Raw genomic sequence first — 72089 nt, 5'->3', positions numbered from 1 at the left:
CACTTCTATATGTGTGTTTAGCTCCTGTCAGAGGTTATGTAGCATGCAACTGGGGATACCAGCAGGTCCCATCCATGTCGTGTATTCTGCTGACCTGCGGGTGTCTCTCACCTGGACATCTGTGATGACTTGTAGGTTAGGGTCAGCTGGGATAACTATGTCTTATTACAGGGGAGAGGGCGGGGTGACACCTGCACTGAACCTGTCCGCCACAATGTTGTCTAGCTGTGGTGTCAGTGAAATATGTGTTGTGTACTACCTATGGGCATAGAGGATGGCTCCTGACCAGGTCGCTAACATAACTCAGGTAGGCCTCCTGGTCATCTGTAGTGTCACGCTTGACGTCTCACTCAACATTGCCCATGTAGTCAGTATGATGGGAAATAGATCCTTACCAGTGCTGCTGAGACATGCCCTCCCTTCAGTGACTGATGCTCTGTCTTGCAGTAGCTTACATCTTCTGTAATACAATCTGTCTATGGCTGGGGTCCGCCAGACAGGATGCTGTCCCTTTGTGGATAGTGTCTTGGCCATATATGTGAATGCATGAGCCATGCATTCTTGGAGATGTCTGTAGAAAGCAATTGTGTAGGGGTCAGCATTGTGGGTTGTCTCTGCCACTGGCCCAGTGGGCTGTAAGGATACCATATCACTGTTACAAAGTGTAATGTCTGTATCTGTAATGTTGTGCACTGTAGCCATCTGTGCTGGTGGTGGAGGTGGGATATGTATATCCAGGGCAAGCAGGGTGTGGTCAGCCCACAGTACTTGCCGATGTACGCCATACAGTACCTAGATACAAACCCCCAGAGTGAGGAGGTGCTCCTGACCTGGATTGGTGTTCTGACTGCTGGTGTTTGGTAGTATGTCGTACGGAGCCTGGCAGGTACTGTTGCACAGTTGCTGGCCGAGAACTGATACCTGGCCATCTACATGTGTATCCACCAATAGACAGACAGATGCTACATATGTGAGATATGTGGTATCATAACAGTCAAGTAGCATGTGTAGTATGTGTGCCAAAGTCTGCTGACATATATTGCTGATACCAGGTTATCTTCTTTCTCAGGTACATGGCCCACCCAAGGCATCCCACCTACTCCGCGGCTGAGGATGAGGAGATACACCAGAGTCTGGTGCGGGACTATGCAGCACTCTTTTCCCGCACCAGCCAGAATCAGCAGGTGAGGGCTGCACTGTGGCAGGACCTTGTCCGTCGGGTAAATGATATAGGCATGCATAATAGGACATATGAGCAGGTACGACATCACTGCAGTGATTTGATTAGACATGTCCGTCAGCGTGCGTCAGATATCCACAGGCAACAGGTCGCCACAGGTGGTGGGGTGGCTACACATCCCCCACTCACCAGACTGGAGGGACTACTCCTGAGTGTAGTGGCTCCAGTCCACCTGCAACAACAGCAGCAGCAGACATGCATCATGATGGAGGCTGGAGCCACACAGCAGCAGGACAGTGAACGTGCAGGTAATATGTCATATGTGTAGTTGACTGTTGTGTATACTGGTAGTTAATGCATGTGTGTGGTGTGTCCTTGGTTCGTAGCTGCCACCATAGTATTTAATGTGCAAGCGTGATATCCTCAATATTAGCTGCAGACCTGTGAAAGGCGACTGTTGTACTCCTGACCTGTATCATACTCAGTAACATTGGCACAGTTGTGCCCACTAACATTAGTTTCCACATGTCTGCAGGACCCTCTGGTATCACTGCATTGCAGCCTATCCATGCTGGTGAGTGTCTATTTACAATACCTGTAAAAGTGTTGATAGTAATAGTACTATTTGGCACACTTAGTAGTGCTCTTTGTATGCATGTAGGTGTGTCTGTGTCTGTGTGTCGATATCACGCATACTGAGTACTGTACAATTGTGTGAAACTGTGTGCATGTGTGCATGTGTGCACCTGTGCATGTGTGCACCTGTGCATGTGCATGTGTGCATGTGTGCACCTGTGCATGTGTGCATGTGTGCATGTGTGCACCTGTGCATGTGTGCATGTGTGCATGTGTGCACCTGTGCATGTGTGCACCTGTGCATGTGTGCATGTGTGCATGTGTGCACCTGTGCATGTGTGCATGTGTGCATGTGTGCACCTGTGCACGTGTGCATGTGTGCATGTGTGCATGTGTGCACCTGTGCATGTGTGCATGTGTGCACCTGTGCATGTGTGCATGTGTGCACGTGTGCATGTGTGCATCGCTGGTAATGTGTAGACATTGTAAACTGTGTTTCCTGTTTCCTTCCCACAGGTTCTGTTGCTGCTCTGGTGTCATCTAGCAGGGAACCTGAGTCAGGTGCCGTGGGTACTGATAATGATGACATTGGTGTAATGGCATAGGAAGGTATGCCAGGGTCCGCCATTGGTCAGCCAATTGACAGTACACAGCTGTCGACCCCATCAATGCGCACAGTTATCCTGCCAATACACCCCTTGTCACCACTGTCCCTAGGTGATGGACAGCATGCAGTGGGCGTTGACCAGGGTAATGTGGTATCTGCGGCACATGCTTCCCCACACAGCAGCCATGGGCATGGCCCAGAGATGGTACCACACAGACAGATGTCCAGGGGTTCTCGTGGGAGCATCCATGGGCGTACTGCCCCTGGCAGACGTGCCCACAGAGGTCTTACAACCTCAGCTATGTTTCGGACTGTCATGCAGGCACAGTCACGTATGGAACGGTACACCAGACAGGGTCTGAGGGAGCTGGCAGCATGTCGCACAGCCATGACCGACAGTATGCGTGACATTGCGGCCGCCATCCGTGATTTCACCAATGTCGTAGACAGACGTTGTGGGGACATATTACACCGGATCCACAACTACATGTCCATGAGCCAGGGTGATGGTGGGCGGTTGAGGCGTCGACGTGGCCATATGCCAGCAACAGCAGCAGCTGGCAGTCGGCGCGGACGACAACAGGGCCGCGGCCGCCCCCGTAGTGCCAGCAGCAGCCCCAGCAATGCTGGGTCTGTGCTGTCATCAGACCGCCCCAGGAGACCACGTGCACGTGGCTCTGGCCAGGCCTGACAGGGATCTGTGTCCAGTCAACGAACACCTGCTTCTGATGACAGTACCCAGTCTGGGTTGGTACCGGATATGGTCCGTAGCACCCCTGCAAGGCACAGGTACCGTGTCCGTGGCCAGAGACACTGATCTGTATGACCTGGCAGGTACAGTATGTGGCTGTCCACAAACACCAGTATATGGCAGCCATGAGGTGGAACTGTGTGCATCCATACACACATGCAAAATAACAACACCTAGGGCTACCGCATACACGCACACACTGCATCAACATTGCCCCACCTTCTACTGCTGTCCCTCACCAACACACATACACATACATGTCAATTGGTGGTATGGGTGGCTGACCCAGGCATACCAAGTTCACACCCTGTGCATATGATGAAACTGTGCCACCTCCTGCATTCTGTAACAACTGTGCAGGTACAGGTTAACATGTTGCTGATGCACAGGGTGACCACATAGATGTGTAGTAATAGTATCATGTTGTTAACAGTACTGTGTGCTGAATTAATTGTGGGTATATCACAGCATGCCTGATGCAGTATTTGTGTGATTGTCATGTCCTGTTGTCTACACCCATGGTAAGTACCATAGTGTATCATCTGCACATGTTGGCATACTGGTGGTAATGATGTCAACAGCAGGCTACATACATAGGTAGCACAGGGGATGGGTAATGAATGTAGTAATACACAATGATGGACATGTAAATTGCAAGTGGCATGTTGCCCACACTAGACTCTGCAATGCAGATATGTGAGGATGTTGATATGTGTGCAGAACTACACAACTGGTACAGGACACACAGGAGCACACTAGCACTGCATGCACACATCTCATACCATGCTAGACAGCACCAACACACATAACTAACTGTCACAGGAGGGAGAGTCCCCATATATGTCAGGGATACTGTGGTGGCAGGCCAGGGAGCATACATCCTACTAAGTATGGCACCACTGAGAGAAGGCTCGGTGTCTGTTATTTGACATGTGTATTACTGCAGGTATGGGCACATGGGTTTCTATCCAGTTATTGTACATCCTGACAGTACATGCATGTTCCGTACACTTGTGTGCACTGAGACTGGACCCTAGACATCTGACCAGTGTATTTCCATGTACATGTGCATAGCGCCTGCATATTTGCAGTGTTACCTTATGGAACTGGTACAGCTTGTTTGTTGTACAATGGACTACATGGAGCCTTGTTCACTGTATCTTTGTTTGCATGCATGTTTGCTTGCAATTACCCTGGAATACCGATCACACCTGCAATGCATAGTTATAGAGCTTCTGTGGACTCCTAGTGCCATCTGCATAGCCTACTATATGTATGGCCATGTCCCACTTGACAGGTTGCCACTGTTTGACCTGTTCACATGTACATTGCCTGTGACAAAGTGCATATGACCTGCCTGGCATGTGTCCACGTGAGCAGTCATATATGCTACTGCTAAGTAGTCACATGCACTACACCTTCACACATTCATCTCCTGTTGAACTACCTGCTTTGCTAGGGACAGCCTGCACCTGTCACCCCTGGCCTATCAGATATTGGCAAAGCCTCTTGCTACCCCCATAGTGCCTATGTTAGGCAGGGCTCACATGACAAACCCACCTTCATAGGTATCACAAAGGATAAGACACTAAGAGCAATGCTACCCAACGCCAGATGTCTAAACCTCCAGATGCATGCACCCAAAACACTCCTTGGCATGGGAAACATCGATATCTGTGCAGTAACAGATGCCTGGTTCAGGGCTACTGAGAGCACACCAGCACTACCGGTTGTAACCCGGTTGATTTCTTTGCTACAGTCACCAAGGCCAATGCCGAGGGGAAGGTGGTTCACACAGCCTACCTGGACCTTGCAAACGCCTTCGCAACAATACCCCACTTGAGCATTCTAGGGAAGCTCACCAGCTTAAATATAAGCCCCTGTGTCACTAGATGGATTGCACAGTGGCTCAAGAACAGAACCCACATGGTTAGCATTGCTGGAGCCATGCCAGACCCCATAACAGTTACAGGTTGTGTCCCAGAAGGCTCAGTCCTGGGACCCTCTTGTTTGGTACATATTTATTGGAGCTACAGGCCAACACGGATGAACTGTGGCTGTCCAAATATGCAGATGACTGCAAACTGGACACCATAATCGACTCCCCAGCTGACACAAGCATCTTCCAAAGGGGCATCATAGCAACAGACAACTTGTGCCAGAGCCATGGCCGTCTGCTGAACAGTGTGTAGAAGGGGAATGTGCATCCTGTAGTCTGTCCACCTAGTTGCCAAAAGGGACATTGTCCTCACACACACTAACCCCCCTCAGCCAAAAACACACACTTGCCAATTGCAGGATTCAAACCCCTATCTGACTGTTATGACACGTGAGACGGGCGCATTAGCAGCACACGCTATTTGCATTACTGGGGGGTTTTCTCTTCCCCTGCTATACTTATAGAGTGCTGACATCATCAGTGTTTAGAAAAGGGAATGGGCATCCTGTAGTGTCTTATCCTATTTGCCAAAAGGGGCACTTCCCTCACACACTAATCCCCCTCAGACAAACACACACACTTGCCATTCAGAGGATTCAAACCCCTACCTAACTATGTTATGACACTTGAGACGGACGCATTAGCAGAGTGCGCTATTCGCATTACTGGGAGGTTTCCTTTCTCCTGCTCTACTTATGGGGTGCTGACATCATCAGTGTTTAGAAAAGGGGAGGGGCATCCTGTAGTTTGTTCACCTAGTTTCCAAAGGGGACATTTCCCTCATACACTAACCCCACCTCAGCCAAACACACACACTTGCCATTCACAGGAATCAAACCCCTACCTAGCTATGTTATGACACTTGAGACGGACGCATTAGCAGAGTGCGTTATTTGGATTACTGGGAGGTTTTCTTTCTCCTGCTCTACTTATAGGGTGCTGACATCATCGGTGTTTAGAAAAGGGGATGGGCATCCTGTAGTCTGTTCACCTAGTTTCCAAAAGGGACATTTCCCTGACACACTAACCCCTCTCAGACAAACACACACACTTGCCATTCACAGGATTCAAACCCCTACCTAACTATGTTATGACATTTAAGACGGACGCATTAGCAGAGCGTGCTATTCGCATTACTGGGAGGTTTTTTTTCACCTGCTCTACTTATAGGGTGCTGACATCATCGGTGTTTAGAAAAGGGGATGGGCATCCTGTAGTCTGTTCACCTAGTTTCCAAAAGGGACATTTCCCTCACAGACAAACAGACACACTTGCCATTCACAGGAATCAAACCCCTACCTAGCTATGTTATGACACTTGAGACAGACGCATTAGCAGAGCGCGCTATTTGGATTACTGAGAAGTTTTCTTTCTCCTGCTCTACTTATAGGGTGCTGACATCATCGGTGTTTAGAAAAGGGGATGGGCATCCTGTAGTCTGTTCACCTAGTTTCCAAAAGGGACATCTCCCTCACACACTAACCCCCCTCAGACAAACACACACACTTGCCATTCACAAGAATCAAACCCCTACCTAGCTATGTTATGACACTTGAAACGGATGCATTAGCAGAGCGCGCTATTCGGATTACTTGGAGGTTTCCTTTCTCCTGCTCTACTTATAGGGTGCTGACATCATTGGTGTTTAGAAAAGGGGATGGGTATCCTGTAGTCTGTTCACCTAGTTTCCAAAAGGGACATTTCCCTCACACACCAACCCCTCTCAGACAAACAGACAAACTTGCCATTCACAGGATTCAAACCCCTACCTAACTATGTTATGACACTTAAGACGGACGCATTAGCGGAGCACGCTATTCGCATTACTGGGAGGTTTCCTTTCTCCTGCTCTACTTATAGGGTGCTGACATCATCGGTGTTTAGAAAGGGAATGTGCATCCTGTAGTGTCTTTTCCTATTTGCCAAAAGGGACATTTCCCTCACACAGACTTACACACACACCAACCTCACACACACACACACACACACTGAGCACTTGCAGGATTTGAAACCCCTACCTAACTATGTAATGACACTTGAGACGGACACATTAGCAGAGCGCGCTATTCGATTACTGGGAAGTTTCATTTCTCCTGTTGTACTTATAGGGTGCTGACATCATCTGTGTTTGGAACGGGGAATGTGCATCCTGTGGGGAGGCAGACACCAAGCACACTATGGCTAAGCTGTCATTCCCTAGGGCAAACAGCCTAGTGTTGACCTCTACACCATTATGTTTAATTGTCAAATGCACATTATTTGTTGCTGATAGACTGTTTGCATATCTTTATTGCCATAGCATTCCCTGTTGGTATGAACAACTTCTGCATCTGTGGAAACTGTTTGCATATGGGAGGGATCCACTATATCACGTATGTCTCTGTAGTCATTTAACTGTGTGCACTGGGCAGACTGCTGTAATGTGGTTAGTTCCTGGCATAACACATGACAATACCAGATATGTGTGTCCCACTGCTAAACCAAGATTTGGACTAAGTGTGTGAGCATGCCCAGTTCAGCCTTCCCATGGCATGTTGTCAAAGTGTGTGAGCATGCCCAGTGTGATTATTCCATATGTTGGACTCTGCAGCCCACCACATTTGTGGATGTGTGTGATCTTCACAAACTAAGTGTGTGAGCATGCCCAGTTCAGCCTTCCCATGGCATGTTGTCAAAGTGTGTGAGCATGCCCAGTGTGAGCATTCCATATGTTGGACTCTGCAGCCCACCACATTTGTGGATGTGTGTGAACTTCACAAACTATCACCCGTTCATGGTTGTGGGTTGTGTGTCATGTTGTGTAGTTACTGTACAACTGCTTTGTGTGTGAACACAACAGGATTATACTGTGCCTGCAGTGTTTGCATGGGATACTTTGCATACAGTTGTCAACATCCTTTCACACTGACCTAACACTGTAGTACTGTATAGTGTACTGGTAGTACTTTGACTGTGGTGGACAGTAACCTGGGCTTTACTGCTATCACTGCTTTACATTTCGATAGTGGGCACAACAGCCTGGTTGGGGCCAGTTGTGTACATCTGACCATGTTGCATTCTGTTCAGATATGAACTACTTACACCAGGCTTGTCCAACATTGTTAGTGTATTCCACAACATAGGTGTACAATTGCAAACACTAGCGATGTGCCCTAGTCCATGTCTAATGCAAGTTGGAGAGTGTGTTTGTCCTTCAACACACATTGTAAGAGGAGTTTGCCATGACATATGTCATGGTTAGTATACTGTGCCTCTGTCTACCTGTGACATGACAGTGATACCCAGGATAAACCTACCATCTCCCATCCACCCATCAGGATTCCTATTGAGGAAGATTGATAAGTGACTCTATGGGTAGCCTGTGCTGAGGGTTCACTCATGGGTGGGAGTGGCTTCTGTGTTATGGATCACACAGTACAGCTTGTCCTATGTAAGTCAGTGCTGGGGTTCAGGTCTGTCATGTGCATAGCTCACTGCCATTCAGATTGTACTATGTGCAGCATGTTTATTGATGCCAGCAACACAGGCAACACATGGCATCTGTGTAGGCTGTTTGATACTCCTGATGAGGTACTGTTGGGGACTTTACAGTTGATGGAGGTGTCTGCTGAGGTACATCCCACAGGGGCTATTGTAGTCGATTGTACCACTGATGCAGGACGACTGCAGAGCCACAATGACCTCCCCTTATGTAGATCTGACAGCCTTCATGATTAGGTAGGTATATGGTATGTTTCTGTAAACACTACAGCACATGTTTGTCCAATGCAGGATATCTATCACCCTGTGTCCCCAGGTCTCTCATTACATGTTGACTACATAATGGGTTAACACCTATGTGGTGATTGGTGGGCACTTACTGTATATCCACGGGGGTTGACTATACACGTTTCTGCACTTAGCTTGCTGACATAGCTATGGCACCAGTTGTCTGTTTCTATGTGGCCCTTTGTGGGATGCATGTGTCAGCTGGTGGATCATATGTGGTGAGCGGTTTGTAGTCCTCTGCAAACATGTTAGGACACAGTCCTTCCATGTTTGCCTGTACCTATGGGACATATATACCAGACGAGGGAGATACCAGGACAAAGCCTTGTGGGATGCCAGTTATATCTGGTTTGTAGTCTGACATGGCTGAAGCATGTCTGACCATGTCTGTTCTGTCCTTGGTCTGGTTTGCAACCCCTCTACTGACATGTGGGTTTATATTTACGCTGGTGAGCCTATCTATACTGAACATGTAGGGTATTGTATAGAAGCCTTTGCAAGGTCCAGATACACTGTGTGGAGCACATTGCCCTCATCAATGACCTTAATGACTGTTTCAATTGAGTCCAACATGGTTAGGGGCAGGATCTGCACTTGAGAAGGCCACACTGGGTTGGGTCCGTGTCAGTAGGTCCCCAACATCCTTATGTCTGTGGTACATGCTGATCCTTTCCATAGCTGTGCAATCTGGGCTTCTCAGGATTCTGGGGTAGTACTGTTCAGCATCCATTCAGGCAACACCTTTGTTGAGAAGGACCACTGTTGTTGTACACTGCTCTTTGGGTACATATTCTGTGGTACGGCTGACATTGAGCAGTAGTGTGGTTTTGCATTCCATTCATCTTAGACTCCATGTTGCACTAAGCCCAGGTCACCATCTCATACCATTGCTGCTGTGTGTTTTGCTTTGGAGATGTTGTCTGTTACCTCAGCATCTGCTATGTCAGGGGGCCAGCAGTCTGCTGGGATAGATATTCTGCATTCATGGGGGTGGGGGGGTTTGCACTGCACCTGTCGGGATGTATGTTGGCAATATGTGTGTGTGTTTGTGGTATTTGTGTGATTCAGGGCATATCTGTGAATTCCCAACATGGCTCCTACCATCAGTTGTGTAAGCCTTGGGATTATCCTTCGTGTCCTGTACAATTTGTATCTACATAGGTTCATAGGTTCATACTAGGCTATCCACCCTGGGCATTTGTTAGCCTAGCCAGAGTGTGTGTGGCTTTTGAGACCCCTTGCTATGTGGATATTATGGCCATGTATTATTTGCTTTGCTGTGCCTCTGTCTGGACATGACACAGTGAAGGCCCCACTGTAACTCTACAATCATCCATCCACTTGGCAAGATTCCTGTTGAACAGTGTCAGTGAGGGGCTCTGCCTAACATGGGGTGGGATTCTGGTCCAGGGTGTGTGGAGCCTCTGGATTATGTATCTGTCCCACCGGCACATCCTATTTCATTATTTGTTGAGGTTGACATCTCTCACTCTCGCAGCTCCAATGGATATGTGTTGTCTGGGGTGGAGCATGTCCATTACTCCTGTGTTGGGCATGGCCTCCTACAACAGGCATGCAATGCCTCTGTGTGGGCAGTCTGTGACTGGAGTCAGCTGGGGTGTCTACAGCCAGGCAGCATATGACATATATGTGTGACACTTTATCCTCTTGGTGAGGTACCTTTGCGGTCTTTCTAACTGCTGCAGGTGTCAGGTAAGGTAGATCCCATATGAGGCATTGTACTGGATTATGGGTGTGATTGGGATAAAGTATAGGGGCACAGTGACCTCTGTTGCCATAGATGTGACTCCTTTCCTGATACAGTGTCACATGTAGACAGTCTTCCTAGCCACATTGGCAATGTGGGTGTCACATAACAGGTTACTGTTCACTTGTGTCCCTAGGTCCCTGGTTACTCCTTCCATACATAATGGTTTACCACCTATGTGGTATTTCGTGGTACCTTGTTTGGTATTTGGTGGGACATTCATACTGTCCAGTGTCTTCAGGACGGTTGGGGGGGGGTTATTGTGTGAGAGTGCAGTCTGTAGCATGCTACAGACTGCACAGCAGTCTTGCCTACAGTTAGTTGCACATGGGTGAACTCCACTGCCTTGTGCATTGTCAGTTACCTGGGCGTATGGGTGTCTGTGCTGCCTATGGTTACTCACCTCCTTTTATGTAGTGTTCCAGGTTTTGGGGCCATGACACATGGTACGTGGTATAACCTGGTAGTGCTGGTGTGCTGTCAGGAGCCTTGCAGCAGGTTTCTGTCACTGCACAGACATCGATGTTCTCTATTCTGGGGATGGCCTCGGGAGCATGCATATTGGGGTGTACACATCTGGCATTGGTCAGCATTTCCCTTATGTTTCTTCCCACTTATGTTTTCTCGGGTGGTGGGTCAGTCTTTTCAGCCTTGCCTACAAAAGGCTGTATGGAGGTGGCCAAGGCCTTATCCACTATTCAGACGCCCAGGGGTAACAGGTGCAGGCCATCCCAAGGGCAGCTGCATGGCTTGTCAAGCATGACATCCCAAGCAGACAGACATTGGATCCCCTTGGAATGACACCAGTAAATGTGCTACTTGCTATGACTGATCATTCTGTGTTTCTACTGTGGCATTATTCTTGGTAAGGGTAGGTTGCTGCAAACGGTGAGTGCCATACCAGCCTGGACTACATAATCGGATAGCTCATCTGTGTCTCTTTACATGTAGTCTAGGGCAGTACATCTCAGGTCATTCACACCAGCATGGACTATGACTGCATCATATTTCTATTTGCTTTGGAGTGACCTACATATTTCTGTTATGTGGCATATTGTGGCGGCCTACAGGCAGCTTACTGTACCCTTTCCTTTGTTCAGTCTGCTGTCTTGGGACAGCAGTGTGTCTGACTATGGAGTCACCTATTACAACTGTATCGGGCATGTTGTTTCTCCTTCTGGCCTGTGACTGTTTGGCACACCAGCTTTGTGTGCTATGTGTTGCATGTGCTATGTTTGGAGGCTGTTTCATTGGGTGTCTGCTTTAGTGGCCTCTGTTGGTGTGCTGTGTGTGTAATTTCTGCCTCTGGGAATGTATTTCTGTGTTTATGTGTTTGGTTTGCAGTTGTGATAGGTCTATGTGGGTATGTGTTTGTGGTGTGTGTGGTTACCTTCTCCTACTGACTTGTTTTGGGTGTACTGAGTTGGGGGAGCTCTGCCTCCGGTTTGGATGGATGGTTGCATCTCTCACATATATTTGTATTTCTTGGGTGGAGTTGGTGGTTGTCTGTGTACTTGGGGCAGGTGTAACATTGCCTCAGGATTCACAGATTCCACTTGTTGTGCCTGGCCTTACTGGATTGCATGTGTGGACAGATTATATTGCCATACTACTGATCAGTAATTACGTCATTGTTCATGCTTGCTCTATCATGTAGTAGCTTCCTCATTCTCTTGCATGTTTTGGTTATGGCTGGTGTCCACCATGCCAGATTTAGGCACTGTGTCTTGCTTTAATTTGGGACTGCATAATCCAAGCATTCCTGGCAGTGTTCATGGAATGGCTGTCTTACAGGTTCTGAGGCATGGCCCATATTTTGCACCTGCACGGGACCTTTCATGGATTCCACATCAGTTTGGAGGTGTGCAAATAATGCTTAGCACATGTTTTCCACTGTGATTTTCCGGACAGGGACTGTGGTCAGGATTTGTATATCCAGTGTGATTACTATATGGTCTGGTTTTACCAGTGAGCAATACACTTCTCATCTTGACATCCCGTACCCATGTTGCTGATTATCACATCCTCTTGTGGGGGTGGTACGTTGTTCCTGGGCCTTTTGGTTTGTGGATTCGATGACCTTTTGTCCTACACTGTTGCAGCTAGTATAATGCTCCCAGTCTATGTGTCTGGGTATTTGCAGTCGCCCAATATAATGTGGTTTGGAGGACTTGATATATTCATGTATTCCAGCATGGGCCCGATGCAGTTCCTGGTGTTGGGCCAGTACTCTGTAGCAGGCTATACACTGGGGGGCAGTTTTAGCCACTGTTACTTGAGCATGGCTAGTCCATGCTGCTTTTTGTGGTGGTACCAACATGGGGGTGTGGTTATCCTTGACAATTCTTGCTGGTCACCCTCCTTTTGTAGCTTGTTCCACGTGTTGAGGATGTACAGCACAGTATGAGGTGTAACCTGGTAGTTTAGGGTGCTGTTGTGAGCCTTGACTCAGATTTCTGTTACAGCACAGTTATCAACATTCTCCATACTGGGTGGGCTTAGACTGCATGCATCTTGCTGTTTGAACTTATCCCTTATCTTATTCTTATCCCTTCTGGTACCTATGGAGATAGGTTTGTGTTTTGAGCCTTACCTATTCAGGGCACACTGTGCGTGACAACAGCCTTTGCCAGTATCCATACGGCCTGCACTGATAGGTGCACGCCAGTCCTAGCAGGTGGTGCATCATGTCATGCTCAGCATGTCATCCCAGACTGGCACACAGTGGGTCCCCTTTGCCTAACTGCATTACTTCAGCAATTGTTGCACTTCATCATCTCGTTGCCCTGTTGTGGCATGCTGCTTGTTGAGGGTAGGATGTTAGTCGGGGTCCTCAGGTGTGCATATGGTACTTGGTGTTACATTACTTAACACATAGCATTCATGCCTCAGGTGGTGCTGCAGGGCTGCCTCTGTCAGCTGCACATATTACACTTCCCTGTACATGTTTGTGAGCAGGTTGTGTCACGTTAGGCATCCCTGTTACTATATGAGTGAGTCAGAGAGGGGTATCATTCCCAAGGTTCCTACTGAGCCAATGTATGTGCTATGCGTTGCCTCTTTGCCAAGGCCAGGGCATACTGGGCACGCCTCCGTCTGCCTACTGGGGCAGGCTCAGGTTGTTCCTCCTCCGAGTCACGCTGTGCCTGTGGTGGCCTTGGCGATGGTGGGGGGGCTGTTTGGCCCAGCCCTATGCTGGTCCTGCTGCAGCTGTTTTCGCAAGATCATATTATGTAGCATAGCACATACTATGACAATTTGGGTACATGTAGTTGGTGTGTACTGCAAGGCTCCACCAGATGTGTCCAGACACCGGAACCGTGACTTGAGCAGCCCAAACACACGCTCTATTACATTACGTGTTTGTGCGTGTGCCTCATTATGGCGTTCCTGTTCAGGTGTGTGTGCATTTCTGATGGGTGTCATCAGCCACGGCTCCAGTGCATATCCTGCATCCCCCACTAGGTGTCCGTGCGGGATGTCCCCATTGGCAAATGTCTGGTACAGCTCGTCAAATGCCAGATGTGGGAATCGTGGTAGCTCCCAGGACAGCCAGCACACACATTCATTATTATGCCCTGGGCATCACACACGACCTGGCAGTTGATGGAGGGGAAGCCCTTGCGGTTTATGTAGGCCCTACCACGCTCTCCTGCTGGTGCTTTGATGCGTATGTGCGTGCAGTCTATAGCACCCAGTACCTCAGGGTATTCCGCTATTTGCTGGAAGAGACGATGTTGCTGGCCAATACCTCACGGGCATTGGGGAAGTATACATGATCACCGACATGTGCTGACATGGCATCCAGGAACTGGTGCAGTACCCTGGAGGCTGATGCCTGTGATATCCCCATCATATCGCCAGTTGGTCTCTGGAAGGTACCTGTTGCTAGTATTCTTAGGCCAACACATACCTTGGTTTCCACTGGGATGGGTTCCCTCTGTTGGTTCTGTGTGTGAGGCGTGGCCTGCACAGCTCCACTATTTGCTGCAGGAGGTCTCTGTCCACTCTATAGCGCTCTACTATCTCCAGCTCATGTAACCCGTGGTAGGTGACCCTGGGCCTGTACACTCTTCTCCGTCTCCTCACTGCGGGTTGTCTGGCACCATCTGCATTGTCACCACCCTCAGCAAGTCGCCTATGTCTCATTATGACAGCTATGGCAGCCCCTAACATTTCTGCTCTGAGTTCAGCTTTTCAGTTTTCACTTCTGATAACTTAACTCCTGTCTTGCAGTGTCTCTTGAGAGAAACATTCTGCACTGCTGTTTGCAGAGTTTTAAGTGCTGGGCTGGCCTAGTATTCTGCCTGTGTAATTGCCTGCATCTAATTGTTTTCACCTGCCAGCTCCAGCAGTATTCCCTGCTAACTTCCTACTACATCTGTTGCTTCCTTTTTCCTCTCTGTTTCCTCAGGGTGGAGCCGTGTGCAAACCAGCAGAAACACGCTCACAGTGGCTTACACGCGCGCACACATACTTACACAGTTCAGAATCTGCTTATTCGGTTTTAAACGCGTGCACGCCCGCGCAAACAGTGTTAAACATCTCCCAACACGCTCCCACATGCTTAGTCTGCCTTACACGCGCGCACACTGTCTTACACGCACACCCCTTACTGCGCTTCATGGCATGCACGCGCGCCCAGCAAGAAACTTTGGTGTAGGCAACAGTGTACACCTTCCATTTCTTGACTTTCTCATGTTTACTTAGTGGCACGCCTCCTTCCTTGATATCTCTCTGACATCTGTCATGTAACTCTACCTTCCAATCAATTCCATCCCTTTCTACCATTCCCCCCTGTGATGTCACCTATCTCCTACTCTGTTCCTCCCCCTTCTGTAACTCTTACACTACTCAGAATGTGCTCATTTGCTATGTGACAGTGGAATTCAGTATCCTTACCCTCATTTGCATCAGATTGCCTACTAATGCTTAGTTACATCTCTTAGACTTGGCTTCCCCCCTTGGCAACCACTACACGGTGGCCATGTTGGTTTTCCTATGCTGGTCCCTCCATTGACATTCCATGTATTGCATAAAACCTACATTTGTAGGTTTAAAACCTTCGTTTTCATGTTTTATGCAGCGCAGCCCGTTTGCGTGGGGCTGCGCTGGGTTTACACATCGGCAATTGCCGAAAAAAAAAAATTATAATTTTAATATTTTTGCATGGGGTTGCATTGCCAATGGCCACATATTTGGCCATTGGCATGCTGCCTATAACATATGCACCCTTTATTTGGAGCTGACATGGCTCCATTGCCGTGTTTGCAGAAACGTACTCAGTTGTCAACGGAGTACATTTCTGCAGCTAACACGGCTCTTACACGGGCTGTTCTTGGCTTCCTGGATCGCTAATCAGCCTCATTTGCATGCTATTCGGCTGCAAGTGGGCTGATTAGCTTAGCCACGCCCACTCCGTGTAAGAGCCGTTTTAGACTGACTCTTACACGGACTTTGGGCTGTTCCTGGATCACGAAGGCTACATGGAGTCTTACACTACTCTTAGACTCCATGTAATCCTTCGTGAATCCGGCCCATCTACAATTAATGACAAGAGTTCAAATGACAGGAAATATTGAAAATATCACTGATGGACAGACTCATACAAATAAGGAAAAACAATCTCTAAACTAAGCTTCATTGTATTCCTGACTGAATCTAGGAGAATTACTATTCCATAATAACTTACTTGATACAGCAAGGCACAGTAAAATACGTGAGCAGTCTTTCTAGTCCAGTTGCCCAAAACAGAATACTCCATAATCAGAAATTACTCCCTGTAAAATATAATATCCAAGATGACTTGCAGAATGACCTCATCTGGTCACATGACTCTGGGTTCTCACAGTATCCCCCTTTGAAGCTGAGACAGGAATTTAGCACATACGGCTACAGTACACATCAAAATGTTTATGGCAGTGCCTAGGACTTCCCCTCTTTTTACTAACATAATGAACAAAGGCTTCTTCTAGACCAACCATCTCTGGCACTGTGGGATGCCATTTGAATGGCTTAATGGCTCATTTACATTTCCCTTATTTTTCTTAAAGAAAGCTAGCTGGTTAACCTCTGCTGTCTCAGTATCCTCTATTAAATATATACATTTAATTCAGTTACAATAATACATGTGCATTGATTTTCATTCCAGCATGGTGCACTGTTGATACATTTTTAACACAAGCAAACCTCAAAAATACATTTTCAGCACAAGCATCTGCACAAATTATAGTTCCTTTTTTATAACACACAAAATCACAAAAACCAACACCTGACATAAAAACTGTAAATGTTATTGCGCTTAGCTTATTTTTTAAAAACTTCATCAGAATCAGTGCAATTAAAAACAGCTGTCTTTTATATTCGTATGAGCCCTGGTTAGCTGATAAATTCACAATTAATAGATGTCATACTCTCAATTCCTGTTGTTATTTTGGTCATGATAATTATAAAAACTTTATCTAACCATACATAGAATTAATGTTGTTGCAGTGCATGTATTTCACCGAATGTGAATATCAAAATATTGTTGGTTGTTGTACATTCAGTCATGAACAGAATCAATTATACTATATTGTTATAAATACAATAATAAATATAAATATAAATATAAGCATAAATATAAGTGCTAAAAATGATTACATATATAATATTATATATGTAATCATTTTTATATTTATGCTTATATTATATTTATATTTATTATTGTATTTATAACAATATAGTATATAATTGATTCTGTTCATGACTGAATGTACAACAACCAACAAATTTTATTTTTCATATTGAATACATGGCACTTTGCAACAGCATTAATTCTATGTATGGTTAGATAATAGTTTTTTATAATGGGAAAAGTATTTATCATGACCAAGCTGGTGGAGGATGTGCCCTTATGGTACGACGACGGAGGTTTTTTCTTTTTTATAACTGTGTAACGGAGTGATCTGCACAAATTAGCTTGATATACAAATAACAGACGTATTCACAAAATTCCAGCTAGCTGTGCTGGCACAAGTCATACATCTACTGCCCTATTTCTCCAGGCATGGCTGGTAGTACCTCCTATCATCACAGCCCCTGTCCAAGAGAGACATAGGTGGAACCCCAGGGTGAATTTCTGGTTACCCATCCAATTGTCCACATTGAGCTTAAAGACGGCTGAATAGGTGCTCTGCTTGCCATGAATTGCAAATATGTTCCACAGGTGCAGTAACATCTGGGAGACAAATCTGTCCCTCCAGCAGGTTCTATTAATTTCACATACCAGGTTAAGGTCTTTAGAGTGAGTTACCTGTGAACCACTGGACTTATGGATACGCAGCATTTCCAATAAAGAAGAGTCAGAGATTGCCTTATATGCAAGGCAGAGATCACCTCTGAGTAGCCTGTATAAAAAATCTCTTCTGCTCTCACTTTCTCCTTCTCTATGTATACCTGTCACTTGTCATACTTAACTTTACAGCAAGGGAATATATACAATCTGAAAAACCTACCTGCACTTCTTCTCACAGCCTTTTTGTCCTCCCTGCTATTTCACCATCCCTCCCCCAAAATTATTCAACTCTGAATACACCTCCTTCCTCCATATTAATGTGAGTGCTATCCACCCACAGCCTTGATCCTGGGGTGTATTTTTTTCTCATCATTTCTCTTTCTTACCACATGATTATCACTATGACTTAAGCATCCCTTTGGAGCAAGAGGTTTATAAATGAACTGTTTTTCATTCACCGTAATCTATTTGCATGAAGATATGTTTTTAATCATGGGATAGTACTAGTATTTTTTATTATATCTATTATATTTGCAGGAACTGAGCATTACTATCTTTGACTTGTATGTTGCCTACCTACACTTGTTCCTCGCTGTGTTGCATTTAGCATTTTAGGGACTTGTCTCTTTGTGCAACAGTTAGTTGTGAAATAACACTCAGCCAAAGCAAGCACCAACTCATTAAATGGGGTTGCTATGAGGAAGTGTATTCCATTTGTATGGACGTGCAGTTACCTCAGGGTTAGAATATAAACAAAGGAGAGGCAGACATGGGAAGCAAAGCCCTTCTTCTCCTCCCCTTAAAAAAATTTAAAATTAATGTTTGTATCCTGGTTTAAAAACAGTGTTTGCATGAACTAGGATTATGGGATTATTTTTTTTTTCACCTGAATGTCCTACACTCATCATTTTGCCTGTGGCCTGGGTTGTGGCTCGAATGGGTCCATATGGGTCCATTTTAGATTGTAGTGAATATTCCATGAATAACACTTTCCATGAAACTTGCTAACCTTGCCCAAGGACACATGACCTCAATGTAGGTTTTATTACCCCACCCCCAATTCATCCAGAGATTTAGATTTTGTGACTTCCTTAGTTTTTTGCAGAAACAGTCCTTTCTGGAAGATTTGTTGACTGAAATACACAATAATCCATCAGCTACAGTGAAGTCATCTTCCATGAGTAGACCACCCTTAGCACTTAACAGTTTCTCACTCATCAGATGTCCCTCTGCAATCTGTAGCCAAATGTCATTACATGAAGGTAAGACTATTTTTTTCTTCCACTGCACACCTTTTGCTATTTTTATGTGTTGACATGTTCAACTATGTGTTTTGTGACCTTTGCCTTTCTTTATGTGTAATGCCATATAAAATGGTGTTCACCTTTTTGGGGCTTAAGATATAAGTTCTACAACTGATCCAAATCTCTTACTTGCATATCTCAAACAGTAACATGCCCATTGCTAACTGTGAATAGCAGAGAATCACTGCTGTACACCTGTCCATTGCTACAACAGATGGGTAGCCTGGAGCTTCTGTTTTATCAAAATTCATTCTGCCATCCCCTAGCCATATTATTCTTGAAAGTGCATGCACCTCTTCAAAGGTTATCCACTGAACACTTAAAATGGACACTTCATTTTCAACTGTTGCTCCCCATTTATAAAACGTCTGCTTTCCTAGTACTTCTGTTTCTATGCATGATGTGGTCATATTTGGGTTGCAGACATTAGTTTTGACAGTTCAAGATGTTCAGAGCTCTATAAGCTATTACGATTCTGAGAAATGCTGTTGAAAATATAATTACAGTCACAATCTGGAGGACTGATGTCACTTACCATGATGATTATGATATGTCTGTGTAACACCAGGACACTGAACATGGAGTTTAAAAAAACGCATATAAATATACTTACATAACAATGGTTAATGAACATAAAATCCTCCATACCTACTACAAATAACTGTAACTGAATATATGCCACCAAATGATCTATCTAGATTCAAGATGAAGACATTAACTAAAATGTAACACTATACTATATGGCTACAAATAATTTGTTACATAATCTGATTGCTTATAATCAATCTAAGATTTAATTTTCCAAGGAACTACCAGTGGTATATATTTTTTGTACTCCATTTACCTTGTTGAATATAAATTATCTGCAAACTCTATTCTAAAACGATTCCTTTAGAAATATTATGTCTTGGCCTCAACACATCTAAAGTCAGACGTTACATGCCTAAACATCAGAGAGTATTTCTGAATACCATCATGCACTCATTTTTTATTCCCTAACCCTCAGTAGCTAAAGAGATTCTGTAAGATATAAATACATAGTTGCATTATACTGTTACATCTAGAACTGAGCATAAATAAATAAATAAACCTTCTCTGGTCTTTGTTTTGGAAGCCATGAAAGAAATATTTCCATGCTAATGTCTATCACAATGGATGGCACAGAAACAAAATGCACTGCCATCTATATGACCTGTTTGGCTTGGTCTGTATACATTCCAAAGGTCATTATTCAATGGCATAATCTCCTAAACAGAGTCTCCTTTATTATGTTTAAAACCCATGTTATAGGTGTCTCTCACAGCTTCTTATGTAGTGTTTGCATGCTTTCAGGTGGGACACACTGTAGAAGACAAACATGTATCTGCTTTGCCCTTTGATGCAGCAAATAAAAGATGATCAGCAAGAAGCAGGTCTGTAAGCTCAGTGAGGATAATAACAGTGCTATAAAATACTTCTGCAACTCCTGCTTACGTAAAGATACTTTTACTACCATAATCATCTGTCTGAAAATATGTGTACCTTACTGTTCGCGAATATTCTTTGCAAGGATAAAGTAAAGCTGTTTCTGCAGTACGGTAGCTGGTAACTGAAACATTAATATTCACCTGAATAATTAAGCAGGTAAATTTAAAGAAAAAAATTCCCACGACACATTGAAGACTATGGTTATGTACACAAAAACACGCAATTCATTTACATTTTAATTAATGGCAATACCTTTCTGAGTATACAAAAGGTCTCTTTTTAGAAGACTAAGAAAGAAATTTTTATCACAAAGACAATTATGTAAGTTTAAGTGCATGGTGTGACACATGTTAAAGTAATAAATACAATGCAATGCATGACACAGAACTAAACACAAATTATTGCATGAGCAGGTTATTATGCCAATCTGCAATGAATCAGCATAGATACATTGGACATTAAAAAAAATAAATAGAAAGGTTACTATGGCATGAGCTACTTAGTAATAGCTTACACTTTGGTGATCAGGTGTTTGTTTCCATCTACATTCCATGTACGAGACAGGAAGCATTGCATACACCAGGGCTGCCAGGATTATGCTAACTGATCAGCACTATAGCTGTTATGTCAATCAGAGGAATGGCCACAAAAAAGGAGTGCAGGTGGCAGAAACCTTACAAACAAAAAGTCATCCAGCGTAATGCCATACCTATATAGTCCACTCTGTTCACCATTACAAACTTCTCTGTGGAAAAAAATAAGACCTGTAACTGGCATTTCATCTTAAGAGTACCATTAATGCTCTATGTTTGCTTGACAAAAAATCTTGGCACTTGAGACCTACACCAGGTCCCATGGAAGGTTTAAAAACTAAATGACTGGCACATTTAGCAGATGTGTAAAAACCTCCTTCACAGAAACACCTGGAAGAGAGCAAGCAATGACTCTCCATCACACTTTAGTTCAATGTCATGGCATAGTTTGTTTTCTGCTTGTAAAGTTTGTGCTAAAGCACTACCTTTCCAAGTAAACATGCTTTAAACATTCAAGGACCTCATCAGTGTTTGCCTCTGTTTGGATGTGTAAAAGATTCCATCCAGAAAACAAGAGGTTTGATTGGCAGGCAACACATTCTTGGTCTGCACTGTTGATTTTAACTCATGTCTGGCTTTCTATCCCAAGCATGTCTGGGTGAGTGCCAGTCTTATATGATAGTACTTCTGCCATTCCAGCTGAACCTTATTCATATCATTCCCAAATGTGCATTGATAAAACAATGAACAGAAAATGCCTGCTTTACAATTAATAACATAAAAAGACAGGAAAACTATGCTACTCTTTGTTTGCAGTGCAGCTTGCTAAGAAGCTGCTTCAAATGATTTTACTTTCTTTTTATGTATTTAAATGTTGACATAACCATATGTATCATGTAAAGGAGTGCCTTCCAATGTGAGCACCTGTAACATTTTAAAAGACTCCCCTCCTGCAATGTCACATCTGTTTACATTCAACAATGATCCAGTACAGCCTGCAACTGTTCACTATGTTGGACAGTATTTCTTAAAAGTGGCTAAGCTTAACTCATCTGCTCAAGCAGTTTCTACTTTTCTAACCAATAATACAGGGGTTCAACAAGGCTCAACACCACCAATTATATTGCATATCTTTGTAAATGATACACACGCCAAGATTTCTGATGCTACCTTAGTACAATATACTGACGACTCTGCTGTCACCAGACTGCTGCCTCCCTCACTCGGTTACATCAGTCCATACGGCTTAACCTTCAAAGCCTACAACACTAGCTTAAAGACTAAAATATTTCATTAAATGCTAATGAAACTGAAGTATTCGTATCTGGCTCTGGTGAAATCTCAATTACTTCACAAAATAACACATGAATTGAATAAGTCTCCCATGCCAAACATTTATGTATATTCATAGATCAAAAATTATTCCTCAAGAAACATCTTTACTTTATAACCTCAAAAACTCAAAAACGGTTGGGCATGTTATAAAAGTCAAAACTCTACTTAACAGAAATAGCACAACTAAATACAGTTCAAGCTCTGCTACTTCTTACATTACTATATGCATCCATTAACCATAACAATATTCCAAAAACTCACCTATGTAAGCTAGAACAAACATACAGCAGAAGTAATAACATTTGCAAAATACACTGCTAATGTACCCAACAAAACTAATACTTGTAAAGCACTTTGTAAGATTAATTGGCTAGATCTAAAACAACCTTCAATATTTAACCAGTTAAAATCCACATATACAATTCTGTATGAACCCAGCAGATGCCCACCCATCTATAATTTATGTCCAAAATGCCTTGCTGAGACCTTAGATCTCAGACACAAAACATCCTAGGAGTTGTCAAATCAAACAATCATTTTGGTTACTAGTCATAAATTCCATTTCCCAGAACTTAAACATGAAAATAATTATAAAACATTTCTGTACATCTGAAAACCTTGCTAACTTTCACTTTGACATGTCCTTTTACCTGAATTTCATCTCCGCATGTTCTATCTCCAACCCTTATTCATCCTAGTTTCTCCCTTTTTCTTCTGCCTCCTATAACCACTCTACTTAACTGTTGCCATATGCTGTCAATGTATTTATTTGCAAGCGACCTTAATTATCTATGCTTTTATTGATGTACATACGTATATGTATTTTGTAACTTTTTTATATGCTTTCAAGAATGTCATGTAGAGTTGATTTTTGTTCCTAGGTATAACTGTGGAGCATCTCTTCATGGGATATGTAGCTATATACAAAATAAATGTAAGGATAAAATGGAATCAAACTCGAAGTATAAAGAAAAAGCTCATTGGTACTTGGATGGAAAAGATCCTGTTTAGCATTCTTTATAGCATTTGCAAATATCTTGGTATTTACAGGACTTACAAAAAGTAATTTTAAATCTGTTTATGGTATACAATCTGGTAATTTCATAAACTGTTTGTTCCATGGATGTCCTAAAATACTTAAATATAGCATCACAGTAGGAGTTGCTGGTTCTGTTTATTTTTTATAAGGACGTTTTGAAATGAATGAAGGGGTTGCGCAGGTCAATATAATTCCAGAAAGTAAGGAAGGGGACATTTTAGATTAAGGTACTAGAATTTGCGGGCAGTGCATAACTGCAGGGACATTTTAAATTAGGGGACAGGAGTTGGTGGTTGGTGCATAACTGGAAGGATACTTGGGTTAGGGTACAAGAATTTGAGTGCACTTCATAACTGGAGTGATACTTTAGATTAGGGTACAGAAATCTGTGGGCAATATATAACTGGAGAAATATTTTAGATTGAACTACAGAAATTTGTTGGTAATGCATAACTACAGGTGTATTTGAGATTACAGTACAGAAATGAGTGGGCACTGTATAACTGAACGTAGTACAGGTCATTTTTGAAAGCTAGACAAGACAGAGCAGAAGCGTAGCTAGGGCAGGGCAATAGGAGCAATTTCCTAGGACACAAAGGGTTGGGGGGCACAAGTGGCTATCCTCCATCACAATCTCTTTCTCTTTAGTGCAATACTGGCTTTAAAAAGCCAGTATTGCATTTGTAGTGTAGCTTGACCATTTGCCAAAATTTAACAGAAAAGTGTTTTATTTTTTTAATTAAGACATAAGCGCCATAGCACTCCATGCAGGCAGAACTGTAGCAACTGTTAGCTACATTCGTAGCTAGTGGTTTGTTACAGTTTAAAATCAATTTTTGATATATGTGCAGAGTGGAAGGAGGATTGAGGTCAGGACACAGAAATGGGATCTAAATGGTTGGGGCGGGGGGGGGGGGTGTCATGCATCTGGCCACCTGGTTGGTTTGCCAGTAGAAGGAATGGTAGTTTTTTTTTCTCTTGAATGGAAAAGCTGCTGGGGAGGCATGAATCTAACTGTAATAAGCTGAGCTGTAAAATGTAGAGATTGGTTTATTCAGTGAAGTGCTGTTTTTGTTTTTCACTTTAAGAGCTGAGGGGGCAGGGTGTTGATTTATGGTACTAGAACAGGGAGCTGGTAGAACCAGCTAAGCTTCTGAGATTGGGTATTTAGCAGTGTAGAGTGGTGAGGTTTTTTGGCTGAACTGTTGTAGGTTTGCTCGAGTTTTTTTAATAGATAGACTGTAATGCCTGTACAGATGATGCAACTGTAAAAAAAACTAGGATGGATGAGTGGAGCAAGTAGCTTAGGGTAAGTGGATGGCATTAAAAGGTGCCTGACTCTGTAAAGGCTGCCTAGTAAAATACCTTACTTTTTATGGCTGTAAGTACTTGTATCTCATAGGAGGGTCTATATTATAACTTTGAAGATGTAAAACTTCGAATGTTATAATATCGCACCCACTACATCAGAGGATTAAAATAGCAAAGCCCCAGAACATCAAAATCTTACCTAGGGCAAGATTTCAGTGGGCCGTTCTGTGGCTTCGCTAGTCCCTCCACTGTGGTGCGAGAGTTACGGACCTTAGGGTTAGGTTGCAGGTTAAGGTAAGTGGATAGTTAGTAATGTATGTATGGTGTAGTGTAGGGTTGGGTTTTGTTAACTGTATGTGTGTGCATTATATAGTTTGTTTGTGTATAGTTTCATAGGGTATGTGTGTGATAGATACGAACCTTAGGGTTAGGGTGTGGGTTAAGGTAAGTGGATAGTTAGTAATGTATGTATGGTTTAGTATAGGGTTGGGTTTTGTTAACTGTATGTGTGTGGTTTATTTATTTTGTTGTGCTTGTGTTGTGTGTATGTTTCTCAGAACAGCTAATAATTTTTTCCCTGGGAAAAAATTTGCTATTCTGAGTGTTCGATGTTATCATAATTCGAAATTCCAAGTTCAAACTTATGGTGTTCGATATTTTGGAATTTTGAATATATGATATAGACCCTCATAGGACACTGCATCATCTATCATGCCGCTTAATTATTTTATTTAAGGTAATGCACTAAAACAGCAGCATAAAGTACATACATACTACAGTAGTTTCTTATAACTGTCACTTTTTTTATGCACACTTGATTTCACAGATAACCTTTTGTGTATTTTCAGTTAACCTTTTTAAAACCTACAGCCAGTCCAGGACTGCAGACCTGTTTGCCTTCACAAAACATTAAGTTAGATATTGACTTTGGCAAAAAATACTTAACAAAAAGTGAAAAAAGTGCAGAAAAAATTAAAAATAAAACCAAGCACACTCAGTGGATGGACACAAACATTTCACTTACAGCACATTTATAGATGGTATCTCCCATTACAGCTTAATATTACAAGGGATGAATCAGCTGGGGTGCTTTCTGTGTGGAGTCTGCATGTCCCCCCTGTGTTTGCATGGGTTTCCTCCTGGTTCTCCGGTTTTCTCCCACATTACAAAGACATGGAGTAGGTGGAATTGAATACTCTAAATTGGCCATAGGTGTGAATGCCCATGTAAGTGTTAGGTGTGGAAAAAGTACTGCGATATGGCTAGCCACCCGGCGGTGTAAACTTTGGCTCTAGATGATTGTTGCTGTTGAAGTGACACTGACCCCTGTGTGCAAAAATGGGGGAAAAGGGGTCATAGATGGATATGGACGGATTACAAGCAGTCGAGTGGCTGTTCGAAAGACATGCGTTGAATGGGCGTGCCTTCGTTGAAGGTTGGGCGTCGGGCTGGCAACTCGACACCATAAAAACCAACTGCCAATCATTAGCGGACCAGAGTTCCGCTGTGGCGACCCCTAACTGGGAAAAGCCGAAAGACAAACAACAACAACAATAAGGGATGAATATTAGATACATGTTGAAGTCATGTTCTCACTGTTCTTTCTTCCCACAGAGGCTATAAAGGACATTTTTACAAGTCTCTGGCAGAAAATAACACAGAAGGATGTCAAAACAAGAAAAAGAATTCTGCTGTCAACAGTCATCTGTGAGAACAAGAAAAAGGGATACAAATCTGTAAAATGAACTTATATCACCAGGAAGTAAATCCTAGATGACTTAACAAAAGGTCATTAAAATACTACTATGTCTGTGTTCAGAAATGTTCAACTCATTGCCTTTAAACTTCAGAATTACACATGAATTTCATGATTCCAAGATGGTGGTCGCCTAGTGTGCACCCTCTGCGCAGAGCTCCATACCTCAACTATAAACGCTTTGAAAATATATCCTTATATTACCATTTTCTTCGACCCAAAGAAGAAGAACAACCTACTCATACTTTTTATTTCTGATACAGCAGTTGCAACAATTTTAGCTAGGGTTACCACCTGTCCCACTTTGCGAGGGACAGTCCCTCTTTGGGCAGTTGTGTCCTGCAAATAAATTGAAAAAATGACAAATGTCCTGAGATTTTAGGACAAAAATAGTTCGTATATTTTATGTAATAGTTGCATAAAACTGTTATTCTGTATCTGAAACACCTAAATGTTATAAGAAACAGAATAAGCAACTAAAATGCTACAAGAATAAGCTTATATTTAGGCAAAGAACTGAAGTTCTGTCCTTTGTACTGGTCGTGGGTATGTTTTTCCCTGCAAAATCTGACATTTGTACCAAAAATGTCCCGCTTTGGCCATTTGAAAAGGTGGCAACCCTAATTTTAGCTGGGTAAAGAACATCATATTTATCTTATTACCGAAATAGTTGTGTCAGCCACGTGTAGCCAAAGGGCCCTGAAGCACATTCTGCAAGCTCCAGTTTTTGCTCGAACATTAGATATGGCAAATGAATCAGATGCGATGGAAATGCTAACTACCAAAGCAAAACTTTCCACTATCTTTTCCCCAGAGAAGGAATTAGTATCCAAAAGACAGAAAACCAGCAAAGTAACATTGGAACCAAATAAATCAAGCGCAAAAAGTAAAAATGAGCCAAATTTCCATCTAGAGGATCTCAAAGAAGCGCTTCAACCCATCCAGCTGGCTATACAAAACTTCTCAGACCAACTTACTAAGTTTGGCAACACCATAAACCACATCGTGGAAAGAGTGGACACCCTAGAACATAAAATTCAAGCCAATGAGTTTTCAATCAAGACCTTATCTGAAGAACTGAGAGCTAAAAATGCATCCCTAACGGACCTCCAAGATAAAGTAACGGACTTAGAGGCAAGAAGTTGCCGCAACAACATCTTAATCAGGGGGCTCCCTGAGACATATGAGAACCAGATACTCCCAACTATAACAAAACAAACCTTTGAATCCTTGGTGCGCTCAGAAAATCATTCTGCTGATATAATAGTGGAAAGAGCACATCGAGCCTTGCATAAGCGACAAGACTCTTCTGCTCCTCGACAAATATATGTCAGGCTGTTAAATTACCAAGACACCCAAAAGATCCTTATGGTAGCCAGAAAACATAAATCCCTGACCTGGAATAATCACAAGCTTACATTCTCACAGGATCTGCCTCTATCAATTAAATCAAGCAAACAAAACCTAGCCCCATTTTGCGCTGACTTGATTAGGAGAAACATCAAATTTCAGATGCGATATCTGAGTGTTCTATCCTTTACTTACAATGATACAAAATATACTGCTAACAATACGAAAGAAGCAAAAGAGGCATTTATTAAAGCCTTCAATAAAATTCCCGATGTGTAGCCTATGTACCCTTCCAAACTATATCTGTTTAGAATCGTATCATGGATGTCTACTCACTGGATAGTAGAGCGATAACCCAGATCACAGATTAGAGTGCATTTGGGACTTTTAAAATTGTTGTGTGCATGATATTTCCAGTTTGGCTAATATACGAACGTTTATGTCTTTTGGCAGCTAGGAACTAATCTTCTGCTGGATACAGCACCTCAGGGGATCTGTTTTCTTTCGGTCATACATCCGCCAGCTTTTCCTACACAGAAATTGGTTCCCCTGTAACGTGCACCTAGCCAAACACCACTTCTTCAATATGTACTTGATATACGCGCATTTCAATACTGCCTACAAACAGCTAAGGATCCGGAGCCTTTTAAGATGTATATAACATACTCTTAATCATAATTCATGGTGAAGATAAAAGACCTCACAGCATACAACAGTTTTAACTGCTTACTACTGCTGCGGTGCGCACCAGCACTCTTCGATCTACAAGTCCCATATTACATAGCGCAGTCGAACTACAACAAGAAACTTAGACATCTTGTTATCTTTATGCCACCAGTGGCATTAGTTCTGTGACTTAAGGAAAGTCATTTTAGCTAAATAACTATCCTGTTATTTATTTATTTTTTTTCTTCTATCTACAACAGTGTCTGCGACACTTGTAGTAATCCTGGAACTCTATCAAAGAGACTATAATACACCCTCTCTAGGGCTTGTGATTATTTCAAGCTTATCCTTGCCTTGTTGCTAAGAGACGACAATTACGTCATATTTAAGTTATCTAGTGCTGTCAATAACACCAGTAATATACTATTCATTTGTTACAATATTTGTCGTAATATTAGCTGATATCAGACTTCAGTGAACACAAGCTACATCATAAAATTGGATCAATACATAGCTTGTACATATAAAATTACAATTTTACTAGACAGAAGCTTTTGTATAGCTTTTTTTTTACTTTCCACCAAAAATGTCTTGTTCATAATACCATTTGCATTATGAAGCTAGCTTAATACGTAGCTTATATATATAAACCTACAATTTTACTGGACAGGGGCTTTTGTATAGCTCTTTTAAGTCTATCCAAAGTTGCTGTTTTCAAGCTTATAATACCATTTTTTCTAGGTTTAACATTGTTATTCCTGTTCCAGAACATATTTATGGTTATTAATATTTAGCCTTGATACACAAGACTAGATTATTTACTTATTAGCTCTCAGCATGAGCTATATGATGTGATCTGCAGTTATGCCTGTGTTTATTTCTCATTAACGTGTTGTTAACAGGTGATAACCTATTAAGTTTAAACATCATCTATTATTGGATACGTTTTGGAATACTAGTTTCAGCATTAAAATATTTTTATTAGAAAAACACACCTGCCACTAAAGTCTACCGCACAATATCAGCTTCCTTCTATGTCTTTTTTCTCTCTCTTTCCTTTACCTATACTAGGACTTATGTAATCACTTTATATATGTGTTTTATTCAGCTTTATCTATATTACAGTACAGGTATATTTATTGATAAATAGATAAATAATCTATTTATACACATGCATGTATATATATCGGTATGTTTTCAAGTTTAGCAATGACATTCTTATATGTTTATCCTAGCTTTTTAACCGCTACTATTCTAATAGTATATCCATTGATGTTACTGGACATATGTTTTACCAATCTCAGTCAGGGTCAAAACTTATCCTCACCCTCAATATTAACATATTCATTCCTGTTTTTCTTCTTTCTATTTCTCCTACCTCTTTTCTGCCTCTTTCTTATGACTGTCTATACTCTTTCTATTATAAATGGTAGCTCCTGATAGCATGGTGTTTGAAGTCTAGTACGACTTATTTTTCGATGATGATTAATATGTATATATGCATAATTTTTATATTTGTTTTATTACTTCTTTACAATTTACTCCGTGTATCAAATGTGTATGGTAAATTTCAAATGTTTGTTTATGATACAGCTTACATGTATTGTTATTTCTATTTTTATTCCAGTACTTCTTCACCTAAGGGGTTGGGGTGGTTAGGCACCGGGGTTCATTTGAAGAAGTACTATGCTACCACTGTGATTATTAGGCCATATATAGAGACTGAAAGATGGATACGGATCTCCACTCCTTTAAAATACCGAACTCTACTTTATAACCTCTCCTACCACACGGGTCTGATACCTTTTCAGAGTAAGAGGTGCAGCAATACCTCAAACCCATACATTAGTAGCAGCTAGTTAAATATGGCCTGGCACATTGATTCATGGAACATAAGAGGCTTACAAAATAAATCTAAAAAAATCCCTCTTACTGCATTTGTTGTTCAAATCACAAGATAATATCTGTTTCTTACAAGAAACACACATGCATAAGGATGACTGGTCGAAAGAAGTCAAGAGAAAATGGATAAGATCCATAATAGCTGCAGGTGATAGCTCTAACTCAAAGGGAGTAGCTATTATAGTTAAAAAAGAATTTCAAGGTGTAATTACAGATTTCAACTCTGACAAAAACGGCAGATGGTGTTATTTCATATCTCAACTTCCTAACTCCAGTAAATCAATCCTTTTCCTTAATATTTATGGCCCATGTGCACAGCAACAAGGTTTTATTTTAGAGATATACAACATTCTATCCACTTTCCACAATCACCAATTTATCCTAGGGGGGGGGGGGCTGGAATGCTGTTATAGATCCCAGCATAGATCGTACAAGTAAATCTCCCTCGTATAACTTACAAGCCTCCCTAGCTCTAGAAGAACTTATAACTGACTTTAACCTTATTGATCCTATTTCATATAGTGAGGCTTCAACGAAGGAAAAAATATTCACATATTATTCAAAATGCTATAACACCTGGTCACGCTTGGACTTTTTTCTGATTTCTGAATCCCTTTCTTCTCTCACAATAAACTTCACTACAGAACCTAGGTTTCTTTCTGATCATGCAAGAATTTCTCTCAAGATCTCTCACACATTGAAGCTACACTCAACATATTTCTATGCTAATTAGACTTTAAACAACAACCTGCTTCATAACAAAGACATAATTCAAGAAACTAAAGAAATCCTGGAAAATTTTGATGCTAACCTTGATATCTCACAAATTCCCCTTGATATTCAATGGGCGGCCTGCAAAGCCAAACTGAGAGGAATGCTGATTAGCAAGGCCTCTTATTTTAAAAAACTTTACAAAGTTAAGGAATCTAACTTAATCTTGAGACTCTCTGATTTAGAAAAGAAACAAAGATTAAGCCCAACCCCTGACCTAGACAAAGAAATTACCACCACTCAAAAAGAATTGATGGAACTTCATCAACAAAATCTTTCCCTATTTGAACAACAACTTATTGCAACATACTCTGAATGGGCGCAAATTCCTTCTAAAACTTTAGCTAGAATAATTAAAAATAACCAAAGTTCACCCAGGATCTCTATGATACAATATCAAAACAAACTATATAAAGCTGAATCAGAAATAATACAGCTATTTTTCTCCCTGTTCTCAGATATATATAGCAGTAAGGTAGATCCACCCCTCAAGCCACATATGGAGAACTTCTTAAATGCCATAAATTTTCCCTCCCTGAATGATTATCAGAAGTCCACGCTTTCCGCTCCATTGACCCTCCAAGAAGTCCAAGATGTTATTTCCTAGGTTCATAGGTTCATAGGTTCATACTAGGCTATCTGCCCTAGGGCATTTATAAGCCTAGCCAGAGTGTGTTTGGCTTTCGCCACCCATTTTAAATTAATTTTGCTATGCCCTTTTTTGAGGTTAGTATACTGTGCCTCTGTCTAACAGTGACACAGAAGTGATAGCCGGGGTAAACCTACGATCTCCCATCCACTCATCAAGATTCCTCTTGAAGAGAGTCAATGTGGGACTCTGCCTAACCTGGACTGGGATTTTATTCCAGAGTGAAGGGAGCCACTGGGTTATGAATCTGTCCCTCCAGCATGTCCTATTTATTTCAGTGCTGAGGTTCAAGTCTCTCGAGCGCGTAGCTCGATGGGATTTGGATTTTCTGAGGTGCAGCATGTCCATTAATTCTGGGTTGGACATGGCTTTATACGTCAGGTACAGATCGCCTCTGAGCAGGCGGTATGCCACTGAGTAGAGCTGGAGTTTCTTTAACCGGGCAGCATATGGCATCTGTTTGAGCCCTTTGATCCTCTTGGTGAGGTACTTTTGGGGTCTTTCCAGTTGCTGCAGGTGTCTGGTAAGGTACATCCCAAAAGGGGCATTGTACTCAATTATGGGCCTGATGAGGGATGAGTAAAGAGGTACGATGACGAATCTTAAATTAGGAAAATCTCCTGGTCCAGATGGGTTCACTCCAGAATTTTTTAGAACTTTCAAGCCAATAATAGCTTCTCTTCTTTTAAAAGTATTCAACTTTATTATAAATAATGGTATCTCTGATATACACTGGAATACCTCAAAAACCATATTGATTCTAAAGAACAAACAAGATAAAACAGACCCGCACAACTATAGACCCATTTCTTTAATAAATGTTGACATAAAAATTCTATCAACAATTCTGGCAAACAGACTTAAAAAAATTATGCCCTCTTTAATTTCCCCCGACCAGGCGGGTTTCACATCTCAAAGACATTCATGGGATAATACCCTAACTCTCGACTCCTTGATTCAACTTACAAAAAAAGATAAAAATCCAATATATGTGTTAACCCTCGATGCTTCTAAGGCCTTCGACAGAGTTAATTGGGACTTTTTGTTTCTAACCCTCTCGCATTTTAACATTCCCAATACTTTCTCTGACATAATTAAAATTCTATATAAAAACTCATCCACTTTTCTCTACATCAATAAAAAAAAAATCTAACTCAATTAAGATTACGAACGGTACAAGGCAAGGTTGCCCTCTATCCCCATCTCTTTTTAATCTTTTTATTGAACCTCTCTTCCTCTATACTGCTCAAAACTCCTTTCACTTGATCCCTAGAGTCCTGAACACAAATATAATGCTCTCTGCTTTCGCAGATGACCTTAATCTGTATTTTCAATTTCCTAATACAGATCTAATTAAAATAACTAACTCTATTAATAAATTCTCGAAGGCTTCAGGATATCAGATTAACCATAAGAAATCACACATTTTTCCTATTAATCCAGGTGGTCATAAATCTCACTACTTTCCGGAATCTCCATTTCAGACAACTTTCAATATCACATATCTCGGCATACACTTTGACAATAACCAAGACTCCATGCTTCAAAACAACCTAATCAGATTATGGTCTAAAATACTTCAAGACCTCCACAGATGGAAACAAATGAATCTCTCTCTCCTATCCAAAGCTGCGATAGTGAAGATGAATATTTTACCCAGACTTCTTTACCAATTTAGAATGTCGGATCTTAAGATATCCAATACTCTTTTTTCTAAGATTAATAAAGAATTAGCCAAATTTATTTGGTTTCCCAAATCAGTTAGGCTATCATACTTGAAACTAGTTTACCCAAAAAGTAGGGGCGGTCTGGGACTACCTAACTTTCAGCTCTACTATATGATTATCTGTGCAAATAGAATTTTGTCCATCTCTAACCTAAATATGAAAGATTATAACTCTGCTCCTTCTTGGATAAAACTATGGTATCAACATGTTCTAGACAGTAAAATCAATCCCAAAGCTCTCCCCTTCCTCTCTCCAGAAGCTCTCAAGAATTCCAAATTATCTAGCAATTTAAAACATAAAATCAAAATATTCCATTCTTTGATGAGATCTATCCACCTTGATAAAGCCCTTTCTTTACTTCAACCCCTTCACCTAAACCCCAACATCAAGATAAACAACTCAACGATTAGTCTATCAGATTTTCCTCTCATTAAAGATGTTGTAGTATGGGACATTCTCAAATACAAGAATATAACACTTCCTGCCCTGTGCCTAATTCTCAAAGTAAATAATAAGTACACGGTGATCCTTCGCCAACTAAGAGAATTAATAACATCAAAATTCCCTTCTAAACAGACCATTAATCAAGATATGACCAAACTACTTGAGGTTATACAAGCTCTTTCAAGTTCAGAGAAAATGCTTTCCAAATCATACAACCTCTTGAATCCCATAACACATAGCTCGGCTTGCCTTTTCTCTAACTACTGGGGCAATGTTGGAACTCCTTTCACAGAGAAACAAAAACTGTCAGCTATAAAAAACACCTTAGAACTCTCCCCATTTAAAAAGCTCATATATACTCAACTAATGGTTAATAATAACGTATACTATACTCCTACTATACTTAATAAATTTGATCCCAATAATACTCCCTCCTGCACATACTGCTCTTTCCCAAACGCTGACCTTCTACATATACTTTGGTCCTGTACACATTCCCATAAACTCTGAACTTCATTAAAAGTTTGTCTTGAGAAAATGGGTTACCACAAATCTACACTCTCTTGGGAGCTAGCGATCCTCCACATACCTACTATAAACCTCTCTAAACTAGACATGCATATCTTAATCTCTTTATGCTCATTGATTAAACTTTATATTACTAAAAATTGGCTGGATCGCACCAAAATAATTTCAGGGAGATGGCTCTTATTTATATATCAGCACAGAAATTTATAATAATAGGACCCAGGAAAAAAATCTTCTTTGAAAGAATTTGGAAAAAGTTATTCGAACTAATTCTTTGTACTTAATTGGGGTTACAGTTCGGTATAGCTCTTGTCCCAATCTAGACCAGGTGATCCTTTTGATCCTTCATATCCACAATTTTCCTCTTTCATCTCACTTTTTCTTTTGGTAGCATTTAGTTTAGTGTAGTTGTAGGTTAGTCTAGTTATGTATATATATTGTATATATTTTACCATGTTCTAGAGCTTTGTATTATATTAGATATGCCGGCATTTTCAAATTTTCATGTAATGCTCATTAACTTCTTTGTTTTTCTTCTATATGAAATAAATAAAAAGTTTTTTGAGAAAAGAATTACACATGAATTTGAAAAGGCAGGTGACATAAACCAGGAACCATATTTTAACATAAACAGCTTCTGCCTCATTTGAAAATAATACCTAGAACTTTATATATGTAGCTGTGATATAGAAGCAACTGGATACAGTTGCCTGGTAACCTATGGTTATACATATGTGCCAAGTTAATTATGAAACAATTAGAACAATTTTGCTACTTTACACCCTTTTCAGCCTGCAAGCACTCAATAGTAAAATAGCTGCCAAGTAATTCTAGCAAAATTATGTAGTTTTCCAAATTTCAGTTTTAGTTTATAAGTCTTTGATGGATTTGCAATCATTCTGAAACTAAAAAATGGCAGTTAAAGAGTATTGACCACTTGGTACATTCAGACATTCAGAATTTATTTTCTGTACTGTACATTGCATTGCAAACATTTTGAAACTGCTGTGGTCTGGGTGAAATTAGGTCATTGTTTGGGTGAAATCAGTTCATGGTCTAGATTAGCTAAACCTCAGATATATTTATATTACACTATAAGCATACTGATACATTTTGTGCAAAAAATAACAAAGGTCAACCTAAATTTAAACAGCACACTACAGCCAAACTCAAATTGGGTGGCACTGGATGCCAGTGTTGTCCTGACTTTCCCCATGGCCATGCAAAACCAAAAAGATTATTTTATGCATTTAAGTAACATTTAAGTTTTCACAGAAACAGTATTACTGCTGACTTCATGATATTTACTGAATAAAATATTTGTACTACAAGTGCATTTGCTATTACTATCAAGAAACAGTCTTGATATCTATAAACCAATAAAATAATTACATGATCTTTGGAAACACATGTACCATATTCACTATTTGTTTTTGCGCTTTATCAAAAGCTGACATCTTATCAGTTTAACATAACTGTACCACCAGCTAAACAAAGCAACCTTTTACCTGCAAATATAGTGAGACAGTATAAGACAGTGCGTTAAGATTTTTGAGCTGGCAAGATACAATCTTTCAGTTCACCTGTCTGTTTTTGATAACCAAAGAAGACTCAGTAGGCAAAAATACATGCATCTTCGAAGCATCTACTAGAAACATAAAACCAAAATACTACTTTGTCATCCTTTAAAGTTTAATTCATGATTGAAAAGATACACACAAATTTACACCAGCATTATAATGCATGGCCCTGCTTGATTTGGAAGGTACGCACTACTAAGTACTTGTAAGGGTGGCAAGAGCTTTTATGTGAGTGACTAAAAGGTGTATACAGCTAGGCCTGTTATGGTCCCTGTGATTGCTTGCCTAATAATGTTCCTATGTTCCTAAAAGATAAGCAGACACCATGATCCCTTATAGTGAACTGAAACTACAGCATCCCTTACAGTGAACTGAAACTACAGCAGTACTCCTTAACTATGCAGTGCAATGAAAGCATCAAGAAACCAAAAGCAGGAAGCCAGCTTCATGGCATGCAGGGATAAAGCTCTAGCTGCACTGCAGGTGACCTGAGTTCAGGTGCCCATAACAGCTGGCAGGAGAGGGATGGGCATGAGTAGCCACTGCCAGCTAGCTCATCTGTCCTGGGTGGGAGAAGTGGCTTGGCTCACCACACAGGGTGACACCTAGCAGGAGCACAAGATGTTACTCAGTAGACACTGAGACAGCTGGGTCTGTGTAGTCACAGTGCTCAGCTGTAGTCAGACAAGGGAAATCCAGCATGTGGAGGCATACTCCCCCCCAAGGGACTGTAATAATGGGCTGAGCACAGCCTCAGAGGGGGAGGGGTGTTCCCAATATAGAGATGACCAACAAGTTGACCCAGTCTCTACCATCCAACTCTTGCTGGGGAACACACAGCTGATTGGATTCTCAGGTATGAAAATGGGCTGTAGGGCACGTACCCAGCTTAGGACTGCCCAGTTCTTGTGGCCCTGGAGGAATGGGCCCACTTGGTGCCAAGAATGGAGTCATTAATCAAAGTCCCGGGGAGAATAAAAAAATAAGTACACTACAGTATACTTGTATTGTTTTACATCTGCAGGATATGCCAGTAAAAGCAGGGTCAGCCTTAAGTGAAATGGCTGTCTAGCCAAGGGCTTAGTAGTGTCTCCTCATGAATTCCCCTCCACGATGCCCCACTATGGTCCTACATTTCCCACAGCTTCATATTGCCTATCCCTTCAAGTGGCTATAATCCTACTTTTACAAGGTTATTCTCCTCACAGTACATTTACTTATCACCGCTTAGCTTCTCCTAAGCATCCCCCCCCCTCAACTCACTCTCGGGCATAGAGTTCCATTCAGCCTTCCCTCTTCCAAGATTGATTTACAAAAAGTAGAACAATAAAGTGAAAAATACATAAATATGCATACAGAACCAGAAAGCACTGTGTGCCTGGCGAGCATAATGGATGATAAGGCTATTTTATCTCTGTATTGGCATACTTATATGTACTGTGACTCTGAAAGCAAAAGCACTCATGTCTTCCTGGTAATATGGCCAACTGGCAATATACCTAATTTCTGCATTCCACCTAATTTTGCAGCAATACTGACACAATCTAGCAAGCAGCAAAGGCTGGCTACTAACAACGGCAGCTACAGGAAACAAATGAGTGAACTGCTCAACTCACTTCCTACTGAAAACCACTTGGTTAACAATCCCAACACACTGAGTGGACTGAGATCTAAGAAGATAGTGGGACTAATACCGGAACTAACCTAATGCTGAGATCAAAGGAAACTCCTAGGTTTAGAACTCTGAAAATTAGAACCAAGATGAAAACATGTGAATGCTCTCTGAATGGGAGACAGGTAGCTCTGTGGAGATTATCACTGTGACATTCATAATTGGGACAGAAGAGACTTGAACTTGTAGAATTTACTGAACAGGATGTGGAGAGTATACAGAGAAAGAGGTTGGCAAAGAAGAAGTGGGATTGTCAGAGAGATGAAGAAAGTAGACAGGAGTATGAGGAGATGAGGTGCATGGTAAAGAGAGAGGTGGCGAAGGCTAAGGATAAGGCATATGAAGAGTTGTATGAAAGGTTGGACACTAAGGAAGGAGAAAAAGGATCTGCACCAATTGGCTAGACAGAGAGACCGAGCTAGGAAAGATGTACAGCAGGTAAAGGTGATAAAGGATAATGAGGGAAACATACTCACAAGTGAGGAGAGTGTGTTGAGGAGATGGAAAGAGTACTTTGAGGGGTTCATGAATGAAGAGAATGAGAGGGAGAGAAGGTTGGATGATGTAGGGATAGTGAATCATGAAGTATAATGGATTAGCAAGGAGGAAGTAAGGGTAGCTATGAAGAGGATGAAGAATGGAAAGGCTGTTGGTCCAGATGACATACCTGTGGAAGCATGGAGGTGTTTAGGTGAAATGGCAGTGGAGTTTTTAACCAGATTGTTTAATGAAATCTTGGAAAGTGAGAGGATGCCTGAGGGATGGAGAAAAAGTGTTTTGGTACCGATTTATAAGAATAAGGGGGATGTGCAGAGCTATAGTAACTACAGAGGGATTAAATTGATCAGTCACAGCATGAAGTTATGGGAAAGAGTAGTGTTAGCTAGGTTAAGAAGGGACGTGATGATTAGTGATCAGCAGTATGGTTTCATGCCGGGAAAGAGCACTACAGATGCAATGTTTGCTCTGAGAGTGTTGATGGAGAAGTACAGAGAAAGTCAGAAGGAGTTGCATTGTGTTTTTGTAGACTTAGAGAAAGCATATGACAGGGTGCCTAGAGAGGAGTTGTGGTATTGTATGAGGAAGTCTAGAGTGTCAGAGAAGTATGTAAGAGTGGCACAGGATATGTACGAGGGTAGTGTGACAGCGGTGAGGTCTGCTGTGGGAGTGACAGATGCGTTTAAGGTGGAGGTGGGGTTACATCAAGGATCAGCTCTGAGCCCTTTCTTATTTGCAATGGTGATTGACAGGTTGAAAGACGAGATCAGACAGGACTCCCCGTGAACTATGATGTTTGCAGATGACATTGTGATCTGTTGTGAGAGTAGGGAACAGGTGGAGGAGACCCTGGAGAGATGGAGATATGCTCTAGAGAGAAGAGGAATGAAGGTCAGCAGGACTAAGACAGAATATATGTGTGTGAATGAGAGGGAGGATAGAGGAATGGTGAGGATGCAGGGAGTAGAGGTGGTGAAGGTGGATGAGTTTAAATACTTGGGGTCAACAGTTCAAAGTAACAGTGAGTGTGGAAGAGAGTACAGGCAGGATGGAGTGGGTGGAAAAGAGTGTCAGGAGTGATTTGTGACAGACGAGTACCAGTAAGAGTGAAAGGGAAGATCTACAAGAGGGTAATGAGACCAGCTATGTTATATGGGTTAGAGACAGTGGCATTGACATAAAGGCAGGAGTTTGAGCTGGATGTGGCAGAATTAAAGATGTTAAGATTTGCACTGGGTGTGATGAGGGTGGACAGGATTAGGAATAAGTATATTAGAGGATCATCCCAGGTTGGAAGGTTTGGAGACAAAGCCAGAGAGGCACGATTACGTTGGTTTGGACATGTGCTGAGGAGGGATGCTGAGTATATTGGGAAAAAGATGCTAAGGATGAAGCTACCAGGTAACAGGAAAAGAAGAAGGCCTAAGATAAGGTTTATGGATGTGGTGAGAGAGGACATGCAGGTGGCTGGTGTGACACAGCAAGATGCAGAGGACAGGAAGAAATGGAAACAGGTGATCCGCTGTGGCGACCCCTAACGGGAACAGCCGAAAGAAGATGATGACTGAACAGGATGTGGAAATCATGTTAATTTCAAGAGGATGCTTTGGCAACTGGACAGTGAATACACTCAGACTTAAAATGAAGGATCCCCTTACTACGTCAGCACTAGCATTAGAGTTAGGAGCCCCCAGAGCCTCTAACAGCTACTCAGTGTGTGGTTGATTTTATTTTTCAGGAGCTGCAAATATGAATTATTACCTAGAAACAATCATGACTGACCCCTTAGTATTTAAAACATGGCACAGGTTAAATAGGCTCACCATACAGAGATGGATGTTCCTGATGTACAAGGTTTTCTAATGGCTTAGGAGGGGAGTAGACAGATATGTCTGCAATCTGAGCTCAACTAAGGGTTGGTAGTTTTAGAGAGAGGGAAGACGATTCTAGTTTTCAAGGTAAACAAAAGCACAATTCAAAATATAGCAAAGTTCCTTGCAGATATATATATTCTTTGCATAATTTGAGGAAAAAGGGATATACCATCAACACTCAGCTAGCCATGATTAGGGAGACTGTAGAGATCTGTTTCATACATTCTTTCCTGAGGTAAAAGGGATGAAGAAGAGGCTCTCTTAAGAGTGGGTGAAGATGAGATAAGTAATAGAGGAAATAAGGGAAATTCTTAAACTTCCTGCCTAAAATCTGCAGAAAGAAAATCATTGGTAGTGGACAGGGTGACGTCTGAAAGGCCCGACTAATTCACAACTTTGTTTAACTCTCTCCAAATCTTTCTACAGTTTTACAGAAGCCTTCAGAGTTTATCTTGCCATCAACTGGCCTTATGTTTCTTAACAGCATTTTTTTTTTATTTCTTAGAGCTATATAATCAAATCAACTTTCACTGCAGGGGGAGAACTTCCCCGAAGCCCAAGCTATGTCTCTTCTTTTGAACTGATGGAATCATGTGATCATGATCATTCTCTACCTGGACTCCTGGGAAGAACTTACTTTGAATGTTTAAAACTAAGTTACGGAAAAGAACAGCAGAAAAATCAACAAAAAGAATAAAAATGCCACAGTGGATAAGTAAGACGGGCAAAGTTATAATGAAAAAGGGGAACTAGTAGAGCGGGAGAAGAGAGAGAAGGACAGAGAAGAAATTAGCAACACAGCTGACCCTGCTCTAACTTGCATCACTGTTGAAGATGCAGAAAATTGACTAATAAGGAAAAATGAACAGGAGTAAGCAGGTATCATCAGAAAGAGCTTAAATAAAAGATGTTTATAGAGAATGAAGGCATCTTATAAATATGAAACACAAGTTGTGCAACTTATTTAAGATGAAAGTAATACTTAATAAGAAATTTGGAAAACTAATGTAACTGAAAGGGGTATAGAAACAGATTTGTTCTGAGAAGCAGCAAAGGGTACTTAAATGAGCAAACAATGAAAACGTAGCTAATGAAGCCTAGAGCGCACGTCCTGATAACTGTAAGACTCAGAAAATCAATACAAAAAACTGTGCTATACCTCTGCAGAGAAATTGGTGGAAGTTACTAAGAAAAAGTATAAGTGCCACCCATGGCCAGCCTAATGCATAGGCAAACTAGGCAGCCATCTACTGCGCCTTTCTGCCCTTATTTATTTATTTTTTCCTAAGTAAAGAAATGCACCTGTTTTTTTACATAGGGAAAAAAATCAATCAATAAATAAACAAATAAAAGGACAGAGATACACCCTTAGCCAAATGACTTGTTGATTTTCACATCGTTGTCACAAACAGGAACATAGCTCTCAACCTTCCATCTCCAAAATGAGGAACACTCGCCTTCATAATGTGGAACAAATGGGCAAAATGTGGAACACATACTAATGGCTTACTAACAACTTCAACTAGGAAGGTCATAGGATGGTTAAAATATGTTAGTTTTACTTATAAATAAGATCCTTTCTTCTTCTTCTTTCGGCTATTCCCTTATAATCGTTTCGCCTACAGGATCACACCTTGTCCACATGAAATGGCAGTGAGTTTTTATGGGTGTCGAGTGCCAGCCGGCACCCAACCTTCCACAGCCAATTTAGAGTGTCCAATCCACCTGCAGCATGTCTTTGGGAAGGACATGCAGACTCCGCACAGAAGGCACCCCAGCCGAGGATCGAACCGGAGAACCTCTTGCTGTGAGGCAGCAATGCTAACCACTGCACCACTGTGGCAGCCCATAAATAAGATCCTTTAATGAATTAATATGATTAATTTCTATTTACCATGGATTTCACTTAAAAAATTCCTTACACTGAATGTGTGACAGACTCTTTCAATGTGGAACTTTGAGGAACTTCGAGGAAATTGAACTTTTTAAGACCCCAAATGAGGTACCTTCCTCATAATGAGGTACACTTGAGGGGTATGAACAGGAAGGGGTAGAATCAGTTGTTTCACTGTTGCAGTCATTGCACTTCATGGCTCATCTAGGTTAACTCAGCTGAAGAGCATTTTAGGCTTGGTCTGCACTGTATGTGTGTGTTTCTGTAACTGGTCAGTGTTTCTGCTGAGGTTGTTTGCTGGTTCCTCAACTACCCCGTGTGAAGAATTACGTCTGAGTCTAGTTACTGTCTGTGGAAAATGTGCCATGAAGTTCACTGCTTTTGCAAAACTAGTGTTTTAACAGAGGTTGTGAGTTCACAGCTGTTACTGTCTATCTTTACTACCTGCTTCGCTGTCTCCATTCCATTCCTCTGCTGAAAATGTCAACAGTTCTTCCAAATAAGAATATTATGCATGTACATTACTTTCATATGTTTTCCTGTATACCTACAGATGAAACATAAGGAGTAGAATGCTTAGCAGTTTTCTGCCTGTTAAACACGGGAAAGCTTTATAAAAATCAGTGATACAGTGGAGCGGTCTGACTGGTTTCAGGCACAGATGACTCATTTGATTAAATGCTAAGTACCTCTCAACTGTACCCTTTTGGTGCATTCTAACCTTCAGTCTTGTCATCAGAGCACCCTCCTTCCACATTTGACAAGCTTCAGTTTATAATAAAGTTTTTTTTTTTTTTGCAGTGTCACCATAATACTGCACAATGGGATAGGGCCTCTCATATCCATGTGATGTTGTAGTAGCAGGAGTGAGCCTTCCAGGGAATAAAAACTGCGTGAAAAGAGAGCAATAATGTTGCACATTTTTTTTTTACTTATACAACACCTACACTTAAGATATGTATTCTTTAACAGTCAGTATGTTGCTGTGTATATTTTCATAACATACAGTAAGTGTCTTGACAGATATGCACAGCAGATCAGTTTTGATAAAGTGACAATGATTTCAGTCTGCCTGCATAAGACAGATCTTGAAGACCCTGAACTTTCTTCGTAAGAAACCTCTCTGATCTCTCCACTTGATGCAGGTGTTTGGAAAGGAACATACCAAAGGGAACATTGTACTCTATTATTGGCCTGATGAGGGAAGAGTACAGGAGAGTTATAACCTCTTTGTGCTCAAAAAAACTCATGAGTCCCTACTCTCATTCACCCCACCAAAAAAAGACATTGTCCTGTTATTTGCATTGAGAAAGGCAAGTGTTGAAAGGATGTGTGAAACAGTTTACCTTACCATATATGCCCCATTGAAATACATTTACTTTTTTTTAAGGATGAATAAATTGAATTCTTGAAATCACAAATGTCAGGAGCCACACTGTTTTCACCATTTACTGAGAAGGGCATTATCAGATGTCATTAAAATCAGTAATTTTTCCCATTGTTAGACTATTAAATTCATTTACGTTAATGCATGCTTTATAAGGCTTTTATGAGGGAGGGGTGCTTGCGTCTAAACTTTAGGTGTTTTGTTTGTGTTGTAAAATTAAAAAAAAAAAAAAAAAAGTTCTGGCTGATTTCTGTTGCTGTCAGTGAGGATTACCTGACCTGGATTTGAAATGTTAACAGTCTGTCAGTTATATACTTCTACTGTTTTTTCCCCTCTCTAATTATCATACTTGTATCAAGCATTCTGTTGTGCTGCATTCTGACCTTACTTAGCACCAAATTTCTACTGAGAATCATCAGATCTCATTTGCAACCATACTTCTTAACTGTCCAGATTTTCACAGAATGTCTAGATTTTTGCCTCATATTGTTGGTCTGTTTTTCATAAAAAAAGTGTTTTTCTGGCAAATCACTTAGGTCTGAGGTCCCTATGTAATGACAAACATTTCAGTTTCAGACTTCATATCCTTCAGAAAATGCATGCTAACAGAAATCCTGTTATTCTAGCGACTGTCTTAAGTTTATAAGAGCAATATTTAAAATCTGTTATTTTTGGGCCTTTTTTCCCCTCTTTAGTTTAGGCTTTCTCCTGAGGCACCATTTAACCTAAAGCTGGCCCTCATGGAACCTGTGGAACAGGTAAAAGTAGGATACTGGGGCCTAATCTTTTGTACATCAGCAGGTGATGACACATTAAATGTCAAAGACATTTGGAAAATGTTTTCTGCTCTACGGTGTTAGAACGTCCAGCATGAAGCTATGTACAAGTGCATCCAGACCACCATGCTCAAAAAGCAATCTCATGAAACAAAGGTCCTGATATTTTTATTACTTAAACAATTTTCTCAGGTACATACTTAAATGGAATAAAAAGGCATCAAATGTTTAGCCATTTAGGTTGAGAATAACCATCACCTTGAGCCACTGGACATGAAAAATTCTCTGGAAGTTGAGAAGGCTGCAAAAACAGTTTAAAATAGTTTCTAATTGGCACAACACAATTCTTGCAGAATATCTGATAACAATGCAGGGCTTTGCCCTTGTGATTAAACCACATCAACAGTGGGTAAATCTTCAATATACCACACCCGTGTCGCTGGTTATTGCTATAATGCAACTTAGAGCAATGCAAGCATGGCAACATTAGAAACGCTAACATAATACAGTATATATATATATATATATATATATATATATATATATATATATATATATATATATAAAATGCTTCCATCTGCAAAATACACCAGAAACAGCCATGTTAATGTAAGTATTGCAGGAGTGTTATGTAATAGATGCAGCTGCTATTAAATTTAATAATGTAGGCTAAAGACATCTTAAATCATTTAAAAGTGTTAAGAGATACATTTGCTGTAACATCTGCAGAATTCACCAAGAATGAAGTCAGATCAAAGGAAACATACAAATATTTGCTAAAACTTAGAAATGCTGCCAACAAACAAACAGTGCCTCCAGATAATATTTGTAAATAACAGCCCTTGCTGGAAAATCTAGCTTTTTCATTTCAGAACCACATTCATTAATTTAGCATTGTTTGAAAACGAGCAACAACACTTCAACATTGTTGGACATGTACCCTTCTGAAAGTCAGAATACAGTACCTGCAGAATTGTGTAACCAAAGCATAACAATTCTCAGTCTCACGTGTTTACCAGTAATCAGAATGAATGAATGAATACATGAATGAATGAATGAATGAATACACTGATTACACTGCTGTGTCTGACCTCTGCTCGAAAACCACAAAGCCTAAGCTCAGCTCATCTGTCAGACTGATATAAGCGGCCTGCCACACACTACATCAAAAAGCACCATGCAGTTTTACATAGCATTGCTTTTATTTTCACCTGGAGGTAAACAGCACTGTTCAGCCATACTTAGAAAAATCCATGAACAGCAATATAGGTAAACAAAAGTGCTACAAGATAATCGGGTGTTTATCAGCGTACACAATCGGTTTGCACCTATTCAATCGGCAAACAAATAGATCAAGTATCAGCTTTATAAACTTTTTTGCATTTCAACACTGGCACCTCAGTAAAAACCCTAAACAAATCTGCCTAGTGTGAGGATTTAAGCAACCACCGGTATCGAGGCAGAAGTGCAAACAATTCATATTTTCATCCCAATCTGCAACAAATGAATGATCCGAGTGAAACACAGCATGCAAAGAGTTAACTAGAAAGCACCCATCAAGTTTTATTACTTAGATCAGCTTAGATATAAAGAAAAAATGCGATGTTGACAGGCACCGATAGGAATAATAAATCAGCTGCTATACCTAAGTACTTTATTGTGAACCCAGAAGGTGGCTTCAGTGATCGTCTACTCCAGTTTTGCCTCAAAACTTCCAGATGCTCTTCCTTGCCCTGAATCAGAAGGACGTGGTCGTCGATCCAGCCCAAGAAGAATGTGTCTGAAATAGCACCGGTTGTTCTCCTATTCCAAAACTGCTGCATGTTTACGGCTTTGAAGTCGGCAAAAATCTCGTAGCCGGTGTAGTGGTGCTGCAGTTTCTCAGATGCCACTTGTCGAGAGTGGCTGATATTCCTCGGAGCTAGGACTATGGCCAGTGAGTGTGGTGCAATCTGCAAGAACTTGTCCATCTTGGGGGCTACCTGATCATCCATGGGGAGTGTCAATACTGTGACTTACTGATCATCTTAAAATGTTGTAATATTAAACTGACAAGGTGGATGGCATTTTGTGCATTGTAACTCTCACTAGTTCAAGCTTGCACGGCCGTGTCGCCCAACATTCCTACTATGTCCGATGGCCGTCCTAGCTTTTCTAACACAGTTAAAAGCTGCGCACCCTTCAACCCGCCCGATTACTTTTACTTTGCTTCACCTTACTACTGCTATCCCTCCGTGAAGTTGAAGCAGCTCTTGAGTGAGTACGAAGCAGAGAGTTTGGCACACTGCCCGATACGTTCACTGCACAAGCGCGGAGCAAGTTCTTTTTTTTTCAGGATGGGGTGGAGTTAGTGTTTCCTCACGTGCGCAAAGTGGTTTACACTCTTGCACAAGTGAAAGTTGCGGGGATAATAGAGTAAAATGTTGGTGGTGTGTACGTAACACAGTAACAAAAACGATGTCACCATCCGTGTAAACTAAGAAAAGTACCCAGTCCCCTCAGGGTGTTCTGTAATGGAGTTTATTTTTTTGTGAAACCTGTATATATGACCTGGTGAAAACAGAATGTCATGCTCCCACTGTTTGCTGCGCACGAGTTATCCCACACGTGCATTATTAACCCCTCCTTATTTTTCACTGAAGCATTTGATTTGTCGCACTACTTAGTATCAAAAAGAATCCCAGTTATGAAATGTTATTCCAAACTTGCAGCTAGCGTGTAGCACGCAAATTCATACAGAACTGTACGCATACACGACTGAAAAAGTCACAAATGTTAACACTGAACGTTCCAGACTCTTCATAAACCATGCCTCACTTCTGTACCACATGAGCTGTTGTACAGCATGGTACTGTGTTTATATTAAGGTCATTCCCGGGGCAAGACGCTGCAGGGTATGACAACGGTAACTACCAGAAGTATTTTAAGGCTGGTGAATTTTTCCTGAGAGAAGTTGATGCAAATTGCAAGTCTGTGGAATGAAAGACAGGGAAGGACTTACCGCAAACAGCAAACCTATATAGTATTCCAGTTTATATTCAAAAGTTCTTAATAGTATCACGGCATTGTTTAAAGTTGGCTTCCTTAGTGACATGGCCTTAATGGCAGCCAATATGTGAAAATGCAGAACGACACTATGGACACTAGGACGCACTGCACATTTATTTCCTACTTATAAACAATACCTGCATATTTAAATTCATATTCCATAACCGGACACATTACTTGACAGGTATCCTGCTAAATGTATCGTCACTATCCACGAAGACTCTACTAAGTTCGAGATTATGCTGTTTATTTGCTAGCTGTTGTGTAATAATTCCCCGTTGTATTATTAGTGCCGGCACCAAATGACAATTACATTAAGATATTAGCTGAAACCTCAGATGTTGATGCGAAAAAGTGTCAATGATAGTTGCATCATAAGCTGCACAACCAATAGATGCTGTTACTCACTAATTCTGTAAGAATCTAATATATATATATATATATATATATATATATCAACAAAAGATGCTTATCAACATTACTAAATCTTCTTGAGTCTGGCTAAATGTGGATTCTATATATCTAGTTTGTGTGCTTCTTAAAAATTGTTTGCGGAACATTTAGAAAGACAAACACGTCTGGTTTCTGTTTTTCCTTTTTGACATTGTACTGAAAAATGTCAAACATAATTAAAAAAAGCAAAATCTGTACTTTGAAAAGTTATACAATGGCAAAGAAGTATAATCTAGTAAAGCACATTATGCCACACATTATTTTTGTAATGCATGATACTACATTTTGAATATTTGTGTCATTGTTGTTATTATTATTATTATTACTAATATGATAAGTAGTGTTAAGGCATTTTGTAATTTTATTTTGACTTTCCATGAGTAGTAGTTTCCCTGACAGAATCTGGATTGTGATTATTTACTTTTTTGGCTAGGTTAAGTTTTTTAGTTTAGCATAATAAATTTACAGTTTAAACTGTGCTCAGATTTAAAGACACTTTTGCATTAATGAAAAATAAGAAGAAAATGAAATAGTGTGTTAAAGCATTCTCCCACATATTTTTATTGATTGAAATGTATACAAGTTAACTACAGTAACTTCTATATATTAAACAAGAACATTAAAAATGCACAACTAAAACATTTCATTTCAGATTATTTTGATAAAAAAATCTCATATTTCAACAAGTTTATCTCTCATTTAACAATAATTATATATAAAATATTTACACTCTCTGCCAATATTGTTTATATTATCAACAAATGCATTTTTAAACAATTATAGTGTTAAATCTATCAGAATAAGATCAATATGTCACAAAGAGAAAAAAAAGAGAAATTGGCAGACGACATACCACTCATTTTGAATTTTTTCAAACTACTCTGCAATTTTAGGTCAATATTTAAAATTAAAAAAAAAAAATCTCCAGAAAACTGCTACAGGACAAATGAGCACAGTTACTTTTATTTTTCGATCGAGTTAAGCACGTTCACCCTTCATCAAAACTGAGTTGACTCCATAGATGTATTCCTTAAATAAAGAATTGCTAACATGGTGTGATAAAAGCTCCCAATCAAAACCAATGCAAAAAGTTCAAATTAATAAACAACTACTTTTAAAAATTACGAACAATAACATTTTATATAATAAACTGTAATTTTTACATATCAGAAATAACTATTATCATACATCAGTTTCATTATTTCAGTTTTAAAACAGAACTGATAAACAAATGATTGTTCAACCCAAATGGTTTATCAGCACACAATTCAATTGCCAAATGAATTCCATTTTCTCTTCCTTTTCTTTCCAGGGCCCTCTTCTTTCAGCCTTTTTGATTTTGTCAATAACCAACAATACAAATTTCTTAAAGTTGGTACAAACTAGTGAATGTTTAAGTAATGCCTTTCTATCTACTGTATTTTTTATGCCAGTGCAGTGTTCACAAATTCCAGATCTGAATGCTCGCTCAGTCTTCTCAACATAAAATGCTTCACATGAACAGCACTGTGCTAAATAAACCACTGATATAGTATTACAATCATATCTACCAGGACAACAACTCTATAATAGATTTTTATAGATTTTTGCAGTGGACTTCACAGCATCCAAAATAAATCTACGTTGTTTACACCTGCCACATTTTGACATTTTGCCTAAAACATTACCAAAGTATTTATATCACTATCAAACAGTTGTTTCACAGTAAAAACTTTTCTAAAAATTACTTTGGTTCCATAGCAATAAACATATTGATGAAACCAGAAAACACTTTGTTCCAGTTGTTTTTGAGGATATCGCTAATGCTATTAGCATCTTTGGAAAATGTGATTCTAAAATCATCAAACAAACAGAAATCCTTCGTGTTCTTTTGCTTGTTGATCAATTCTGGATCATGTAAAATTGGTTTATATAATCCATCAATAACAAAAGGCTGCTGCTTTAGCCAATAACTTAGAAATATATCCAGTGCTGGTCAACATATCTTTAAGTTTGTCTGTCTCCTCCAAAACTGTCTAATCATCTGTGATTAACCTAGAGAGTTTAATCATCAGACCTTTAGCTAAACCACATTTCTGGTGTGCAAGATGCCACCTTGAATAATCTTTGTATGAGTTTGAAAAGGTCTCTTTCCCATAAATACTGGATTAAATCATATTAAAAAAAATAAACAATTCATGCTCAATTCTTCTTCTTCTTCTTCTTTTGGCTGCTCCTGTTAGGGGTCGCCACAGCAGATCAACTGTTTCCATTTCTTCCTGTCCTCTGCATCTTGTTCTGTCACACCAACCACCTGCATGTCCTCTCTCACCACATCCATAAACCTTATCTTAGGCCTTCCTCTTTTCCTGTTACCTGGCAGATTCATCCTTAGCATCTTTTTCCCAATATACTCTGCATCCCTCCTCAGCACATGTACAAACCAACATAATCTTGCCTCTCTGGCTTTGTCTCCAATTTTGCCACATCATATATGCAGAAAACTGTATAATTCATGCTCAATAACCTCTTGTAATATCAAATCCTGCAACAATAATCTTATATTTGCATAAGCTAGGTTGACCTCATTCAGTGACACATTAGTATAAAAACAAATATCATTAAATATACTTAATAGTCTTGCAGAAAAATCAAGATGACTTACAATTATCACGTTTCATCAATCAAATTGATCTGTCTCGCAAAATAATATTAAGAGCAACAAGCTCACCCTGAGTTAAGTCATAATATTTGTACCTACATTTCTCAACACATAAACCAAAGATTACACTCACACACACTTTCAAAAATCTGTAGGACAGGATGTAAAGGAGGATTGAAAGAACCTTTTCTCTTAAACACTGTCTGCCATCATTAAATTGTGTGATCATTGTGAAACATGAATTAGGTTCATAGGGTAATAGGTGTTCACTACGTTAACAACTACAAGGCCTTTTTTAAGCCTAACCATGCATCCCAAATCTCTGATGAGTTCTGGTACCCTTGATAAGTGTAAGAAGGGGCTTGGAAGATTAAATATTTACAAGCAGGGACCTGTGAGATGAACCATTTACAGGCTGCCTGTGTCCATTAGAAACAAAGGTGCCAATTCAGGGATGTAATTCCTGTTCCCCACCCAGTTGTCCAAGTTACACTTGAATTGGTTTAGGGAGGAACTCTACTTCTCTCTACTAGGAATGGGCTAGTCTCTGGGATACATACCTGTCTCTCCAGCAGGCAGGGTTTAAAGTCTTTAGAATGGGTAATTCTGGTACTGTTTGCCTTGGGAATATGCAGGAGGTCCATCAGAGTAGGCTCTGATAATGCTCTGTATGCCAGGCATAGATCTCCCCTCAAAGGCCTGTAGGAAACAGAGTACAGGGATAGGAAGTTGAGGCAGTCTGTATAGGACATATTACTTATGCACTGTATTCTTTTAGTGAGGAACCTCTGTGGATGTTCCAAATGTTGGATATGCCTGGTTAGGTACATACCAAAGGGGGCATTGTACTCAATGATAGGCCTGATAGATGCTGAATACAGTGGAACAATGACTTTCTTGGACCTAGATACAATACCTTTGTTTATCAGTTGAGCAACATAAAGTGATTTCCTCACTACTGTAGACACATGATGGTCAAAGGTTAGATTACTTTCTATATGTGTCCCTAAGTCCCTAACTACTGGGTCAACTCTAAGGGTTTGTTGTCAATATGATAGTTACTTACCAGGAATGGATGACTTTCCAAAGGATACTATTATGCATTTCTTAGCATTTAGTTTTAGTCCATGGCTCCGTTACCAGTTGTTTGTCTGTGTCAGATGATCCTGGTGAATATTTTTTTCAGTGTGGGATTCAATGACAGCTCCTAATTTGCCATCATCTGCAAATTTACTCAGTCAGAGGCCATTGACATTGGCCTTGACTTCAAGGAAGTAAATGGCAAAAAGGCAAGTTTAACTTATGCCTATTCGTTTTCAAATCTATTAACATGGAAGTTAAATCAGCCTGCTTCACAGACAAAAATGTGAATCTATTTTTAAATATCTTAAGGTGAAAAGAGTGAATTTCAAACTTACTATTGTTGTTAATCTTCAAATTACCATCAATATATATTGCAAGATCACTGGATGTAGTCAGTAAGTCTATCAGCGTATATTCATTGAAAATGCCGAGAACTGACATTGGTTCTTGTGAACTCTCTGGGACTGTGAAGGCAGTGATTTCTCTTCTGGGTGTAATAATATGTTGGCTACTACAATTTGTTGGCCAAAGGTTGCAGTCTCCTTAGTTGAATCCTGTCTAAAAATCATTTTCTAATGTTAAAAAATTATCTTTCACATCTGTTTGATCAGAATGTTTATCATCCTTCGATCCAGATTATTCATATTTATTAATGATCTTGGGACACTGATAAACTTTTTTCACTTTAAAATCAACTCTGTCCTTTTCTAATTTCTTTGCTTTACATCACATACAGTTTTACTCACTGTGTCAACTTCAGAAAAAAAATTGGGTAGGTGGATTGATACATTTCAAACAATAGATCCTTAGTAAAAGATTAATTCAAAACTTTAATCTATTCCTTCCATGATGTCAGTGCTTTTGTGTTGTGTCTAATCAACAATTCCATTAATTCAATTCCTGTTTGATCAAATAAATCAACAAGATCAATATATATATATATTAGAATATCTGTTAATTCATTTGCAAAATTCCAAGCATACAGTCTCTTAGGCATTCATATGACTGTGATACATTCACATAAATATGCATTAGCTAATGCTAGGGACCTAAACTTGGTCAACTTCTTTTGAAAGTTAATTACTTGTTGGTTGACTGACATGATGTTACAATTTTTTAACTCCTTGAATTTTTGGTATAGTCACTAATCATTCAGAAAATGAATATGTACTGTTGGTTGCAATATTCTCACAATGGGAATTAACAGTTTTTTTAAACACTGTTGGCATTTACACTCAAGCTCAAAACTCCCATATTTGCTACAGTGTTGTTATCAGATGGTTGCACAAAATGAGTTAGGTGCTGAATAATGCATGAATAATGAATGAATAATAATGAATAATGAATAATGAATAGTGCAGCACTACCAGGTTATACCTCATACCATGCTTTTCGGCCCCAAAACTTGGACCAAACCACAAAAGGAGGGGGAGTATCAATATTCGTCAAAGATACCCACACCTCCAGGTTGGTGGCACAGCATGAAGCATCAGAGACTATCCATGTGCAACTAACAGTGGGTAAAACTGCCTTCCAGTTTATAGCCTGCTACAGACCACCCTCCCAAACCCAGGAACCCCACTCGGCCTTCCTGAGAACACTGGAAAATATGACAGTCTCTCCAAACACCATTATATTGGGTGACTTCAACTACCCAAACATAGACTGGGAGCATTACTCTAGCTCCAACACCCTAGTCCAAAGGTTCCTAGAATTTATAAACTCAAATGCTATGGAACAACTTGTTACCACTCCCAGAAGAGGGGAAAACATACTGGACCTGATCATCACCAACATGGGGACTCTATGCTCCAGCCCAGAAGTGTATCCCTCACTGGTAAGATCAGACCATAAACTAATCTCACTGGATATTCACATCCCAACCCCACCCCCTGCCCAGAAAACCACAGTGAAAAACTTCTCTAAAGCAAATTTCACACTCCTCAAAACCAAGGTGAAATCCTTCAAAGCCCCCGGACCTGTGGAAAATGCAGCCCAGACCGCAGAATCCTTTATAAACCCATTCTATGAACACCTTCAGGAATGCATGGATCATGCAATCCCAAATAAAACCAAGACCCAATCCTACAAAGGCAGACGTCCTGTCTGGTGGACCCCAGCCATAAACAAACTATACAATAGAAGGAGAAAGCTACTACATGATAGAGCAAAATCCCAAAAATGGAAGGCATCTCTGATCAGTATAAGCAAAAAACTATGGGCACTCATAAAATCTTCTAAGGCCAGCTTCTAGAGAAAAATTGCACAGGACACTAAGGATAATCACAAGGCTTTCTTTAGTTATGTTAGGAACCTGGGTGGGAATTCCCATATATGCTCAGAATTAGTCCAAAATGACAAAAAATACACCGAACCCACAGACATTGCCAACATCCCAGCTGACAGGTTCAGCGCAACCCCCCCCCCCCCACCAAAAGGACGAATATCTATCCCAGCAGAGTACTGCCCCCCTGACATCTCAGATGCTCAGGTAAGAGCCACCCTCTCCAATGCAAAAAACACAGCATCAATGGGACCAGACGGTGTCCCGGGCTGCATCCTACATGAACTCCAAGAAGAGCTAAACTCAAACATAAAACTACTGTTCAATCTCAGCCTTACTACAGATATGTACCCAAAGAGTGGCGTACAGCAACAGTGGTCCCTCTCCACAAAGGCGGTGCCTCAACGGATCCTGGAAACTATCGCCCCATAAGCCTGACTAGCTTGGTCTGCAAAGCTATGGAAAGGATCATCATGGACCTCATAAATAAAGATATTGGGGACCTAGAGACACAGGATCCTACCCAGTTCGGCTTTGTTAAGGGCAGATCCTGCCTCTTAAACTTGGTTGATTTCTTTGAAACAGTCACCAAGGCCATTGACGTGGGGAAGGTGGTCCACACAGTCTACCTGGACCTCGCAAAAGCCTTCGATATAATACCCCACTTGGGCATTATAGATAAGCTCACCAGCTTAAATATAACCCCCTATGTCACTAGATGGGTTGCAAACTGGCTCAAGGACAGAACCCACATGGTTAGAATTGCTGGAGCCATGTCAGACTCCAAACCAGTTGCAAGTGGCATCCCACAAGGCTCAGTCCTGGGACCTCTCTTGTTCGGTATATATTTCTCGGCGGTACAGGCAAACACAGAAGGACTGTGGCTGACCAAGTTCACAGATGACTGCAAACTGGGCATCATAATTGACTCTCCAGCCCTCCAAAAGGGCCTCATAGAAACAGACAACTGGTGCCAGAGCCATGGCCTCAAGCTAAACACCAAAAAGTGTATAGTCATCCCCTTTGGCAAAAACAAAGTGCCCACAAATTACCACATTGGTGGTAATCCATTAAGTACAGAAGAAGTAATTAGGGACTTGGGGACCCAAGTTGATAGCAATCTCTCATTTGAAAATCACGTGGCCAAAGTGGTTAGAAAAACATTTTATATAGCCCATCTAATCATGAAGGGATTCACATCTAGATCAGGGGAGGTCATCGTGCCTCTTTACTCATCCCTCATCAGGCCCATAATTGAGTACAATGCCCCTTTTGGGATGTACCTTACCAGACACCTGCAGCAACTGGAAAGACCCCAAAATACCTCCCCAAGAGGATCAAAGGGCTCAAACAGATGCCATATGCTGCCCGGTTAAAGAAACTCCAGCTCTACTCAGTGGCATACCGCCTGCTCAGAGGCGATCTGTGCCTGACGTATAAAGCCATGTCCAACCCAGAATTAATGGACATGCTGCACCTCAGAAAATCCAAATCCTATCGAGCTACGTGCTCGAGAGACTTGAACCTCAGCACTGAAATAAATAGGACATGCTGGAGGGATAGATTCATAACCCAGAGGCTCCCTTCAGTCTGGAATAAAATCCCAGTCCAGGTTAGGCAGAGTCCCTCATTGACTCTCTTCAAGAGGAATCTTGATGAGTGGATGGGAGATCGTAGGTTTACCCCAGGTTAGGCAGAGTCCCTCATTGACTCTCTTCAAGAGGAATCTTCATGAGTGAATGGGAGATCGTAGGTTTACCCCAGGTTAGGCAAAGTCCCTCATTGACTCTCTTCAAGAGGAATCTTGATGAGTGGATGGGAGATCGTAGGTTTACCCCAGGTATCACTTCTGTGTCACTGTTAGACAGAGGCACAGTATACTAACATCGAAAAAGGGCATAGCAAAATTAATTTAAAATGGGTGGCGAAAGCCAAACACACTCTGGCTAGGCTTATAAATGCCCTAGGGCAGATAGCCTAGTATGAACCTATGAACCTATGAATAAGGAAAGTTGAATCACCAGGTACAGAAGTAACTGCGAGTGAAGTAAATATATCCTGGGAAGTTATTGGCAGGTAGCAATGGTGGCTGGTGACTTCAAATCAAAGGGGGGGGCTGCAGGAGACAGCTGACTGGGTGAGGCCAATGGTAAAGGGTGCGACCAACTAGAAAGGGATGGAGCTATGCTCAAAACTACAAAAACTGGGACTTTAATTAAATATGCTGCCCTGGGTGCCAAACCATCATTATGAGAGTCCAATCAAGACAAAATGAAGTGTAGAAGAAAAAAATATTTCAATGCATTGGCTACATGACAGCTTACTTAATATCTAGATGGAAACAACAAGGTTGTGAGACATGAAAAAATAAATTACTTTTTAAATACATAGCTGGAATACCAGTGAAAATCAAGTATAAAAAAACAAGCAGCACTCAACTCAAACCACTTCTTATTGCACTGCAGTTCTAATTATAATTTATATTCAGCTTTATAAGAGTACCAAGTAACATGCTGAAAGTAGCAATCTCTGTGATAACCCCACTTGTAAAAATGTTTCTTTTCCAAAAAAGACCTGTTGCCTGACAACAACTATCTTCTTGTTTCATGGGGAAAACATGATCAAAGTAAAAAAATGAACAGCAAACAAGAAACAAGCTCAAGATATATTGCTTAAAGGATTACTGCAGAGGTTATGGACCAACCATGATAGATTGGCATTCTGTTTAGTTTACTGGTAAAGCCTGCAAAGATGATTGCAAGTCTCCAGCAAATGTAGTGAGCTTCTGAAAATACTGTAATCCTGTCCTTTATTACAAATACTGTCATATGCATTTCAATACCTAAGGCTTATACATTATTTAGTTATGTAAATATTCTCTGCATGGCAACAACAAAAAGGCTTTCAATGTTGGTAATTCTTTAACAGTATGCTTATTAAAGCTTACTTGCATCTTACAATCTCAGACAAGCTTACCTGATGGTCATTAAAGCATTGCTACTTAAATACAGAGCAAAAGGCAATGCAACAACATGCATTTTCTGAATAATAAGAAGCATAAATCAACAATATGAAAATATAACAGAAAACCAGAACATTCTGCAAAATCAAGGACAGATGAAAAGCCACTGTAGTACGTGTGTCTACCTTGGATGGGGGGATACTCTGCACACTTACACTGCATAACTGCCCCTTACCTTGCTTGGACACATAAAGAGTCACAACATGGGGGAATGGGTTGCAACAAGCACTTCACAATTTGAAATGTCTCTGGCTGACTGTGATGGCCCTGACACATTTGTCATATCTGTTAACCTTAGAACAAGAAATCTGGACAAAGCCATATATAGAAGTGGGACAAAAGCCCAAAAATAAGGACATTTTTTAAATATTGCTCTTATTAACTTAGATAATAGAATAGTCGGTCTTGCATTACTATGAATTTTCTGAAGGGTATGAAATCTGAAACTCATATGTCTGTCATTATTTTCTGACTTCAATATTTAATGATTTGCCACTAATTTGCCAGAAAACCACAATTTTATGAAAAATGGACCAAAGATGTGATACAAAAATATAAAACGGCCACACAAGACAGCTGGGAACCTGTCAAAGAAGGGACAATTTTTAATATTAGTACTGTTAAGTTGAGCAGCTGACAAAATAAGAGAATCTACGTGCATTTCTGAAATAAACATAATCTATAACTCTGATCATTACAATTATTTCTTAATTGTAAACCCTCCACATTTTCTTCCAAAATTGCCATTTTGCGGAGGGATTATTAGGGGGAGAGCAACATTTTGAGCCAAAGTTGGGGACAGTTGAGAGGTTTAGATATACCTAATTCTATAAAATGATTTATTTGCGTGTACCTCTCAACCTCTTAATGCAGGAAATCTGGACAAGGCCAAATATATTGGGGGAACATACAGACAGTATTAAAAATTCCTGTTGTATAAACTTAGACAGTTGATAGAATAACAGGTCTTACTTTAGCATGCATTTTTCTGAAGGGTATAAAGTTTGAAACTCAATGTCTGTCATTATTTAGTGACTTCATTCCTAAATTATTTGCCAGAAAACCACACTTTTTATGAGGAACAAACCAAAAATAAGAAGCAAAAATCTATTAATTCTGTGAAAATCTGGACAGTTGAGAGGTATAGTTCAGCCGGGGCTGTCTTTGAGTTTGCCACCCTTCCCTCCTCACAAAATCATGGTTGAATGGGGCCTCACCCTGCAGCCATTCCAATGTCACATTACTTGGCTATTTCACCCCATTTACCATAAACACTGTAATGTGCATACTGCTTTACTCCTACGATTATTTGGATTTCATTTAAAAGTTTTATTTTACATTTTACAGCACAAACATTAATAGACATCTGCTAAACAAAACAATGCAGTCTCACAATGAAAATAGACTTAGCATTAAAACATCTCTGGCCTTGAAACTCACATTCATTGAAACAGAATTGAAACCCACATTCAAAGAAAATACATCTGGCCAATGACAGATAAAGATTAACTTTGGGCTGTTTCCAAATCATAGGCCCCTTGCACATGAAACATACATGTGTTCTTTGATACACCTTCCTGATTGTATTAAATTATATTCCTTATATAATATAGTACAGTTGTTAGAGGGCATTTTAAATTTATTGTTTTGAACATTTTTCCAGTAAACAGTGAAATAAAATGCATGCACCAATAATGACAAAACTGCCCAGTTCAGAACATTTCCATCATAAAAGTCTACTCAAACTTCTACAATCCACCAGTATCAGTAAATATGCACAATCGCTGCAGAAGCAAAAGTCATCTAAATAATTCCACATTAAAGAGATCTGTAACTAAAGATGAGGTTGCTGCTAGCAAACAACTTTATAATTAATTGTTTCATCTACAAATAAAGTGCCTGTTGCGCTTGAGGAATACATCGCCCATGTTACATTAAAGAAATAATAAGCTAGCAATATTGCAATAGGGAATGCATGGCAAACTGATAACAGGTTGATAGTTACTAGGTATCTCCACCAAAGAGGACATTCTCGGGACTGCAGCATCCACCCCCTTTAAAAGTACAACACACTACAGTATTATCAATGCATCTACATACTGTGGGAGTAGAACCCACAGCCTTCAGCATCAAAAGCAAGTACACTAGCTGTTGTGCTGTTAACAATGCAAGCAGACTCAGCATAAGCAGCACTAAACTTCTCTTCCCTTGAAGCTCTTAGCTCCTTGTAAAATCCACTCAACACTCAACTGTATCTCTCAACTTTGCATGACCTGACATGAGCAAATGAAATCTGGAAAAAAATCAAAATTTATAGGGGGGGACAAAAGCCCAAAAAACAGGGACACATTTTAAACATTGCTTGTATAACCTGAGAAAGTTGCTAGAATAAAATGTTGTGCTACTGCCATGAATTTCACTCCCAAGTCTTGTACCCAGGACCCTGTACACTATAGTCAGAGCAACATAACCCTATGCCAAATCAACTGTTCCTTGAAATACAGGAAGACTGAAACTTAAATGGCTATCATTTAGTGTATTCAATTCTCAGCATAGCTGTCAACCTCTTAGCACAAAATACCTGGACAAAGTCAATAATGGAGGGATACAGCCCCCAAACATAGGTTCATAGGTTCATGGGTTCATACTAGGCTATCTGCCCGAGGGCATTTACAAGCCTAGCCCATAGTTTTGTGGCTTACGCCACCCCTTTAGTATGGGGAACTATACCCATTATTTTGCTGTGCCTCTGTTGAGCAGTGACACTGAGGTAATCCCTGGGGTATATCTGCGATCTCCCATCCATTGGTCAAGATTTCTCTTGAACAAGGCCAGCGAGGTGCTCTGCCTCACATATACCGGGATTTTATTCCACAGCATAGGGAGTCTTTGGGTGATGAATCTATCCCTCCAGCACGTCCTATTAATAGCTGTGTCGAGGTTTAAGTCTCCCCCCCTTGTGGCTCTGATGGATCTAGATTTTTTGAGGTGAAGCATATTCATCAAAACTGGGTTTGACATGGCCTTGTATGTTAGGCAAAGGTCACCTCTGAGCAAGCGGTAAGCGACTGAATAGAGCTGGAGTTCTTTCAGTCGGGCAGCATAGGACAGATGTTTGAGACCCTTTATCCTTTTGGTGAGGAACTTTTGTGGCCTCTCCAGCTGCTGCAAGTGTCGGGTCAGATACATTCCGAATGGGGCATTGTACTCAATCATTGGTCTGATGAGTGATGAGTATAGGGAGACTATGACCTCCCTTGATCTAGATGAGAATCCCTTCATGATAAGGTGGGCAATGTAGAAGGTCTTCCTAACTACTTTAGCTACATGGGTGTCGAATGACAGACTACTATCAACCTGGGTCCCCAGGTCCCTGATAACTTCTTCTGTGCTCAGTGGATTGCCACCTATTTGGTAGCTAGGGGTAACCTTGTTTTTTTCCGAAGGGTATGACTATGCATTTTTTGGCATTTAACTTTAGGCCATGGCTCTGGCACCAGTTATCCGTTTCTGTGAGACCCTTCTGAAGGATATCTGTGTCAGATGTGTTTTCTACTATGGCGCCAGTTTGCAGTCATCTGCAAACTTTGTCAGCCATAACCCTCCTGTGTTTGCTTGTACTGGAAAAGTAGATGCCAAACAAGAGTGGGCCCAGGACTGAGCCCTGTGGTACACCACTTGTGACAGGCTTTGAGTCTGACATGGCGCCAGCAACTCTGACCCTGTGGGTTCTGTCACTCAGCCAGTTTGCAACCCATCTTGTGATGTATGGGTTAACATTTAAGCTGATGAGTTTTTCAATGATACCCGAGTGGGGTATTGTATCGAAGGCCTTCGCCAGATTGAGGTAGGCTGTATGGACTGCCTTTCCCTCATCAATGGCTTTGGTGACTGTTTCAAAAAAGTCAACCAAGTTTAGAAGGCATGATCTGCCTTTGACAAAGCCAAACTGGGATGGATCCAAAGTCTGCAAATTCCCTATGTCTTTATTTATGAGGTCCATTATGATCCTCTCCATGGCTTTGCAGATAAGGCTTGTCAAGCTAATGGGCCGGTAATTTCCAGGGTCGGTGGAGGCACCGCCTTTGTGAAGTGGGACCACAGTTGCAGTGTGCCACTCCCTGGGCACGTATCCAGAGGTAAGACTATGATTAAACAGCTGTCCTAGCTGTGGGTTTAATTCCTCATTGAGTTCATGGAGCACACAGCCGGGGACACCATCAGGTCCCATGGATGCTGTGTTTTTTGCTTTGGAGAGAGCAGTTCTCACTTGGGCGTTGGAGATGTTTGGGGGGCTGCAATCGCTTGGTATAGATATCTCTTCTTTTGGGGGGGAGGGGGGGAGAAGTTTGCACTGAACCTGTCAGCCAGTATGTTGGCAATGTCTGTAGGATCAGTAATCTTCACATCATTTTGAACTAGTTCTGAGCATATCTGGGAGTTTCCTCCCAGGTTTCTAACATAGCTAAAGAAGGCCTTATGATTGTCTTTTGAGTCTTTAGCTATTTTTCTCTCAAAATTTGCTTTGGATGATTTTATGAGAGCTCTTAGTTTTTTACTTATAGTGATCAAGGGTGTCTTACCTTTTAAGGATTTTGCTCTATCTTGTAGTAGCTTCCTCCTTTTGTTGTAGAGTTTGTTTATGGCTGGGGTCCACCAGACTGGACGCTTGCCTTTGGTACAAAGAGTCTTTGTTTTGCTTGGGATTGCCTTATCCATGCAGTCCTGCAGGTGCTGGTAGAAGGCATTTGTAAGTGATTCAGTGGCTTGAGTACTGTTTTCCGCCGCTCGGGGCCTTAAAGGAGACCACACTAGTCTTTAGAAGTGTGAAGTCGGCTTTCGAGAAGTTCTTTACTGTGGTCTTTTTTATTTCAGGTGGGGTGGGATGAGGACCTCCAGCGAGATTAGTTTGTGATCTGATCTCACCAGTGAGGGGTATACTTCCAGTGTTGAACATTGTGCTCCCATGTTCGTGATGATGAGATCAAGTATGTTTTCTCCTCTTGTGGGAGTGGTGACTAGTTGTTCCATGGCATTTGAGTTTATGAATTCCAGGAACTTTTGGGCTAGGGTGTTTGGGCTTGAGTAGTGTTCCCAGTCTATATTAGGGTAATTGAAGTCACCTAGTATGATGGTGTTTGGTGATACATTTATCCCCTCTAGTGTTTTCAGGAAGGCCATGTGAGGTTCCTGAGTTTGTGAGGGTGGCCTGTAACATGCTACAATTTGCAGAGCAGTCTTGCCTATGGTTAATTGCACCTGGATGGTCTCCGATGCATCGTGCGTTGCCACCAGTCTTGAGGTGTGGGTGTCTTTGATGAATATGGATACCCCCTCCTTTCTTGGTATTGTCCGGATTTTGGGGCCGAACGCATGATAAGAGGTAAAACCTGATAGTGCTGGGGTGCTCTCAGGAGCCTTGAACCAGGTTTCTGTCACTGCACAGACATCGATGTTCTCCATACTGAGAAGGGCCTCGAGTGCGTGCATTTTGAGATTTAGACTTCTGGCATTGAGCAGCATTACCCTTAGTTTTTTCCTTTTTGTGTTCTAGGGTGGTAGGTTTAGAATTTGAGCCTTGCCTAAAAAGGCACTATGGGGTGGCAAGAGCCTTTGCCAATATCCGAATCCCAGGGTGACAGGTGCAAGCCGTCCCTCAGCAGCGTGGCTTGTCCAGCATGTCATCCCAGGCAGACAGACATTGGATCCCCTTTGAATGACACCAGAGTTTAAGCCAATTGTTAAAGCTGATCATCTTATCTCTGTATTGTGGCATCATTCTTGGTGAAGGTAGGATACTGCTCAAGGTCAGGGTCATACCTGCCTGGGCTACATAATCAGAGAGCTCCTCAATGTCTCTTTTCATGTAGTCCAAGGAGGTACGTCCCAGGTCGTTTACACCAGCGTGGACAATGACTGAGTCGTATTTGTACCTGCTGTTGAGAGACCTGAGTGCTTGCGTTATGTGGCGGATTCTAGCGCCCGACAGGCAGCTTACTGTGACCATCTCCTTACTCAGTCTGGTGAGCGGGATGTCAGTGTGTCTGACTATGGAGTCACCAATGACTAGTGTGTCTGGCATTGTGTTTGGCCTTAAGGACTGTGACTGTTTGACACTCTGACTGTGAGGTCTATGTGCTGCAGGTGTTGTGTTCTGAGGTGGTGGTTGTTTGGGTGTCTGCTTTGCATATTCAGTGAATTCAGTTCTCACCATAGCTCTCAACCTCTTAGCACAAAAAACTTGCACAAAGCCAATAATGGGGGAAGACAGCCCCAAAAATAGGGACAAATTTCAAATATTAATCTTATAAACTTAGAAAATTGCTAGAATAAAATGTTTTGTGTTACCATGTACTTTCTGAAGAATAAAGTCTTTTGGCTTTTACCAGTCAGGGGTCACCACAGCAGAATGCTGGTCCACTCATGATTGGTAGTGAATTTTTACAGTGTCAAGTTGCCAGCCTGGCACCCAACCGTCAAAGAAGGAACATCCACACACCTACCTGGATCTCTTTAAAGTTCATATCAACCACAGGAAGGACCTGCAGACTCCACACAGAAGGTGCTCAAGCCAAGAATTGAACCGGAGAACCTCTTGCTATGAGGAAACAATGTTAACCACTGCACCACCACAGCTGTAGTCTGAAATTCAAATGTGTGAAAATCCAGAAAACCACAGATTTTATGAGGAACAGAACAGAACAAAAATATGAGACAAAAATCTGAATACTTTTCACAAGAGGTGGTGGGTAGGGAATTCAGGCTCTTGCTATATGTGCCGAAGGATTACTCTCTCTAGCAACTGGTAATAATTAACTGGGGTATTTTACACACATACACACACACACACACACACACACACACACACACACACACACACACACACACACACGTGCTCTGATCCTCCATAAGCCAGTATTCCGATGCAGAGTCCATTCGTAGCAGATAATTCTGTGGTCCCGATAAATCCCCAAGGTCTTCAGTTCCCCATTAAGCAGCTAAGCCAGCCAGTTCTAATTCCCAGTTCCTTTTCAAGCAGCCTGTTCACAGCACCAGAATGCTGATTGAGAATGCAGGCGTGCGCTGCCTGCCTCTATGCGTTCCAATGCATGGACACATTTTAAACATTGCTTGTATAACCTGAGAAAGTTGCTAGAATAAAATGTGCTACTGCCATGAATTTCACTCCCAAGTCTTGTACCCAGGATCATGTACACTATAGTCAGAGCAACATAACCCTATGCCAAATCAACTGTTCCTGGCATTGAGCAGCATTACCCTTAGTTTTTTTCCTTTTTTGTGTTCTAGGGTGGTAGGTTTAGAATTTGAGCCTTGCCTAAAAAAGGCACTATGGGGGTGGCAAGAGCCTTTGCCAATATCCGGAATCCCAGGGGTGACAGGTGCAAGCCGTCCCTTGCGAAGCAGCGTGGCTTGTCCAGCATGTCATCCCAGGCAGACAGACATTGGATCCCCTTTGAATGACACCAGAGTTTAAGCCAGTTGTTAAAGCTGATCATCTTATCTCTGTATTGTGGCATCATTCTTGGTGAAGGTAGGATACTGCTCAAGGTCAGGGTCATACCTGCCTGGGCTACATAATCAGAGAGCTCCTCAATGTCTCTTTTCATGTAGTCCAAGGAGGTACGTCCCAGGTCGTTTACACCAGCGTGGACAATGACTGAGTCGTATTTGTACCTGCTGTTGAGAGACCTGAGTGCTTGCGTTATGTGGCGGATTCTAGCGCCCGACAGGCAGCTTACTGTGACCTTCTCCTTACTCAGTCTGGTGAGCGGGATGTCAGTGTGTCTGACTATGGAGTCACCAATGACTAGTGTGTCTGGCATTGTGTTTGGCCTTAAGGACTGTGACTGTTTGACACTCTGACTGTGAGGTCTATGTGCTGCAGGTGTTGTGTTCTGAGGTGGTGGTTGTTTGGGTGTCTGCTTTGCATATTCAGTGAATTCAGTTCTCACCATAGCTCTCAACCTCTTAGCACAAAAAACTTGCACAAAGCCAATAATGGGGGAAGACAGCCCCAAAAATAGGGACAAATTTCAAATATTAATCTTATAAACTTAGAAAATTGCTAGAATAAAATGTTTTGTGTTACCATGTACTTTCTGAAGAATAAAGTCTTTTGGCTTTTACCAGTCAGGGGTCACCACAGCAGAATGCTGGTCCACTCATGATTGGTAGTGAATTTTTACAGTGTCAAGTTGCCAGCCTGGCACCCAACCGTCAAAGAAGGAACATCCACACACCTACCTGGATCTCTTTAAAGTTCATATCAACCACAGGAAGGACCTGCAGACTCCACACAGAAGGTGCTCAAGCTAAGAATTGAACCGGAGAACCTCTTGCTGTGAGGAAACAATGTTAACCACTGCACCACCACAGCTGTAGTCTGAAATTCAAATGTGTGAAAATCCAGAAAACCACAGATTTTATGAGGAACAGAACAGAACAAAAATATGAGACAAAAATCTGAATACTTTTCACAAGAGGTGGTGGGTAGGGAATTCAGGCTCTTGCTACATGTGCCGAAGGATTACTCTCTCTAGCAACTGTTAATAATTAACTGGGGTATTTTACACACATACACACACACACACACACACACACACACACACACACACACACACACACACACACACACACACACACACACGTGCTCTGATCCTCCATAAGCCAGTATTCCGATGCAGAGTCCATTCGTAGCAGATAATTCTGTGGTCCCGATAAATCCCCAAGGTCTTCAGTTCCCCATTAAGCAGCTAAGCCAGCCAGTTCTAATTCCCAGTTCCTTTTCAAGCAGCCTGTTCACAGCACCAGAATGCTGATTGAGAATGCAGGCGTGCGCTGCCTGCCTCTATGCGTTCCAATGCATGGACACATTTTAAACATTGCTTGTATAACCTGAGAAAGTTGCTAGAATAAAATGTGCTACTGCCATGAATTTCACTCCCAAGTCTTGTACCCAGGATCATGTACACTATAGTCAGAGCAACATAACCCTATGCCAAATCAACTGTTCCTTGAAAGACAGGAAGAGTGAAACTTAAATGGCTATCATTTAGTGTATTCAATTCTCAGCATAGCTGTCAACCTCTTAGCACAAAATACCTGGACAAAGTCAATAATGGAGGGATACAGCCCCCAAACATATTCAGTGAATTCAGTTCTCACCATAGCTCTCAACCTCTTAGCACAAAAAACCTGCACAAAGCCAATAATGGGGGAAGACAGCCCCAAAAATAGGGACAAATTTCAAATATTAATCTTATAAACTTAGAACATTGCTAGAATAAAATGTTTTGTGTTACCATGTACTTTCTGAAGAATAAAGTCTTTTGGCTTTTACCAGTCAGGGGTCACCACAGCAGAATGCTGGTCCACTCATGATTGGTAGTGAATTTTTACAGTGTCAAGTTGCCAGCCTGGCACCCAACCTTCAAATAAGGAACACCCACACACCTACCTGGATCTCTTTAAAGTTCACATCAACCACAGGAAGGACCTGCAGACTCCACACAGAAGGTGCTCAAGCTAAGAATTGAACCGGAGAACCTCTTGCTGTGAGGAAACAATGTTAACCACTGCACCACCACAGCTGTAGTCTGAAATTCAAATGTGTGAAAATCCAAAAAACCACAGATTTTATGAGGAACAGAACAGAACAAAAATATGAGGCAAAAATCTGAATACTTTTCACAAGTGGTGATGGGTAGGGAATTCAGGCTCTTGCTACATGTGCCGAAGGATTACTCTCTCTAGCCACTGGTTATAATTAACTGGGGTATTTTACACACACACACACACACACACACACACACACACACACACACACACACACACACACACACGTGCTCTGATCCTCCATAAGCCAGTATTATGATGCAGAGTCCATTCGTAGCAGATAATTCTGTGGTCCCGATAAGTCTCCAAGGTCTTCAGTTCCCCATTAAGCAGCTAAGCCAGCCAGTTCTAATTCCCAGTTCCTTGTTAAGCAGCCTGTTCACAGCACCAGAATGCTGATTGAGAATGCAGGCGTGCGCTGCTGCAGACCTTGCAATCCAATGCCCTTCCCTGAAAGGCTTAATGCCAAAGTACTAGGAACACAGTAAAAGTGGATTGTGACCATTTCTCCAGTTGTTCAGTGTATTTTTTTCTTTCTTTGGTGAGTTGGTTTGTGGAGTGGTGTTTTTGGAATCCAATGCCCTTCCAATCTATGGACTTTTGGCATGTTTGAGTTACAAGATTTTTTATTTTTATTTTTCAGCTGAGGGGGCTGCAGTCCTGCAGTCCAATAGCATGAGCTGCCACTGGCAGGTAGTAAGAATAAAGTAGATTGAAATGCATTATTTAAACATTTACGAGTTTATACCAACTTTAAGAAAGTTGTATTTTGTTTTTGTTACTGCCTAAATCAAAATGCCCGAAGGAGGAAGACCCTGGAAAGAAATATTGTAGAAAATAGAATTCATTTGGCAACTGAAATTGTGTGTTGATAAACCACCAGAGCTGAATGATCATTTGTCTATTAGTTCTAATTAAAACTGAAACTGTCTGATGCACGATAATAGATATTTAAAAGTAAAAATTACACTTTTAATATTTATGATTCCTTATATAAAATTGACTTTTTAATTAGTTGTTTATTGTTTTGATTGGGGAGGTTGGTCACATGATATGTTAGCAATTTTGTATTTAAGGGATTCATTTTGGGAGTCAGTTTTTATAAAGTCCATAGAAAGGATGCAAGCACTTAAATAGATTGAACAAAAATAGAAGCAATTTTGTTCATTTATCCTGTGACAGTTTACTGGAGAATTCTTGTGATTTTTAATATTTTGTTTCTCCAAGCTGGTTGGTTTGATTGGTTTAAGGTTAGCAAATTTTAAAATTAATTGACTTGTTAGAAGATTTTAACTTTATTAGTTCTATTTCATTATCCTTTACAGATTTCAATAGCTGTGAGAATTCTGAAAAGGTGAATGATGTCCTCTGCAACTATCTCCTTGCAATTTATTTTCCTGCTAATGATAAAACAGCCCATAATAGAGTATATTGACAATTGTTAATGCCCACAGACATGGAATTATTATATAGTACGCATTTCTGTTCAAAGAAAATCTTTCCGATCATAATGCTTGACCAAAATATCGAATACTCAGCCAATAGTTCTGTAAAATTATGCAATCAAATAAAGTATGTTTCCAATGTGCATTTTCTCCTGAGGAACATTTACAACATTTTAAGCTTGTTTTCTTAACAATTTTATTTAACTTATCTGGGGTTAAAAAGCCCCGTTAAAACCCTCAAGTATACCTTTTCATCAAATATGAGCTAGTTGTGTCTACTACTGATTGAAGAGTTAGTTTTTTATCAGTATCTACACATGAACATTGTTCTTCATGAAAAACACATCCAGCATTTCTCATCCAATTCAAACTTATATTCTTAAAATATTGTATATAAATTGGATAAAACGGAATTACTAGTCTTGTTGTGATATACTGTTTTATACATGTATTTTATTAGTTTTGGAAGTTCATCTAGGACAAAATGTTCTACTTCTGCATTTTCCCATGTATGAATGTCCTAATCCATTGAGAAATTATTTAGCTATCATACTTGTTTACACTGAATTCATTTAATATGGCTTCTGTGGATTTGAGATGCATTCATGAAAATAAGTTGAACCACCCAAGGATATTCTTGTCTTTCCAGCTGATCATTATACTCAAGTTAAAATCAGTAATGAAAAAACGGACACAAACGGAACCACTGGCACTTGCAGTCTCCACGTGTAAAAATTATTTCCTCGCAATACTGAAGCTGTTCAGAAAAAAATGTTTTACCTAAGCAAACTGCTGCCAAATGTCTATAATCCACAGGTTGTAATTCGTAATAAATATAGCTCAAACCAAGCTGTTGCAAGAGTAATTTGGAAAAAATCCACAGACTGAATTTCGTTTTAATGTTTATTCACTTCTGTTTTCGTCACACAACTTCATCAGAAACATTGAGATCCTCCCCTCAATACCTTATATAACCAAATCAATTAACATTTTAATTAATTATCCTCATTTAAAGTGCATACAATCTTAAAAATGTTAAAAGTATACAAGTAAAATTGTTTTTACTATTTGTATAATGTGTAGGGTTATTAATAACGTACTGAAAAAGTTAAAATACAAAAACCCCATAATAATATGGGTAAAAATGTGGTAAAAATCAAGTTTAAAAATCAAGTTTAAAAATTGAATTTAAACTAACAGAGGTTCCTCAAGTTGACAATTAAAAGACACCAATATTATTAAATTTTCAAGAACCTATTCTGTTAGAGTTTTGCTGCTCTTAGTTTAAGTACAGGTCCCAGGGAGATCATACCATTTAAACCTGGGGCCTTAGTTGCTTCGAGTGTAATTTGCCAAAAAAGCTCCCTGTATTCTACCCTGGTCTCCCACATTCCACCTCTAGGGTCAACATCCACCACTTCTAAAACAAAAAATTGAAACTTTGCTTTAACACATTGTTTGGAATGTTTAAAAAGGGCATTACTTTCTTTATTAGTTCTCACTTCATACAGGTGTTCATATATTCTTTTTTTAAGAGGTCTCTCACTCTTACCTATATAAAATGAGTTACATACTATACATACAGCCAGGTATATAATTCCTTTGGTATTACAGTTGACAAATGAATTCATATACAACCTTCTGTTTCTTGCCTGTAAAAAATAACTGTCACCTACAGCTATATGTGAACAATATTTACAGGCTCCACATTTAAATAGGCCTTTTTTCTTTAAAGAATTGTATGAACCAGAACCCTTATGACCTCTTTCTATTAAGTTCTTAATAGTATTACCCTTCTTATATACAAATTTCAATGGTTCGGTAAATATACATTCCAGGTCAGATATTTTGGAAAAATTTTTCCATTCATTGTGTATGATATTCTTAACCAGTGATGTTTGTCCATCATAGGTCATCACTACACCACTGTTATAAGTCATTGTTGTCCTATGCTCACTTGCCATACCTATATAGTTGTTGTTACCTAAAATAGGTGCAAATCTAGAATCTCTACCTATTGTAACCTCTTGAAAGAGGTCATTAAAAAGTTGGTTGGGGTATCCCCTGTCCAAAAATTGAGTCCTTAACCATTCACATTCTTGCTTAAAGTGTTCATTATCTGAAGACATCCTGCTAATCCTAACCAATTGGCCCTTTAATACTCCTTTTTTTCTGAAAATAAGGGTGTGAGCTGGTGAAATGCAGGTAAGAATTGGAAAAGGTTTCTTTCCTAAATACTCTTGATACAAATTTGTTCTCATTTTTAGTGATGGTAATATCCAAATAATTGAGGGTATTCTTGTCAAAATTGTATGTAAAACTAAGAAATTCAGTTGTACTATCCAAATAGTTGACCAATTCAACAAATGTACTCTCATCTCCTTTCCACAAAAAACAGAGATCGTCCAAGAATCTCCCATAAAGTAACCAGTGTTCTTTATACATGGAGTTAACCAAAAACTTGTTCTCCCAGTAAGCCATAATTATATTTGCGTAAGTGGGGGCACAAGGTACCCCCATTGCTACGTCCTTTACCTGTTTAAAGTATTCCCCTGAGAAGTAAATGTAATTGTTCTTTAGTATAACCTCCATAAGGGTTAAAACTGTTCTAAATTCATTATTAGTTAATTCTTTACACTCAACCAGCATTTCCTCAAACCATTCCATTCCTGTCTCATGGGGAATACTAGTGAATAAGTCCACAACGTCCATTGTTCCAAAGGAAAGGTTACTGGTACACAAGGAATGATCTAACTTTCTTAACAAGTCCCAAGAATCCTTCAAAATATTACTGTTGCTAGTAACCAATTTCTTAATTTTCCTATCAACATATTTGGCTAATGGTGTAGTAACAGAATTTTCTGCTGCTACAATAGCTCTAAGAGGTGGATCGTTAGTATCTTTATGTGTTTTTGGTATGCCAAAAATAACTGGTACTTTTGGCTTGTCAACATACAAGTATCTGAAAGTTCCTTGATCTATCAGACCCTCTAACAGTAAATCATTAAGAAGCAAGTGTATCTTTCTGTATGCGATGTTGATTTCATTAGTGGATGTCCGTACATATTTCTCTGTATTATTCAAAATTTCCATCATTTTTCCTTCATAAATAATCTGATCCATGAAGACGACACCCCCTCCCTTGTCTGGTTTCATCACCCGTAGGTCTCTGTTGCTACATATGTCATCTAGTAAGCTTTTTTCATCTTATGTTTAACAAACCCATGGGTGAGTGAAGTTCTTATCTTATGTTCTATAATATTCTCAAAATTTCTTAATTGAGGGTGCAATGGGGGGTCATATGTGCTCTTTCTTTTAAGACTGTTAATGTAATTAGTCTTGTAATTGTCATGAAACAGTAGTTCCAAGTTCTTTTTTTTAAGGAACATTTTGATATCTATTAACAAATTAAACATATTAGTTTTCTTTGATGGAATGAAACCAAAACCTTTTGAAAATACATTGAAAGTAGTTTCAGTAACAGGGAAGCTAGAATAATTATAAATCGTAAAATTATTGTACGTCCACTTAAATCCAGAGTTAACCACCTTATCCACTAGTTCCACTTGGTTGTGTTCCTCCCCTGGGGTCTCCTCTGGTTGCCCTGATAGTTTTTTGAATGGGGGTCAGTGTTGTTCTTAGACCTAAGCCTCTCGGACCTCCTAAGTGGTGGAAACTCACTGTCATAATTCTCATTGTCATAAAAAACATCCTAACTAATATTTGGGCCAGTTTGAAAACCCCCATAATTTCTACCAACCTTGGGTTTAGGGTAGTGTGTCTTGGTCCTGTATTCATTTAAATCCCTCTCTATTTTATTCCATTTCCTGTTTTGTACTTCAATACATTTAGTCTCAATATTGTTAAGTAATTTAAAATACTTGGCTTTTTCCTCACTAACACTGAAAACTAAATCATTAACAATGCCTGTATTAAGTTGTTCAATCTTGCCTTGTAACTTCACCATTTCTTTCTCATTGTTTTTGATAATAGCTTTCATAATATCTTTACCACATTTCTCAAATGCCATTAATAAATCACTGTGAAAATCACTACCCTCTATAACATTATTAGGGTATTTAAAAATTCTAAGACCCTTAGGAATAATATTCAAAGATAAACAATGTCTTAAATACGAATTGTCCATTT

The sequence above is a fragment of the Protopterus annectens genome, chromosome 12.part0 (genome assembly GCF_019279795.1).
Source record: "Protopterus annectens isolate FY-2018-M chromosome 12.part0, PAN1.0, whole genome shotgun sequence".
Taxonomy (NCBI): Eukaryota; Metazoa; Chordata; order Ceratodontiformes; family Protopteridae; genus Protopterus; species Protopterus annectens.
Note: the sequence above shows the minus strand (reverse complement) of the source record.